We start from the raw sequence: 72,089 nt of genomic DNA, 5'->3' as shown, positions 1-72,089 counted from the left end.
GGTCTGCCAGGTCGGACCAGCATCTTCCCCCACCAACGGAGCCAACACACCACCAGGTGGTGATCGGTTGACCCTTCCACCCCTCTCTTCACCCGAGTGTCCAAGACATGCGGCCGCAAGTCCGATGACACGACCACAAAGTCGATCATCGGACTGCGGCCTAGGGTGTCCTGTTGCCAAGTGCACATATGGACACCCTTATGTTTGAACATGGTGCTCGTTATGGACAGTCTGTGACAAGCACAGAAATCCAATAACTGAACACCACCCGGGTTCTGATCGGGGGGGCCGTTCCTCCCAATCACGCCCTTCCAGGTCTCACTGTCATTGCCCATGTGAGCATTGAAGTCCCCCTGCAGAACGATGGAGTCCCCAGTGGGAGCGCTCTCCAGCACCCCTTCCAAGGACTCCAAAAAGGGTGGGTACTCTGAACTGCTGTTTGGTGCAGAAGCACAAACAACAGTCAGGACCCGTCCCTCTACCCGAAGGCGGAGGGAGGCTACCCTCTCGTCCACCAGGGTGAACCCCAATGTACAGGCGCCAAGCCGGGGGGCTATAAGTATACCCACACCTGCTCGGCGTCTCTCACCATGGGCAACTTCAGAGTGGAAGAGAGTCCAACCCCTCTGGAGAGGACTGGTACTAGAGCCCAAGCTGTGTGTGGAAGTGAGCCCGGCACACTAGTCGGAACTTCTCGACCTCCCACACCAGCTCAGGCTCTTTCCCTGCCAGAGAGGTGACATTCCACGTCCCAAGAGCCAGCTTCCGTAGCCGGGGATCGGATAGCCAAGGTCCCTGCCTTCGGCCACCGCCCAGCTCACAATGCACCCGACCCCTATGGCCCCTCCCACAGGTGGTGAGCCAATGGGAAGAGGGACCCACATCTTCCTTTCGGGCTGCGCCCGACTGGGCCCCATGGGTGCACGCCCGGCCACCAGGCGCTTGCCTTCGAGCCCCACCTCCAGGCCTGGCTCCAGAGGGGGGCCCCGGTGACCCGCATCTGGGCAAGGGAAAACGTGTTCCAATGTTTTTAATCATCATTTAGGGTCTTTGAGCGTCCTTTGTCTGGTCCCTCACCAAGGACCTGTTTGCCATGGGTGACCCTACCAGGGGCAGAAAGCCCAAGATAACTTAGCTCCTAGGATCATTGGGACACACAAACCCCTCCACCACGATAAGGTTACGACTCAAGGAACCTTCAAGATTTGTATATCATATTATTTATTTTCCATTTACAACCTTATAATACAGCGATTAAAAAAAAATGTTTGGAAAGATAAGTTATATGCCAGTTTTCTTTTATGCGTTTTAACTGAGACATAGCGCACACACACACACACACACACACACACACAAACTCACTCACACACAGTGACATAAAGTTAAACAATGTTGATCATTGTTTAACTTTATGTCAAAAACATGGCAAGAACATTAGGTGCTAAAAATAAATAATTGGAAAAAAACAGTTTGATTATGAAAAAATTAAAATGAAAAAGAAGAAAAAAATTAAAAGTTTTGTTGAGTATGACAATTCTTGTTTATGCATACTTTGTAGTTGATAATTTACTATTACATGCACTTCGTTAAGGGACAGTGAAGTTAATTTTAAGTAACATATATGTTAATCATCATTATGAAAAAAAAAAGAAAAAATAAATTTTATATGTGTAGCATCATCTGTTTGGTCAAAAAATCTTAAAATCTGTGTCGCAGCAGCTTCAGCATTCAGTGGTCACGTGGGCGTCACACGTCACTGGGGCCAAACACAGCTTAGCAGCCATAAGAAACAATGCAATTCTAGACGTGATTAACACCAACAGTACCATGGTTACCTGTGATTAACACCAACAGTATCATGGTTACCTGTGATTAACACCAACAGTATCATAGTTACCTGTGATTAACACCAACAGTATCATGGTTACCTGTGATTAACACCAAAAGTATCATGGTTACCTGTGATTAACACCAAAGGTATCATGGTTACCTGTGATTAACATCAACAGTATCATGGTTACCTGTGATTAACACCAACAGTATCATGGTTACCTGTGATTAACACCAACAGTATCATGGTTACCTGTGATTAACACCAACAGTATCATGGTTACCTGTGATTAACACCAACAGTATCATGGTTACCTGTGATTAACACCAACAGTATCATGGTTACCCGTGATTAACACCAACAGTATCATGGTTACCTGTGATTAACACCAACAGTATCATGGTTACCTGTGATTAACACCAACAGTATCATGGTTACCTGTGATTAACACCAACAGTATCATGGTTACCTGCGTGGTGAACCGTTGTGTCAACAGGACAGCAAAAAGACGCCACTTTCAAATAAATTCACTGTGGAATTAATAACAACTAGAGTTGTTATTAATTCCACACAGTCCAATAGTAATAAATGGCGGTTAGCTCAATGTTAACATGATATGGACAATCCCATTGACGGGCTAGCGCATTAGCATATTTATCGTGATACCTTCACAGAAGGTATTGTGAAGAACCACAGGTCCTTGTCTTTGCGTCTTTTTGCTGTTAATCACAGGTAACCATGATACTGTTGGTGTTAATCACAGGTAACCATGATACTGTTGGTGTTAATCAAAGGTAACCATGATACACACAGTCTTAATCACAGGTAACCATGATACTGTTGGTGTTAATCACAGGTAACCATGATACTGTTGGTGTTAATCACAGGTAACCATGATACTGTTGGTGTTAATCACAGGTAACCATGATACTGTTGGTGTTAATCACAGGTAACCATGATACTGTTGGTGTTAATCACAGGTAACCATGATACTGTTGGTGTTAATCATAGGTAACCATGATACTTTTGGTGTTAATCACGTCTAGAATTGCATTGTTCCTTATGGCTGCTAAGCTGTGTTTGGCCCCAGTGACGTATGACGCCCACGTGACCACTGAATGCCGAAGCTGCTGCGGCACAGATTTTAAGCTTTTTTGATGATGCTACACATATAAAATTTATTTTTTCTTCTTTTTTTCATCTTCTTCTTTTCCTTTCAGCTTTTCCCTTCAGGGGTCGCCACAGCGAATCAATTGCCTCCATCTAGCCCTGTCCTTTGAATCCTCTTCTCTCACACCAACTACCTTCATGTCTTCCCTCATTACATCCATAAACCTCCTCTTTGGTCTTCCTCTAGGCCTCCTGCCTGGCAGTTCAAAACTCAGCATCCTTCTACCAATATATTCACTATCTCTCCTCTGGACATGTCCAAACCATCTCAGTCTGGCCTCTCTGACTTTATCTGCAAAACCTCTAACATGTGCTGTCCCTCTGATGTACTCATTCCTGATCCTATCCTTCCTGGTCACTCCCAGAGAGAACCTCAGCATCTTCATCTCTGCTACCTCCAGCTCTGTCCCCTGTCTTTTCCTCAGTGACACTGTCTCTAGACCAAACAACATCGCTGGTCTCACCACAGTTTTGTATACCTTTCCTTTCATTTTAGCTGAAACTCTTCTATCACACATCACACCTGACACTTTCCTCCACCCGTTCCATCCTGCCTGTACACGCTTCTTCACCTCTTTTCCACACTCTCCATTGCTCTGGACTGTTGAGCCTAAGTACTTAAAATCCTCCACCTTCTTGATCTCTTCTCCCTGTAACCTCACTCTTCCACTTGGGTCCCTATTTTTTATATTGATGAATAACATACTGTATATGTCACTTAAAATTAACTTCACTGTCCCTTTAATGCATTTTGTGTTTACTCGTTCTATATATAGTTCCTTTACTATTGTGATCAAAAGTGTTGAATCTCAATTCTGAGGCTCTTCTGTAAATATTCATTCATAGACTTAAGAATATTCATGTTCTGACTCAGTTCCATAAAAAACTTGTTCTGTAAATAGTTCTCTTACTTTTGTGATCAAAAACATTGATTTGAATGTCAATGTTGAGGCTGTTCTGTAACTAGTTTTAAAATAAACAATAAATATAGCAACTTTTGATCAATACATATCAATTTTAGACTTAAAATAATGTAGCGATTTAAGCCCCACCCATTTCTGGTCAAACCACACCCACTTCCGGTTTAAGCACCGCCCATTCCGAGTACAGATACGGATACAGATAGTGGTGTATTCGCTCATCCCTACCAGCTACACTATGTTGAGGTTATATCACACTCAAATTTAATTGTATCACATATTGTTGCTTTCCATATTTGACTTACATTATTGACAGGCTCCTTACATAACAAGATAGTAAACTTGAAAATTTTCTTGTCGGCTTCCAGACTTTCTACTCTCTCCCTAGAAAATGATTTTCCAATAGAATGTACAGATTAGCAATTGTTGTTCTGTGTTGTGATGACAACCATACATTTTTAACACTACTTTGCCATCATATCCTGAGTCACTTCAAAGTGCTCCAACATGACCCATAGTGTCACTCAAAACTTTGCCATTTCCGACTCTTATTTTGAAAGTTTGTTTTGTGCAGCTTGGAAGAGACCTTGCTTGCTAGCTCAGACCAAACACTGTTTGTCTGTTTGGGCCTCTTCTCTGAGATAGAAGGTGTCTTTTTTTATTTCTAGCTGAAGGCTAAACATTTTGGATTGAATGACCCTACTGTGTAACTCTCTATGTTCCCAACACATTGAGAGAAACACATTCCATACACAATTACTAGATCAAGTACAAAAAAACTTGTTTTTTCGAAGCAGAATAGATAAAGATTTAAGACAACACTCCCTCTCTTGCACAAATACGAACACTTAACCACCAGCAATGAGATAAAATAAGTGTGCATTAAAAAAAACAACAACAACTGTATGTATTCAATTTATATTCATGTGTTTTGACCAAAAAGGCCCCTTAGATGTGTTGGGATTTATTTTTGTTGAAAAACTGTTTCTTTGTGTTTTTGTCCGGTTTAAATAATATGATGAAACACTTTGGAGCAAATATACAGAATATTAATCCGAAACTGGAGGCCAGAATGGCAAATATCTCTACAGCCACAGTAAATTTCCCAGGAGAGCTGACATACGCTGGGATAAAGGTGATCCAGACTGCACAGAATATCAACATGCTGAAGGTGATGAGCTTGGCTTCATTAAAACTATCAGGCAGTTTCCGAGCTAGAATAGCAAGCACTAAGCAAAAGACAGCGAGTAACCCAATGTACCCGAGTACACCCCAGAACCCAACGGCTGAGCCTAAAGCACATTCCAGAATGATTATTTTCTTATATACAGTTAAGTTCTTGATTGGAAATGGGGGGCTAACAACCAACCAAATGGTACATATTAATGCCTGTATAAATGTTATGCAGGCTACAGTTATTCTTTGCTGCAGCGGACCAAACCATTTCATGACATTACTGCCTGGGAGGGTGGCCTTGAAGGCCATTAATACTACAATTGTTTTGCCTAAAACACAAGACATGCAAAGGACAAAGGTGGTTGCAAAGGCTGTGTGTCGCAGCATGCAGGACCAGTCAGAGGGTGCTCCAATGAAAGTTAATGAACTCAGGAAACACAGAGTCAGAGAGAAGAGCAGCAGGAAGCTCAGCTCAGAGTTGTTGGCCTTGACAATCGGGGATGTTCTATGTTGATAGAATAGAACTGCAGTCATGATGCTGAGACAGGCACCACCAACGGAGAACACTGCCAGAATGATTCCTAGGACCTCATCGTAGGAAAGAAATTCAATAGGCTTGGGTAGACAGGTGTAGCTCTCTGCATTAGGCCAGAATTCATGAGAGCAAGGGGTACAATCAAGAGAATCTAAAAAACAAAACAATAAATTACAAATGGAAATTAGTAGTCATATACTGTATGTCATGTAGCATTTATGAAATAGAAACTAAATCACCTGTAGAATTGCTAATCTCTCCATCAGGACATCGCACACAATCATAGCAGCAGATGGGTTTTCCTTTTTGAAGCACTTTACGGGTTCCTGGGTGACATCTGTCACTACACACTGACTTCGGAACCTGGTACATGAATGCAAAGTCAAGAAGATTCAATATTTTATTACAATCAGTAATTATTTAACAAATAATAAAAATTACAATTACAAACTATTTGTCAAAATTTATCTTGTAATAGTCTTGTATCGTAATATTTGTAATTCTTTGTACTAGTTATAAAGGTCTATAGTATTTGATAGTAATGCAACGTAACTATAGAGGGATCAAATGAACAGATTTTTCTATTCTTAAACATATCTTCCAAGAGTAAGATGAAAATAAAATGTACTAAAGGACAAAAATATTTGCAATAACATTGGGAATGGTTCTCTTCACTGTCAGTATAAACTTCTGACAGTGGAAAATTACATCTCTGAGACCTTCAAAACATCGTTTGAATATGCTTAAAACTCCTTACTTTTGTGGCACCCTCCATGAACATGAGGTTCGTATTAATTTGGAACTCCTGACCCGCTGGCAATGACCCATCATAATGTCCCACTGTCACAATCTCAATGCTGCCCGTGTGACTTTTCTGCCAATTGACCAGCTCATATTTGGCCACGGGATCCCCATTTGCATCAAATGACACGTCATAACCGTTTAGGTTAAACTTCACGTTCTTCAAGTGATTAAGGACCTATGAAGTTAAGTATTAGAAAATTAATTGAATGTAGGTATTAAATATACTATAGTTTTACAATTGGAATGTGTTTTTCTGCTTTTTTATAATTTTAACAAACCTCCTTTGTTGATAACTTGTTGTATTTGTCGCAGTGAGTTGATGAATTTGTGTCCGGGCACAATGTGTTATGAAGGGCATGTGCTAATGCATAAACTGCCTTATAGACCATGTTAGTGATTCGAAGTTGAGATGTGTCGGTGTATGGGTTCTGGAGAGTCTGCATGTCTTCAGTTCCATCACACATTCTCTCACCTGTGGCAGTAACTGGACAGAACATTTTTATCTCTTACATTAAAACCATATATTATATATCATAATATAAATAACAACAAAAGAAGGTCAAAATATTTTACCAGACATAATTTCATACAAAACAAAATCCACAAATTAATCTACAGAAAAGTGGGTTTTACTTCTTAATTACTGGTGGACTTTTTACAACAACAGAAACAGGCCTCTCACATGTCCCCAGCCTGCAGTTGAATACAATCTCCCAGAACTCAGTGAGCACTGGGGAAGAGGCCACTTTTGTGGCAGAGAGATCCAGCAGGAAGTCTCTCAATCCAGGGATGACTGATTGCTCAATGCCAAATCCAATAGCTCCTGCACAGAGTCTGTATTTTAGCATCTTTCGGTTGGTGACCCAAGCCTCGGTTCCTACCCATTGTCGGGGTGGAGAAGCCTCACGTGACAGCTCATCCATAAGGAGTTCCAGTTCGAAAGAGGCAATAAATGCCACAACAACTTGAGCTGTTGATCTGTGGAAGACATGCACATGCATTATAACAAGTGACACACGTTGTCACACTTTGACATATCAGTGATATGGACACCTCCGGATAACATCAGCTACTCTCTGGATCTTGCTGCGTGGGTTTGTCGGATGGAAAGACACAGAGTATTCCACACAGATTCCCTCCTTCTGTGCCGTGAGCAGGAAAGATGCCATACCATTGTTGCCATAGTCTGTATCTGACCGGACTGCACCTATCCAAGTCCAGCCAAAATGTTTTACAAGCTTGGCCAGTGCATCAGCCTGGAACTGGTCACTTGGTACAGTTCTGAAGAAATTAGGGTACTGCATCTTATCAGACAGACATGCACAAGTGGCAAAATAACTCACCTAAGTGAAAACATAAATGTGATTATTGAACATGGCAGGCACATGAATCAGTACTAATTTCTATTAAAGACAGTTTGTCAGAAATTCAAAGGCGTACTTGAGGAATGTTGAAGGTCCCAATAATACGTGACAGGATCATAGATCGTGTGGATCCAGATTCACCCACAACTCCCACCACCATACCAGACTGAGAGCAGTTATCACTTGTTTGAAATGCCTGATCCAGGCTATTTGAAAGCTGAAATGCCACATGCACTATTACTGGCACATAGAAGCAGGAGTCATAGATGTGATAACCCAGTTTGACACCGGGCAGTAGCTCGGTGCTGTTGTTAATCTCCTCAATGGCAAAGATCATAGCCTGTGAGAAGCGCAGTTGACGGTAGTCAATGCTGGAAACAGAAACTCAATTGTCAAACATGCATACGATGATGATGATGCACTATTTAAGCAGGTAACATAAGAAAGAGATTTGCAATTTAATATCATGGGTGATAACAGACATTAATCTTGCAACTAAGGCAGCCACAGTTAATGACAAGCAAATGTAACACAAATAAAAGCATTTCAGTAACACACTCTGATACTCTCTCAACAATCACTTCTCCTGACAGACCTCCCTGTGCATGTCGGTGGCTCAGGTACAGTGGTGTAGTTATATCTCAAGGTCTGTTTGTAGAGGTGTATGGCGAAAACACCCCCAATAATGAAGTCTCCATCCATAGAGAATGCTGGCAGGCGAGCGGTACCTTGAGGTTTACATGTTACAGTTGAGGCCTGATTGTTAGTTCCATTAACAATACCCCCAGCAAATCTAGCCTTTTGTTTGAAAACATCTCCATAATATAGATCAAACATGAGCAAACCAACAATTAGAAATGAGATCTCCATCTCTCAATTGTCTACATTTGTGTTTTCATGACTTATATACGTTTTAAGACAACAACTCATCTTCATGTATATTAAAGAGGGAATGCCCATTGGACTTTGATGTCATTTGTTAAGGCCTGTTGAGAATTGTGCCCTCTTTTAACTTACTTTTAACTTTTAACTTTTTTACCAGTGCACCTTGGCTGTGTTTTATTTGATATCACATGGAAATGATAGACACGTTAGTAGGTTGTTCATGTAATCAAATGTGATTTTACTGCATTTGAAATTCTATTAAAATACTATGGTTTCAGTCTTTTGAAAAAAATCAATTTCAAGTCAATTGTTTCATAATTTACTTCACATTTTATTTGTTAAATTACAGGTCATTTTCACGTGGAGAAAATCTTCCTCATTTTATAGATCCAACAGGAAGATTCAAAGTAAAAGATACAATGTCATGATCTCCAAAGAATGAATGAGACTTTTTTCACAGAAGATAGTCACCTTAAACATTTACTTATCGGTTTTCAGACTTTCTACTCTTATATTTTCCACAGGAAGCAATTTTCCAAGCTTTTGGGGATCAGCAATTGGATATGTTCTGTACTGGCATGAGTCTCATAATTTATTCCATTCAGTGTAGTGTGTGTCTGAATGGTGATGTAGCCGCAAGAGGGCACGAGCCAGTGTCTTATTTTGTCGGTCCCACGCCCGGATACGTACAGAGGGTTGTGTCAGGAAGGGCATCCGAGGTAAAACTTTTGCCATATCAAACATGCTAATCAAACCTATGACTTCCATACCGGATCGGTCAAGGCCCGGGTTAACAACAACCGCCATAGGTGCTGTTCACCTACAGGGTGCCGGTGGAAATTGGATTACTGTTGGTCAAAGAAGGAGAGAAGGAAAGTGTGTTCGTAGGAAGAGAGAGAAGAGGAACACCAAGAGTATAGGACTTAGAGTAGGGACGTTGAATGTTGGAACTATGACAGGAAAAGGTAGAGAGTTGGTTGACATGATGCAGAGGAGGAAGTTAGACATACTGTGTGTCCAGGAGACCAGGTGGAAAGGTAGCAAGGCTAGAAGTTTAGGAGCAGGGTTCAAGTTGTTCTATCATGGTATAGATGGGAAGGGAAATGGAGTAGGAGTTATCTTGAAGGAGGAGTTTGTTAGGAATGTCCTGGAGGTAAAAAGAGTGTCAGATAGAGTGATGAGTCTGAAGCTCGAAATAGAAGGTGTGATGTTCAGTGTTGTTAGTGGGTATGCTCCACAGGTAGGATGCGAGCTGGAGGAGAAGGAGAAATTCTGGTTGGACTTTGATGAAGTGATGCAGAGCATGCCTAGAAGTGAGAGAGTTGTCATTGGAGCAGACTTCAATGGACATGTTGGCGCAGGAAACAGAGCTGATGAGGAGGTGATGGGCAAGTTTGGTATCCAGGAGAGGAATGCAGAAGGACAGATGGTGGTTGACTTTGCAAAAAGGATGGAAATGGCTAACCCTAACCTTAACCCTAACCCTAACTTAAGTTCATAGAGAAATGACTTAGAAGTCAAACGAGTCGGCCGCATATGTGGAGGATGTGCGCGGTGCAGCAGAGGTCGTTTGGGTCGCTGACGGCCCCGGTTGTGTGTGTGGAGGCCTTCCTGGATGTTGCGATTACCTGCCATCTGCTGGAGGCTCGGGTTGTGTGTCTGGAGGCAGTTCACAGAGCTGCTGAAGTCAGCTCCTGGGTGGAGAGCTTGCTGATGCTGGGTGTGTTGATTGGAAAGTTGCAGCAGAAGTGATTAATTGACAAGAGGTGTCTACAGGTGACACTAAAAGTGGCTAAAAAGTAAAAGTTCATCTGAAAACCAATCAAACCTATTCGGGGTCATATGTGACCCCGCTCATGGATGACAGGCTTAGTGATACAAAAACTTGTCATTTCTTGAAAATAATTCATTATGTTTTAAAAATGAAAATGGCCTCATGTCACAAACATTTTATGAGGAACACCTGGAATATGACTATATTACAAGCTTCTATTTTGAAGCTGCTGAAGAAAAACAACCAATGGGGTCATACCTGACCCTACAAGTGCATCCAAGGGTTAAGGACATCCAGACAGCCTGCCGGCTTGCTGGAGGCTCAGGCTGGGCCTGTGGAGGCTGAGCACAGGGCCCTGGAGGCTCGGGCTGGGTCCATGGAGCATCTGGCAAGGAAGGGTCCCATGCATTCCTCCATGGCCCGTATCCACGAAGAGCACATCCATGAGTCAGTTGCTCCACCTGGGTCACAATTGGGGGGCCCCAGACTCCTATCTCACTCTGCTGCTTCTGTCAACATGGCACCTCCAGAGAGGGAGGGGGGCAGCCGGCAGCCGGCAGCCTGATGCCCAGGCGCAATGTCCTGTCCCTGTGCTAAAATAAACAATGTGATGGACGGTTCGGGTGTCAGTACCGCGGGCATGGTGGCGGTCCGGGACGAGCCCTGTGTGATCATCTCGGCACGTAAGTTCCAGACACATAGAGGTTTGATGCGCAATCTCTATCCGCTGCTCAGCTGCATGTGGCTGGGCAAAGATGAACGGTGGTGACGCCTCTCCTCCGGTGCTGGTTCTACGATTGGGTGAATGAATGAATGAAGTTTATTTTGGTTGTTCATATTTCATATTTAAAAAACAAACAAAAACAAAACATATTTCAAAAAACAAAAACAATACATACTTCAATTGTATCAATAGTAACCAAAAAAGGACTGGGCTGAAGCAAAATGCCCACCCTCGTTAACACAACTTAATCACAACAGCAAAATCAAAATTATTTTGGTTTTTAACAACATTCGCATGAATTGAATTATTCACCACTAAACATTGACTTCACCTCAGAAAATTTACAAACATTTATAACTATCAATTAAGTCTTTTTTTTTTTTTCTTGAATTTAGATAGAATTTTTTAGGATGACTCTAGTGGTGAGGAAGATAAAGAGGGCAAAGGCAGAGCAGAAGACGAAATGGTGGAAGCTGAAAAAGGAAGAGTGTTGCATGACTTTTAGGAAGGAGTTAAGACAGGCTCTGGGTGGTCAGGAGGTGCTTCCAGATGACTGGACAACTACAGCTAATGTGATCAGGGAGACAGGTAAGAGAGTACTTGGTGTGTCATCTGGAAGGAAAGTAGATAAGGAGACTTGGTGGTGGAATGAGGAGGTACAGGAGTGCATACAGAGAAAGAGGTTAGCTAAGAGGAAGTGGGACACTGAGAGGACTGAGGAGAGTAGACAGGAGTACAGGGAGATGCAGCGTAAGGTGAAGGTAGAGGTAGCAAAGGCCAAACAAGAAGCTTATGATGACTTGTATGCTAGGTTGGACAGTAAGGAGGGAGAGACTGATCTATACAGGTTGGCAAGACAGAGAGACAGAGATGGGAAGGACGTGCAGCAGGTTAGGGTGATTAAGGATAGGGATGGAAGTCTATTGACAGGTGCCAGTAGTGTGATGGGAAGATGGAAAGAGTACTTTGAAGAGTTGATGAACGTGGAAAATGAGAGAGAACAAAGACTAGAAGAGGTGACTGTTGTGGACCAGGATGTAGCAAAGATTAGTCAGGATGAAGTGAGGAGGGCATTGAAGAGGATGAAGAGTGGAAAGGCAGTCGGTCCTGATGATATACCTGTAGAGGTATGGAAGTGTCTAGGAGAGGTAGCAGTAGAGTTTCTGACTGGGTTGTTCAACAGGATCTTAGATAGTGAGAAGATGCCTGAGGAATGGAGGAGAAGTGTGCTGGTGCCCATTTTTAAGAACAAGGGAGATGTGCAGAGCTGTGGCAACTACAGAGGAATAAAGCTGATGAGCCATACAATGAAGTTATGGGAGAGAGTAGTGGAAGCTAGACTAAGGGCAGAAGTGAGCATTTGTGAGCAGCAGTATGGTTTCATGCCAAAAAAGAGTACTACAGATGCAGTATTTGCTCTGAGGATGTTGATAGAGAAGTACAGAGAAGGCCAGAGGGAGCTGCATTGTGTTTTTGTAGATCTGGAGAAAGCTTATGCCAGGGTGCCCAGAGAGGAACTGTGGTATTGTATGAGGAAGTCTGGAGTGGCAGAGAAGTATGTTAGAGCGGTGCAGGACATGTATGAGGACTGTAAGACAGTGGTGAGGTGTGCTGTAGGTGTGACAGAGGAGTTCAAGGTGGAGGTGGGACTGCATCAGGGATCAGCTCTGAGCCCCTTCTTGTTGCTATGGAGATGGACAGGCTGACAGACGAGGTTAGACAGGAATCTCCATGGACTATGATGTTTGCAGATGACATTGTGATCTGTAGTGAGAGCAGGGAACAGGTGGAGGAGAAGCTAGAGAGGTGGAGGTTTGTCCTGGAAAGGAGAGGAATGAAGGTTAGCCGCAGTAAGACAGAGTACATGTGTGTGAATGAGAGGGACCCAAGTGGAAGAGTGAGGCTACAGGGAGAAGAGATCAAGAAGGTGGAGGATTTTAAGTACTTAGGGTCAACAGTCCAGAGCAATGGAGAGTGTGGAAAAGAGGTGAAGAAGCGTGACCAGGCAGGATGGAACGGGTGGAGAAAAGTGTCAGGTGTGATGTGTGATAGAAGAGTTTCAGCTAAAATGAAAGGAAAGGTGTACAAAACTGTAGTGAGACCAGCGATGTTGTTTGGTCTAGAGACAGTGTCACTGAAGAAAAGACAGGAGAAAGAGCTGGAGGTAGCAGAGATGAAGATGCTGAGGTTCTCTCTGGGAGTGACCATGAAGGATAGGATCAGGAATGAGTACATCAGAGGGACAGCACATGTTAGAGGTTTTGGAGATAAAGTCAGAGAGGCCAGACTGAGATGGTTTGGACATGTCCAGAGGAGAGATAGTGAACATATTGGTAGAAGGATGCTGAGTTTTGAACTGCCAGGCAGGAGGCCTAGAGGAAGACCAAAGAGGAGGTTTATGGATGTAATGAGGGAAGACATGAAGATAGTTGGTGTGAGAGAAGAGGATTCAAAGGACAGGGCTAGATGGAGGAAATTGATTCGCTGTGGCGACCCCTAAAGGGAAAAGCCGAAAGGAAAAGAAGAAGAAGACTGGATTTAAACTCAAAATTTAGGTAATCCTTCATTTTGTCCATGTTTTTATAGAGGCTCTAGCTGTTGAAGTGAATCAAAGAAAATTGCTCAGTCAGTACATTAACTTCATCCACGGACTAATATTTGCAATTCATATTTAAATTATTTGACAGATAAGAGTCAGGATCAATGTCAGTTTCCAGATCGTAGGATTTGTAGTCCTGGAATGAAAACGGTTTAAAGTCTGTTTGGTCCTCCATTTTATTAGACTAGCTACTTTTTGTTTGCAAGGCTACCAGGTTTTTTTCTTAGCCAAACAGTCATTTTACCTCCTATCTTACTTTTACTTAAATTTCTCCAAGTCTTCCATTTCTTTTATATTTACGATTTTTGCCTGCTCCGGTGTTCGATTTAGTTTGATCATTACTTTACAGTTTCTAGTCCACGTGAACGCAATCTTCTTTTGTTTCTTCAGCATTCTTGCCTGCCATGCCAGCTCTGCATTTTTCCTTGTTAGATGTTGGTTCACATTTACTCCAGAGCCCTTGAGATTTTTAGTTAACTTGAGCACTTCAACTTTATGTTTTCGGTTAACAAATCTCACTATTATCTTAGGGCTGTTTCCCTGCCTCTGAGAAAGAGTGTGGCATGCAGAGACGTTCTTACTTTCTAGAGGGATGTCTTTACTCTGGAAGAAGTGTATGACTTGTTGTTCAAGAGTGTGTAGTTCACCTGATGGAGCATTCTCACCATCTTTTTCTTCTGCTGTCGTCCAGGCAGAGCTGCGATGTCTTGTCACCAAACCAGTTATCAGCAAGTCGTCCATCCGTGTATAGTGCTCCAAGTCATCCACTCTTCTTTGTAGTTCTTCCATCTTCTCGTCCTTCTCCTTGATCGTATTCCTCAGTTGTCGCACCTCCTCAATTAACTTCACCAAGTTGTTTTGCTTCACCAAAGAACTCAAACCCCTGTGACATAAGGTTAAGTGATTTTTTTCACTTTCTCCATATCTGCTGCCGTCGTCTTTGCCATCTTTAATTTAGATCAGGCTTTGTTGTTGAGATATTGTTGATTAGTCACTTTCGGTTGTCTTGACTCACGTCTGAATGTCTTAGCAGCGGAGCTGCAGAAACCATTCGATGTTCCCGTCCCGTCGGTACCGTCCATTCGAACGTCGGAGGTCTTCACTCTCTTTCTTGTTGCCTTTAATACAGATGTGGGAGTCATTTAAAAGTGCGCCGAATACACTGTGCCAAAGTAATCACCCATCTGCATTAACAGCGTGCCACAAACATGAAGACTCTCTTAGCCAAAGACCGTGGATGACGGACGTCAACAGACACAAAGCAGGTGGCTGCAGCAATGCAGGTGACAGGAATGAATCAACAGATCATTAGGGGAAAAAGTGTAATTTTGATTGATGTGTGTTTCGCAACAGACATTAGAATAGAATAGAAAATAGAAAGCCTTTATCGTCATACATATATATATATATATATATATACATATATACATATATACATAGTACAATGAGATTACGCTACTGGCTTGCAACCAATCTGACATTTCTCAATCACGGGTCTCAGGCTCCCACCTGGAACCTTTCCAAGGACCAACAATTAACTGCGACATGCCCGTGGAGGGTCCTCCCTGGCTCTGGCTCGGGGAGAGGCACCTCTTCTCAGCGCGTTCATTCAGATATGGTTCAGCATGTGTTGTCCGTGCACCTTGTGACCCATCTCTAAGCAGGGGCCCTCCAGTGGTCCATGACCCGTGCACTCGATGACACAGCTTTTATTGGTGGTTCTCAGTGGTCCAGCTCAGACTTTGTGTCTATGACGATCCAGTTAAAGGTATGTGCAGGAATACCAGGGGTGAGGACCTCGAGAGGCGCAGCCAACCAGCTTTCTGTGAGGTGCTGCTTAGTCCAGGGTCTTGAAGGTCAGCCACAGGCCCTGAAGGTCATTCTTGGGCCCCGGAGCCTAAGTCTATGGACCTAGAGGTTAGTCTGGGGCTCTGGAGGTCAACCCAGGGACTTGAGGGCTCAGCCTGGGGCCCCAGAGCCCAAGTGTAACGGCAGGCTCGTAGACCACAAAAAACAAAGTGAGATCTACGGCGGGTGGCTCCAAAAGTTAACAAGTTTATTAAATACAACCAACTTTACACCAATAAATTAACACAACTAGCAGCATGGCACTAATCAAAAAGTCCAGGTGTCTTCCACATCTGCAAAGAGTACCATTTGTGAGTTAAAGTTAGGCACGCCGGTGAATTTGCAGGCGGGGTTAAATAACCTTGGAGCACCAACCAGATGTTCCCAGTTACTTGATGATCCTGCTCAGCTGTGCACATGCAACACAAAGCAAAGTCCTGGAAGGACCAAGGCCCTGCAGGTCAGCTTTGGGCCCCGGAGCCTAAGTCTGGGGCCACGGAGGTCACCCTGGGCCTGTGGAGGTCAGCACGGGACCCTTGGGGCTCAGGCTGGGGCCTAGAGGCTGTGGCCTTGGTCCTGGAGGATCAGCCTGTGGCCTTGGAGGTCAGCATCGGGCTCTGGAGGTCAGCTCGGGACACTGGGGGCTACGGCTGGGGCTCTAGGGGTTGAGGCTGGGGTCCTGGAGGTTCAACCTGTGGTCCCGGAGGTCAGCCTGGGGCTCTGGAGGTCAGCCCGGGACCCTGGGGGCTCAGGCTGGGGCTCTGGATGCTCAGGCTGGGGCCCTGGACTCTGAGGCTGGGGCTCTGGAGCTAGCCTGGGGCCCTGGAGATTACATTTCCAGCCTAAAAAACTGCTATTTTATCAAAAATGAGGAAAAAGGGGTTAAATAGAGCTGAAAGGGGTGAAGGGGGCATGGCCAGGAAGACGTGAACCCAAACCGGGCCGGTCGGGGCCGATAAAGCCCCTGGCAGGCCGTTGGCAGACCACCAGGGGCGCTGTCAAGGTTTGGGGGAATTTGTCATTGAGCTAATATGGCTAGGTGTTAATATGAAAAGTTGTCCGCCAGAGGCCACAGGCCGAAATGTGCCTTTTAAACCCCACAAACATAATAACCAACTAACGTAATAAAAAAAAATGCAGCTTTAAATGTAATAATCCCACAAACGTAATACCATCGCCTACCATAATTTCCCACAAACGTGGGGTTATTACGTTTGTGGGGCAGCGCCTAAGCCGATCCGAGCGATGAGAGCAGATGGTCGGACACAGGGAGCGGATCTTCGGCCTCTCCTCCTGGAGGTTACAAATTAAGTTGGATTTTTTGAAGTGTCACCCTGGAGGTCGAGGGGGGGGCCTCCAACTGACTGTAGGCTAGCCACGATGCACCACACATGGATCCCTGTAGTGAGGTGAATGAACCAAAGAAATCATAACATACAAAGTTTAAATTGGACGAGCCCCAAGTTGTTACGGCCAACTCGTAGACCGCAACAAACAAAAGGAGATGTATGGCGGGTGGCTCTGAAAGTTAACAATAAAGTTAACCCCAACAAATTAACACAACTAGCAGCATGGCACTAATCAAAAAGTCCAGGTGTCTTCCACATCTGTAACCAGAACCATTTGTTAGTTACAGTGACATGCGCCAGTGAATTGGCAAGTGGGGTTAAATAACCAGGGAGCATCAACCAGATGTTCCTAGTTACTTGATGATACCGCTCAGCTGTGAACCTGCAACACAAAGCAAAGAACTGGAAGGACCTAGGCCCTGGGGGTCAGCCTGGGGCCCTGGAGCCTATGTCTGTGGCTCAGGAGGTCAGCCTGTGGCTCTGGAGGTCAGCCCGGGACCATGAGGGCTCAGGCTGGGGCTATGGAGGTCAGCCTGGGGCCCTTTGGGCTCAGTCTGGGGCACTGGGGGCTGAGACTGGGGTCCTGGAGGCTCAGCCTGTGGCCCTGGAGGTCAGCCTGGGGCTCTGGAGGTCAGCCTGGGGCTCTGGAGGTCAGCCCGGGGACCTGGGGGCTCAGAGTGGGGCTCTTGGGGCTGAGGCTGGGGACCTGGAGGCTCAGCCTCGGGCCAAAGAGCATAGGTCTGGGGCCCTGGAGGCTGAGGCTGGGGGTCTAGAGCTCAGCCTGGGGCCCTGGAGGCTACAATTTCAGCCTAAAAACCTGTTATTTTTATCAAAAATGAGGCAAAAAGGGAGGAGCTGAATGGCTTGAGCTAACGTGGCTAGGTGTTAATTTGAAAAGTTGGCCTCCACAGGCCACAGGCCGAAATGCGCCTAAGCTGATCCGAGCGATGAGAGCAGATGATCGGACACGGGGAGCGGATCTTCAGCCTCTCCTCCTGGAGGTTACAAATTAAGCTGGATTTTTCAACAGAGTCAGCCTGAGGGTCAAGGGGGGGGGGCCCTCCGACTGACCGCAGGCCGGCCACAATGCACCAAACCCGGATCACTGAAGAGATGTGACACACACTCCTGGAGGTCATGAAATGGAGGCTGGTTTTCGGGCTCATGGGCCCAGGGGGAGCTACCACGGTCATGGGGGAAGCCAGTACGGCCCCACCTGCTGGTTCTCTGATCACGGTTCTTCCAGAGAGGGCGGAAGGATGCTGGCAGGCGGCTGCCTAGCTATGGTGCACTGTCACGGAGTCACTCTGGGTGGTGACCCGCCCTTCTGGAGACTCGGGCTGGGTCCCTGGAGCGTCTGGCTGGGGATCCAGCCCATGAGGAGTACATTAAGTGGGATGCATGTAGCTCAGCTTATAGTGAAAGAGTATTATTTTTAATGGACAATGGTTGACCAATTGGTGTTGTTATTTTGAGCTCATACATAAACTATCAATCAGATCCTGATATAGACCATGCAACCTAAAGGATACCACTGGAAACTTCCTCTTCTTTTCTTTTGGGCTTTTCCCTTCGGGGTCACCACCCTGTCTTCTGCATCCTCTTCTCTCACACCAACTACATTCATGTCCTCTTTCACTACATCCATAAACCTCCTCTTTGGTCTTCCTCTAGGCGTCCTGCCTGGCAGTTCCTCCTACCAATATATTCACTATCTCTCCTCGGGACATGTCAAAAACCATCTCAGCGCATCAGGCTTTGTACCCTCTTTGATATGTTACCATTTGGCTGATAAAGCAAAGGCTAGAGCTCGTGGTATTAGCAAAATTCATGAAACAAGTGATGGTAATTGTAGTGGTAGGAGATGCAATGGTTTCTACAATGCCAAGTGCCTCTCATCAATAATAACTCCTTCCTCCTTCTCTTCCTTTGCTCTACAGGTAAGCTACATCACGGTGCTACAGTACTGTACACCTACGTATTTTAATATGATATTAAATGTTTTGTTCTTCTGTTCCATCTGACTTCAATGGACATGTTCCATGTCTTTTTCAGACTTCAATGGACATGTTGGTCTAGGAAACAGAGGTGATGAGGAGGTGATGGGCAGGTTTGGTATCCAGGAGAGGTATGCAGAAGGACAGATGGTAGTTGAATTTGCAAAAAGGATGGAAATGGTGATGGTGAATACTTTCTTCCAGAAGAGATAGGAACATGGGGTGACCTATAAGAGTGGAGGTAGGAATACACAGGTAGACTACATCTGGTGTAGACGGTGTAATCTGAAGGAGATCAGTGACTGCAAAGTAGTGGTAGGTATGAGTGCAGCCAAACATGCATAGGATGGTGGTGTGTAGGATGACTCTCTGGTGGTGAGGATGATGATGAGGGCCAAATCAGAGCAGAGGACGAAATAGTGGAAGCTAAAAAGGAAGAGTGTTGCATTACTTTCAGGAAGGAGTTAAGACAGGCTCTGGGTGGCAAGGAGGTGCTTCCAGATGACTGGACAACTACAGCTAATGTGATCAGGGAGACAGGTAGGAGAGGTAGATAAGGAGACTTGGTAGTGAAATGAGGAGGTACAGGAGTGTATACAGAGAAAGAGGTTAGCTAAGAAGAAGTGGGACACTGAGAGGACTGAGGAGAGTAGACAGGAGTACAGGGAGATGCAGCGTAAGGTGAAGGTAGAGGTAGCAAAGGCCAAAAAAGGGGCTTATGATGACTTGTATGCTAGGTTGGACAGTAAGGAGGGAGAGACTGATCTATACAGGTTGGCAAGACAGAGAGACAGAGATGGGAAGGACGTGCAGCAGGTTAGGGTGATTAAGGATAGGGATGGAAGTCTATTGACAGGTGCCAGTAGTGTGATGGGAAGATGGAAAGAGTACTTTGAAGAGTTGATGAACGTGGAAAATGAGAGAGAACAAAGACTAGAAGAGGGGACTGTTGTGGACCAGGATGTAGCAAAGATTAGTCAGGATGAAGTGAGGAGGGCATTGAAGAGTGGAAAGACACTCGGTCCTGATGATATACCTGTAGAGGTTTGGAAGTGTCTAGGAGAGGTGGCAGTACAGTTTCTGACTGGGTTGTTCAACAGGATCTTAGATAGTGAGAAGATGCCTGAGGAATGGAGGAGAAGTGTGCTGGTGCCCATTTTTAAGAACAAGGGAGATGTGCAGAGTTGTGGCAACTACAGAGGAATAAAGCTGATGAGCCATACAATGAAGTTATGGGAGAGAGTAGTGGAAGCTAGACTAAGGGCAGAAGTGAACAGTATGGTTTCATGCCAAAAAAGAGTACTACAGATGCAGTATTTGATTTGAGGATGTTGATAGAGAAGTACAGAGAAGGCCAGAGGGAGCTGCATCGTGTTTTTGTAGATCTGGAGAAAGCTGATGACAGGGTGTCCAGAGAGGAACTGTGGTATTGTATGAGGAAGTCTGGAGTGGCAGAGAAGTATGTTAGAGCGGTGCAGGACATGTATGAGGACTGTAAGACAGTGGTGAGGTGTGCTGTAGGTGTGACAGAGGAGTTCAAGGTGGAGGTGGGACTGCATCAGGGATCAGCTCTGAGCCCCTTCTTGTTGCTATGGAGATGGACAGGCTGACAGACGAGGTTAGACAGGAATCTCCATGGACTATGATGTTTGCAGATGACATTGTGATCTGCAGTGAGAGCAGGGAACAGGTGGAGGAGAAGCTAGAGAGGTGGAGGTTTGTCCTGGAAAGGAGAGGAATAAAGGTTAGCCGCAGTAAGACACAGTACATGTGTGTGAATGAGAGGGACCCAAGTGGAAGAGTGAGGTTACAGGGAGAAGAGATCAAGAAGGTGGAGGATTTTAAGTACTTAGGGTCAACAGTCCAGAGCAATGGAGAGTGTGGAAAAGAGGTGAAGAAGCGTGTCCAGGCAGGATGGAACGGGTGGAGGAAAGTGTCAGGTGTGATGTGTGATAGAAGAGTTTCAGCTAAAATGAAAGGAAAGGTGTACAAAACTGTGGTGAGACCAGCAATGTTGTTTGGTCTAGAGACAGTGCTACTGAGGAAAAGACAGGAGACAGAGCTGGAGGTAGCAGAGATGAAGATGCTGAGGTTCTCTCTGGGAGTGACCAGGAAGGATAGGATCAGGAATGAGTACATCAGAGGGACAGCACATGTTAGAGGTTCTGGAGATAAAGTCAGAGAGGCCAGACTGAGATGGTTTGGACATGTCCAGAGGAGAGATAGTGAATATATTGGTAGAAGGATGCTGAGTTCTGAACTGCCAGGCAGGAGGCCTAGAGGAAGACCAAAGAGGAGGTTTATGGATGTAGTGAAAGAGGACATGAAGGTAGTTGGTGTGAGAGAAGAGGATGAGAAGGCAGGATTAGATGGAGGACACTGATTGGCTGTGGAGACCCCTGAAGGGAAAAGCCCAAAGGAGAAGAAGAAGACAATGAATTAATTAATAGTTTTCTATTTAAAAAAAAATCTATTTAAATTGAAGGAAATTATTTTAAAGAAAAATGAATGGAATTAGCGCAAAGGTCAACTGATCCAAAATACCCAGAATGAATCCCTGTTGCCCTCTCAAATCAACTCCAAATCAGAGCTTGGAATTCGAATTTGATTGATGGACAGACAGATGGACTGAGCAACTAGGTGTCAAGAATGCTAACATGCTAAAATCTATTTTCTGTTTCAATAATGTGACAAAACTGCTTTGACATAAAAAAACAAACAAACAGCAAATTCATTCTGTTCATCAGCGCAATTTGAAGGGACATCAATTCATTTTTTCCAAGAAAAATACATTTCAACAATAAAATAATGTAAATAATGAAGATAGTAGTAACAGTTATTTCAAGGAGTTCAAGGATCTTTGCTATTGTCTGAACCCTTTTGCTCATTTCAAGGTTTTTAATAAATGTACAATTGTTACTGATTTTAAGGGTTCTCCCCATCATATGTTTCTTGGTATTTTTATCTTGTTTAAACAGTAAAATATAACAGTTTGGAGCAAAAATACAGAAAAGTAACCCAAAACTACAGGCCAGAATAGCAAATATTTCTACAGCCACAATGAATTTTCCTGGAGAGCTGATATATGCTGGGATGAAAGTGATCCAGACAGCACAGAATATTAACGTGCTGAAGGTGATAAGATTGGCTTCACTGAAATGACCAGGCAGCGTAGAAACCAGAAAAGCAAGGATCAAACAAAGCACAGCCAATGTTTGTGGCATGAGTAGTATGAGTAGTATTTTTGTGGCATGAGTAGTATTTTTGTAGGGAAACGGTGGAGCAAGGTGTAACCAGAGTGCACAAACTAAAACCTGCAATTATTGTACCTGCTGAAAACTCTTTTTCTTTGTCATGGGGAAGAACACTGTGGAACTGTCCTTACTGGGCCTCTGGCCTTAAAAGCGATCACCACCGCTATGGTTTTTGCTCAGATGTAAGACATGCACAGAGGAAAAGTGAAGCCAATCGCTGTATGTCTCAACATTAGGACCATTCAGAGGGCTGGCCTATGAAGGTCAAACACAGGAAGCAGAGTCAAAGAGAAGAGCAGCACAAGGCTTAGTTCAGAGTTACTGGCTTTGACCAGAGGTGTGTGACGAAAACAAAAGAAGACACTTGACACCAGTAGAGTCAAACATGTTCCAAACAACGGGACCGTCTATGGGGGGTCCCCATGCTCTCGCTGTAAGATAGGAATTCAATCACCCGATGAACGAACTGACTGTGACCTTCATTTAACCCTAACCCTGACCCTAACTCCAATGAACACCGTGAACACTCGGGAGAATCTGAATGGAACACATGCTCAAGCTGAGACCACAGGAAAAGTATCAATGTTGATATGTAGGTGACATAAAATATAGCATTGATTTTTGTTACAATATCACTTAGTTACTATTAGGAAGGACTTCCACTCACTGCTAGAGTTGATGATCTCTCCAGCAGCACAGGGGACACAGGAGAAACAGCAGATGGGTTTGCCTTTAATTACAGCCTGACAGAAACCAGACCCACAGTTCTCACTTCTCAGTTAGTCTTGTTTCTTGCTTCTGTCATGTGAGATTTAAATTGGTAGTCTGCACACTAAATTATATAGTATAAATGCATACATTTTAGGGTTGAGCCGGATACTAGTTTCATCCGAGTATCCGGTACAGATAACGCATTTTTGACGAGTACAATATGAATAAAACCCGTTAATACTCGTGATCGGACTGAAGGAAAATCATCCTGACTGTTTTCACGCTCTGTGATTGGCCAGTCACACAACTGAAGAAGTCTCTTGGATGAGAGACGAAACGTCTTCAAGAACTTTCTTAACGTCCAGTGGATCGACTCAACAGCTTTTGGATAACCATGACCTGGATGACTGAGAACCTACACAGACATCACACATACTTCCCGCCCCTCCCTAGCGGAGCTTCCCTGTCCCATTCTCCGGTACACTGATCTCTCTGTTGGTGTTTGGTTACCAGGTGATCCTTCTTGTTGTTGTTTTTTTATTGCAGGTACGCGTGGATTTAACCACCGCCTCCACTCATGTTTTTTTTAACTGTTTGTTCTAAACTCTGTTCAAATAAATAATTCTATACTTTATAAATATTTTAACTGAGACATAGCACGCACACACACACACACACACACACACACACACACACACACACACACACACACATTAACCGCAATCAACATTGTTTAACTTTATGTGAAAGAAAAATGGCAAAAACATTAGTTGCTAAAAATAAATAATAAAAAAGAAACAGTTTGATTATAAAAAAAATTAAACTGAAAAAGAAGAAAAATAATTAAAAGTTTTGTTGAGTATGACAATTCTTGTTCATGCATACTTCGTAGTTGATAATTTTCTATTGCATGCACTTCATTAATGTACTTTGTGTTTACACATTCTATATATAGTTCTTTTACTATGGTGATCAAAAGTCTTGAATCTCAATTCTGAGGCTTTTCGGTAAATATTCATTCAAAGACTTGAGAATATTCATGTTCTGACTCAGTTCTATAAAAAACTTGTTCTGTAACTAGTTTTCTTACTTTTGTGATCAAAAACATTGATTTGAATCTCAATTTTGAGGCTGTTCTGTAACTAGTTTTAAAATAAACATAAATGTAGCAACTTTTGATCAATCTATATCAATTTTAGACTTAAAATAATGTAGCGATTTAAGCCCCACCTATTTCCGGTCAAACCACACCCACTTCCGGTTTAAGTCCCGCCCATTCCGAGTACAGATACGGATACAGATAATCTAGTTGGTTGAACAGATACAGTAGAGATAGTGGTGTACTCGCTCATTCCTAATGTATATAATTTAACTTTTTATACTGTTGTAATCCTCAAAGGGAAATTAAGATTGCACACTGTAGTGTATGTTAGTCAGTCACACGTATGCATATTAACGTGTACAGACCCGTGTAACACACACAACCACGCACAAGGGGGTCTGAAAGCATGCAGGGGGAGGTAGAGTGGTGGGCAGCCCCTTTGTGGAGCGCCCAAATGAGCAGCTTGTGAGGGGGACGGCGCCTTGCTCAAGGGCGCTTCGGCAGTGCCCCGGAGGTGAGCTGACACCTCCCACTGTCAGCTCACACTCCAGGTGTTTTTGGGCGGGAGCGGGAATCGAACCGCCGATCTCGGAACATTGGACGACCCGCTCTACAGCTGAGCCACTGCTGCCCCCCATGGTATTCAGGCACATTTGCTACCTTTGTGGATTCAGCAGCCCATGTTATATTCCATTCATAGTAAACTGTTTTCCATTTGGTAGAGAAGCATCGTAGCTACCTGCAGTCACAAATACAATGTCTCCTGTTTTGTTTTTCTGCCAGTTCACAAGCTCAGAAGATGCTGCAGGGTCACCGTTTCTATCAAAATAGTCTCGCTCTCCTGACTGAAACGTGAAATCACGTCTTGAAGGTGATTTCCAACCAACGATAGAGAACAGTGATCATCAGTATGAATTGTTGAAATTATCATATACTCCAAGAGGGTCACCTCCTACCTGCTTTGCATCCAAATCACCTTTCCACAAGCATGAATTATTCACTGCTTGCCCACTCTGTCCCCATTTTAACATGTAATGTATTGCATTAGCCACAGCATACACAGCTTGGTACACATTATTAGATACCTGAGCTCTGACACATCAGTGAAAGGAGTGTTAACGCCCGGTAGTCTCTCAAAGCCAGAGCACTGGATTTGGCCAATTGGACTGGGTTCTAAACTGCAACCAAATGTGATGTCCCAAAATTCTTTCAGTAGCTTATTCTGAGGGTCCTGAGTCGGGTTCACCTGCAAAAGAAAATCTTGCATGCCTGCTATCTTTGTCTTTCTGATGGAGAAGCCCAGAGACCCTCCAGCAGGTCATCTCAATGGCAAGACGACCTGATGTAATCCAGAACTCACGGCTCACCTACTGCAGTCCATGAAAGTTCTGTTTCAGAGCTTCCTCAAGAACAATATTCATCTCACTTTGGGCAAGGAAGGCAACTGCAACTTTTGCACTGCAATTTTTGTGCGGCATATACCAAAGGGATGCACTATCACCACTGCTGTTCTGCATAGGCCTGAACCCCCTCAGTCACATCATCACAAAGAGCGGCTACAGATACCGATTCCGAAGTGGGACAACAATCAGCCATCTCCTCTACATGGATGACATCAAGCTGTACGCCAGGAATGAGCGAGAAATCGACCCACTGATCCACACCACCAGGATCTACAGCGACGACATAGGGATGTCATTCAGATTAGACAAATGTGGCCGGATGGTATCAAGAAGAGGCAAGATGATCAGAACTGAAGGGGTTGACCTACCAGGGGGCAGGATAGAAGACATCAAGGACAGCTACAAATACCTTGGAATCCCACAGGCTAATGGCAACCATGAGGAGGCCGCAAGGAAGTCATCCACAGCCAAATACCTCCAGAGAGTAAGGCAAGTCCTGAGAAGTCAGCTGAATGGCAAGAACAATGTCCGAGCCATCAACATGTATGCACTGCCTGTCATCAGATACCCCGCTGGGATCATAAGCTGGCCAAAGGAGGAGATAGAAGCCACAGACATCAAGACGAGAAAGCTCCTCACCATGCATGGAGGGTTTCACCCCAAGTCCAGCATCCTGAGGCTGTACACTAAGCGGAAAGAGGGAGGCCGAGGACTATCAATCAAGTTTTATTTATATAGCGCTTAATCATGGCAACGGACATTTCAAAGCGCTTTAACAGACAGAAAAACCCAACTGAACCCTCCAGAACAAGCATAAGTGACACTGGCGGGGAAAAACTCCGTCATTGAGGAAGAAACTCCGGGCAGGACCAAGACTCTTTTGGGCGGCCATCTGCCTTGACCGGCTGGGTGGATAAGAAATTAAAGGAAGATAAGAACAGGGTCAGAGAGAGAGACAGAGAGAGTCAGATAGTCCAGATAGAGTCAGTGTCTTCATGGTTATAGTTAGATGATTCAATGCAGGCGCTGAATTGGGGATGAGAAGCGAAACACAGAGTACATCAGGTAGATGGCCCCAACAGATGAACTGCTCAGTGAATGCCTTAAACAGCAGAAACCTGAGAAGGAAGAGGAGGAGGAGGAGACGACATGGAGGGACAAGCCCCTACACGGCATGTACCACCGTCAGATAGAGGAAGTGGCTGATATCAAGAAGACCTACCAATGGCTGAATAAAGCTGGACTGACAGACAGCACAGAGGCACTGATCATGGCAGCACAAGAACAGGCCCTAAGTACAAGGGCAATAGAGGCCAATATCTACCACAGTAGATCTGGAAAATCATCCATAAGCATCAAAAGGCCCGACAGGCCTGTGGTATTGTTGTACTGAGTCTAATGTTGTAAAAAGATGTTGGTATCTCTTTTGGGTCAGACACCAACAATATCTGTAGGGTTTTCTGACCACTTTAACCAGTTTGAGTTTCTGTGATGTTTTTGATACTCCTTTATCAGAATATTCAGCAAGAAACTTGATATGATGAGATATGATGAGCTGCCAGTCATGCTTGGTTTTACAGTAAACCCCTGAGCAGTCGGGAGAAATACATGAAAAAACAATATGATTAAAAAGAATATAATAAAATAATAGGGGACAGTCCCAGTCCCAAAACTTTATTTAATCCCATGTCCACTACCAATATAAACTTCTGTGTCTGCAAGAAAACGTGGGTATCACTTATATTTATCTACAGAATATAACAGGGTTCATTTTTCTGTGCTGAACACTTTTTTTACTTTTATACTTAAAATCCATGTTCCAGATTTCATATGTGCAGCACTTTTCACCTTCACGTTTTCTTCCAATGTGGTATTTGTACTTTTGTTTTCATATGGGCTCTGAATGCTGAATACCTCATCCACTGACGACATGAGTTTCATAGTTCTGGAATGGAATGGGACAGTTTTTGTGTCAGTAAACTATGTAAATTACCCCTTTATGAGCATAATGCACAGGATGCTGCCAAGGAGATCAATAACAGAAAGTTGAGCTCCCAGTTGTTGACCTTCAACTAGTGATTGTCCTCAGTGTTCAAAAACACAAGTTCAATTGTTGGGTTGGGGTAACTTACCTGAAAAGGCGCAGCCAATTTATGTATGTAAAAAATTGGTTTAAGGTTAGCCAAATTATTTAATATTACACACAAATATAAAAGCAGTGCACTTTTGAGGCAGTATTTCAATAGACGGGACAATAAAAAAAAAAGTAACATGAACTGTGGGTTTTCTCTTTCTTTCTGTCATTCATTTTTTGATATACACAATCCAGTAAGAGATCTCCATAACTGTGTTGTTTGTGTCACATTAACTTTTGATAATTCTGTATTTGGAAAAGGGAATCACACATATTCAAAGTGATGAAATAAAAAATACAGCATACCTAACCAAGTCACTGAACCATGAGGTATCTGATTTCATGTTATTGTTCTATTTCAGCCAAAGGGATTCTTAGTAACCAGCAGATATGCCTCTTAAGACCTCTTTAATTAAAAATAAATGGTTGTTTATGCATGTAAGGAGTTAACCAGGAACTTGGCCTCAGGCTGTCTGTACTCACAAACACTCTACGTCCCCCTAGAGTTCAGTTTGTTTCCACTCTGCTCCCACATCTCTACCCTCAACTCACGCTGGAAGCTTCACTTCTGGGTTGTTGCGTCATGATCTCCTTAAGGTCTTCTCAGGTGAGGCCTTAAAACCATGACGCCTAACAAGTTTGACTAAACTAAACTGACAGGACTTAAATAATGTCTTAGATTACAGTAAATGGTGTGAAACTAGATTTTCTGTGGTTCAGTTTTTAAAAGACAGAAGAGGAGAAGGAACTAATTTTAGAATTGATCTGACATTGTTGTTGGTTCAATGTCAGATCCAATTATAAAAATGAGTTCCTTAGTTTAGGGCGTCACGGTGGTACAGTGTGTAACGCTGTCACCGCTCAGCAGGGCGGTTCTGGGTTTGAGTCCCGCTCTGTGTTGAGTTTACACGTTCTCTCCGTGTCTGCGTGGGTTCTCTCCAGGTTCTCCGGCTTCCTCCCACCTCCAGAAACATGCGCTTCAGGTTGATTGGCTGAATGAGTTTAACCTCAGACTGAAAAAGGAAAATAAAACTAAGAGAAATGTAATATTGTGTTGTGAAACATGAAACAAAGCTTCATGCATGTAATCAAAGACAAGTTCATCTAGGTTATGGTTATTCAGAGGAGTTTAAATCAATACACTGGACCTGTAGAACGTTTCTTCATGTCCAGTGGATTGATTTAAATGCCTTTGTATAATATGTTTTGTCTTTGTCTTTCCCTTTAGTTGATAAGGCTGTTTTGTCCTAAAGAAATACAAAAATGAATGTACAATTAAAAATCACTGTTTATTATCAGGGTACAATGATTCCAACAAGAGGATCATGAGAAGTTATGAAGTTCTCTCTCCCAAGAACTGTCACCTTATCGTGGTGGGGGAGTCGGGGGCTTTATGCTCTTGCTAGGGTCCCCCTTGGCAAACAGGGTCTGGATGACGGGCCAGACTAAGACCAGTAACAAAACCCCTATAGGGAGAAATATACCAAGGACATCACCCGGTAGGGTGCAACCGCAGCCCCAACCTGAACCCAGGCCTGGGGTTGGGGCTTGAACGCCAGTGCCTGGTGGCTGGGCCTCTGCCAACGGGGTTCAGCCCAAAAGGACGACGTGGGCCCAACCTCCGGTGGACTCACCACCCACTGAGGAAACCGTAGGGGACGGGTGCAGTGTGGATTGGGTGGTAGTCGTCATCATGGGGCTGGATGACCCAATCCCCAGACAAAGAGTCTAGCTCTAGGGACATGGAATGTCACCTCAATGGGGGGAAAGGAGCCAGAGTTTGAGAGGGAGGTTGAGAGGTACCGACTAAATATAGTCGGAATCACCTCCACCCACAACTTTGGCTCTGGAACCCAAACCCTTGAGAGGGACTGGACTCTCCACTTTTCTGGTGTTACCTAAGGTGAGAGGCGGCGGGCTGGTGTGGGCTTGCTTGTGGCCCCACATCTCAGCCGTCATATGTTGGAGTTCACCCCGGTGAACGAGAGGGTCTGCGCCTTCAGGTTGGGGACAGGTATCCTACTGTCGTTTCGGCCAACGGGCCAAATGGCAGTGTGGAATACCCGGCCTTCTTGGAGTCCCTGGGAGGGGTACTGAATAGTGCTCCAACTGGGGACTCCATTGTTCTCCTTGGGGACTTAAACGCTTACGTGGGCAATGACAGTGAGACCTGAAAAAGGGTGATTGGGATGAACGGCCTCCCCGATCTGAACACGAGTGGTGTTCTGTTATTGGACGTCTGTGCTAGTCACAGTTTGTCCATAACAAACACCATGTTCAACCACAGGGATGTCCATGAGTGCACATGGCACCAGTACATCCTAGGCTGGATGTCAATGATCAACTTTGTTGTTGTATCATCAGACCTACGACCGCGTGTGTTGGACACTTGGGTGAAGACAAGGGCAGAGATGTCAACCAATCACCACCTGGTGGTAAGTTGGATCCGCTGGCAGAGCAGGGGGCAGGACAGACCCGGCAGGCCCAGATGTGTTTTGAGAGTCTGTTGAGAACGTCTGGCAGAACCCTCTGTCAGTGAGGTCTTCAACTCCTACCTCCAGGAGATCTTCTCCCAGATCCCGCAGGAGGCTTGGGACATTGAGTCAGAGTGGACCATGTTCTCCGCCTTCATTGTCGAAGCGGCTGCTCGGAGCTGTGGTCGCAAGGTCTCTGGTGCCTGTTGCGGCTGTAACCCCCGAACCCGGTGGTGGACACCGGAAGTAAGGGATGCCTTCAAGCTCTGGACCAGCTCAACCAGCTCCACAGTCTCCATTAAGTGCTCGAGGGTTCATGGGAGTTTGCCCCACCAGTCCACATGTGTTTTGTAGATTTGGAGAAGGCATTTGATTGTGTCCCTCGTCGTATCTTGTGGGGAGTCCTTCAGGATTATGGAGTCCGGGGCCCTTTGCTTAGGGCTCTCTGGTCCCTGTATGACCAAAGCCAGAGCTTGGTTCACATTGCCAGCAGTAAGTCAGACCTATTCCAGGTGCATGTTGGACTCTGGCAGGGCTGCCCTCTATCACTGGTTCTGTTCATTATCTTGATGGACAGAATTTCTAGGTGAAGCCAGGATCTGGAGGGAGTCCGGTTTGGGGGAAAAAAGCAGTAATTTCATCTCTGCTTTTTGCAGACGATGTTGTCCTGTTGGCCTCATCAAACCTGGACCTTCAGCGTGCACTGGGACGGTTTGCAGCTGAGTGTGATGCAAGTGGGATGAGGATCAACACCTCTAAATATTAGGACATGGTTCTCGACTGGACAAGGGGGTTGTGCCCTCTTCAGGTCAATGGAGAGTCTTCGCCCCAAGTGGAGGAGTTTAAGTATCTTGGGGTCTTGTTCACGAGTGAGGAAAGGATGGAACGTGAGATTGACAGACGGATCGGTGCAGCTTCTGCAGTGATGCAGTCGCTGTAGGTCTTTAGTGGTGAAGAAGGAGGTGAGTTAGACGAAGCTCTGGATTTAAGGTCAATCTACGTTCCTACTCTCACCTATGGTCATGAGCTTTGGGTCATGACCGAAAAGAAAAGATCCTGGATACAAGCGGCTGAAATGAGTTTCCTCCGTAGAGTGGGGGGGCACACCTTTAGAGATAGGGTGAGGAGCTCAGTCACCAGTGAGGAGCTCGGAGTAGAGCTGCTGCTCCTCCGCCTCGAGCGGAGCCAGCAGAGGTGGCTCGGGCATCTGTTCCGGATGCCTCCTGGACGCCTCCCTGGGGAGGTGTTCCAGGCATGTCCTACTGGGAGGAGACCTCGAGGAAGACCTAGGACACGCTGGAGGGACTACGTCTCTCGGCTGGCCTGGGAACCCCTTGAGCTCCCCCCAGAGGAGCTGGAGAAGGTGCCTCCGCGACCCTGCCCCGGATGAGCGGTTGAAGATAGGTAACTTCCATCCATCCATCGATCTAGCTGTTTTTTATTTGACAATCATTTCCTCGTTATTACAATTTTTTAATTTATTGCTTGTTTTGGAATGCACTGAACATAGATGCTTGCTGTGCTGGAAAAAAATACTAATGGCCCCCGACAAAATATAAATGTCGTGCTGTATCTTACTCCTATTGTGCACCTCTTAACAAAAAACTGGTGCACATCTGAGCAACATCTTTAATGCTCATCTCAGGTGTGGTGAGGCCCAGTAGATAGTGGTTGTATTTTGATCCTGTTTATAACTGTTGAGTGTGGACAAGACATGGCCAAACAATATGCACAGTGGAACTGTAAATAAATAAATCATCGTCAATTTTTTTGGCTTTATTTGCTGTAATTTTTACTTGATGACACTATGCAAAGTGAAAAAACAAGTCTCTACAGCAGAGACCTTAATTGTATTGATTTAACCGATGGAACCGTTGCACCTGAGTGAGGAAGCAGGCTGACTAAGAAACACAACAGTATGGAGCCTACCATTCCTTTAAATCTTGAATGTGATGATTTTCTTAGGTTTTTCCAAAGCAAAATTACAAATCTCTTAGAGATTAGATCCATTATGTATTGTCAAACACTAACCAGATAGCAGAGGAATCGACTAATTCTGGCACAATACCCTGGATTGTTTTCAGCAAATGGAACTCTCCGATTTAAACCCCATAATTTCCTCTACTAAACCCACCACCTGTCTATTAGACAAAATTCATTTTACCATTAATAAATAAACCTGTACTATCCATAATCAATCAATCCTTAAAAATTTGTTATGTACCGCAATCTTTCAAAGTGGCTATGATCAAGCCCCTCCCTAAAAAGCCAAACTAGATGCTGGCATCGTCTCAAATTACAGGTCGGTCTCTAACCTGCCATTCCTATCTAAGATCCTAGAGAACGTAGTGGCCAAACAGCTAAATGACTACCTGTTAGAGAACAATCTGTTAGAGGATTTTCAGTCAGGTTTCAGAACATGAAACCTGACTGAAGATGAAAAACAGAAAAAGGAAAAATTTGACCCTGCCCAGAGGAAGCCCGGGGCCCACGTCTGGAGCCAGGCCTGGACGGAGGGCCCGTCAGCGGGCGCCTGGTGGCCGGGTCTGCCATGGGGCCCGGCCGGGCTCAGCCCGAAAAGGCAACATGGACTCTTCCCACCCCTGTGGACCCACCACCCGCAGGGCAGACCGATGGGGTCGGGTGCGCTGCCATATGGATGGCAGTGACAACAGGGAATCACGACGGACCAGACCTGGGTGGCAGAAGCTGGCTTTGGGGACGTTGAACGTCACCTCACTGGTGGGGAAGGAGCCGGCACTTGTGTTGGAGGTGGAGCGTTACCAGTTGGATCTGGTGGGGCTTACGTCCAAGCATAGCCTCGGTTCTGGATCCAAACTCCTGGATAGGGATTGGACCTTGTTCTACTCTGGAGTTGCGTCAGGCGTGAGGCGCAGGGCGGGTGTGGGGATACTCACAAGGCCCCGGCTGAGCGCCGCTGTGTTGGAGTTTGCTCCGGTGGATGAGAGGGTCGCCTCCCTATGCCGTAAGGCTGTGAGAGGGAAAACTGACTGTTATTTGTGCGGACGTACCAAATATCAGTTCAGAGTATTTGGCCTTCTTGGGGTCCGTAAATGGGTTCCTTGATGGGATCCCTGCAGGGGACTCCATTGTTCTCCTGGGGGACTTCAATGCACACGTCGGCAATGATGGAGACACTTGGAGGGGCATGATTTGGAAGAATAGCCTCCCTGATCTGAACCCGAGCGGTGTTATGTTGTTGGACTTCTGTGCTAGTCAAGGATTGTTCATAACTAACACCATGTTTGAACACAAGGATGCTCATAAGTGTACCTGGTACCAGAGCACCCTGGGTCGCAGGTCAATGATTGATCTTGTGATCATATCATCTGACCTTTGACCGTGTGTTTTGGACACTCGGGTGAAGAGAGGGGCAGAGCTGTCAACTGATGACCACCTGGTGATGAGTTGGGTCCGTTGGTGGAGGAAACCTTTGGATAGACCTGGTAAGCCCAAACGAGTAGTGCGGGTGAACTGGGAACGTCTGGAGGAGGACTCTGTCCGCGAGGTCTTCAATTCGCACCTCCGAAGGAGCTCCTCGTGCATCCCTGTGGAGGCTGGGGGCATTGAACCTGAATGGTCGATGTTCAAAGATTCCATTGCTGAAGCTGCAGCTGAGAGCTGTGGTCTCAAGGTCTTGGCTGCCTCAAGGGGCGGTAACCCTCAAACACCGTGGTGGACCCCGGTGGTCAGGAAAGCCATCCGACTGAAGAAGGAGGCCTTCAGGGGCATGTTGTCCCTGGGGACTCCTGAAGCAGTTGCAGGGTACCGACAGGCCAAAAGGACTGCAGCCTCGGCTGTGATGGAGGCAAAACAGAGGGTGTGGGAGGAGTTCGGAGAGGCCATGGAGAAGGACTATCAAACGGCACCAAAGTTGTTCTGGAGGACTGTCCGACATCTCAGGAGGGGGCAACGGGGGACCATCCAAACTTTATACAGCAAAGATGGGACACTGTTGACCTCGAGTGAGGAGGTTGTTGGTCGGTGGAAGGAACACTTTGAGGAACTCCTGAATCCAACTACCCCAACTGACCCATCCTCTGTTGCAGAGGCAGAGCTGGAGGATGATGGGGGATCAGAGTCAATCTCTCGGGGCCAAGTGGCCGAGGTAGTTAAACAACTTCACGGTGGCAAAGCCCCGGTATTGATGAGATTCGCCCAGAAATGCTGAAGGCTCTGGGTGTTGAGGGGCTGTTATGGATGACACGCCTCTTTAACATTGCGTGGAAGTCTGGGACAGTGCCGAAAGAGGGGCAGACTGGGGTGGTGGTTCCTCTTTTTAAAAAGGGGGACCAGAGGGTGTGTGCCAACTACAGGGGCATCACACTCCTCAGCCTCCCTGGGAAAGTTTACTCCAAGGTGCTGGAAAGGAGGGTCCGGCCGATTGTCGAATCTTGGATTGAGGAGGACAATGTGAGTTCTGTCCTGGTCGTGGAACAACGGACCAGCTTTTTACTCTCACGGGGATCCTAGAGGGAGCTTGGGAGTATGCCCATCTAGTCTACATGTGTTTCGTGGACTTGGAGAAGGTGTACGATCGGGTCCCCAGGGATATACTGTGGGAGGAACTGCTGGAGTATTGGGTGAGGGGGCCTCTCCTCAGGGCCATCCTATCTCTGTACGCCCAAAGTGAGAGCTGCGTTCGGGTTCTCGGCAGTAAGTCAAACTTGTTCCGAGTAGCTGTTGGCCTTCGCCAGGACTGCGCTTTATCAACAATTCTGTTTGTGATTTTCATGGACAGGATATTGAGGCTTAGTTGCGGTGAGGATGGGTTAGTTTGGTGTACTGAGGATTGCATCGCTGCTTTTTGCAGATGATGTGGTCCTGTTTGCGTCATTGGACTGTGACCTGCAGCGCTCACTGGTCCGGTTTGCAGCCGAGTGTGAAGCGGCGGAGATGAGGATCAGCACCTCCAAATCTGAGGCTATGGTCCTCAGCAGGAAACCGGTGGACTGCCTTCTCCAAGTGGGGAATGAGGTCCTTCCACAAGTGAAGGAATTTAAGTATCTTGGGGTCCTGTTCACGAGTGAGGGAACAATGGAGCGTGAGATTGGACGGAGAATTGGGGCAGCAGAAGCGGTGTTGCAGTCGCTTTACCGTACTGTAGTCACAAAGAGGGAGCTAAGCCGAGAGGCAAAGCTCTCCATCTACCGTTCTATCTTTGTTCCTACCCTCACCTGTGGTCATGAGCGATGGGTCATGACCCAAAGAACGAGATCGCGGATACAAGCGGCTGAAATGGTCTTTCTCTGGCAGATAGCTGGTGTCTCCCTTAGAGATAGGGTAGAAACACTGCTGTTCACGAGGGGCTCAGAGTAGAGCCGCTGCTCCTTCACGTGGAAAGGAGTCAGTTGAGGTGGTTTGGGCATCTGGTGGTGATACCTCCGGGGCGCCTCCCTAGGGAGGTGTTTCTGGCACGTCCAGGTGGGAGGAGACCTCAGGGCAGACCCAGGACCAGGTGGAGGGATTATATCTCAACACTGGCCTGGGAACACTTTGGGATCCCCCATTAAGAGCTGGTGGATGTGGGGGGAAAGGGAAGTTTGGGGCTCCCTGTTGAATCTGCTGCCCCCGTGACCCGACTACGGATAAGTGGTGGAAGATGGATGATTTAAGAACAAACTACAGTATGGAGACTGTACTGCTAAAGGTTATAAATGACCTTTTAACAGCGTCAGATAAAGGTCTTCTGTCTGTTCTAGTCTTATTAGACCTGAGTGCAGCATTCGATACTCTGGACCATAAAATTCTTTTAAGGGGATTGGAAGAGGAAGTTGGGATTAAAAACTCAGCACTAGACTGGTTTAGGTCATACCTATCCAACCGATTTCAGTTTGTCTATGTCAAAAATAAATCTAACCCTAACCCTAACTCTAACTCTCAACTGTGGACTACCTCAAGAATCTGTTCTGGGACCAATTACATTTAATGTGTATATGTTACCATTGGGAAATATTATAAGGAAACATAACATTAATTATCATTGTTATGCTGACGATACTCAACTATATTTACCAATTAAAACAAATGAATCTGATCAGCTAATTAAATTGGAAACCAGCCTCAGGGATATTTATCCTGGATGCTTCACAATTTCTTCATGTTGAACAGTAACAAACCTGAAGTCATTATTATTGGGCCAAAGCATCTTAAGAGAGGATTTCTCTAACATTGCAATTCACTTAGATAGCATTGATCTATCCTCCACCAACGAAGTCAGGAACTTGGGAGTGATTTTTGATCAAGATCGGTCCTTTGGTTCTCATATCAAATCTGTATCCAAGACAGCCTTCTTCCATTTATGAAATACAGTGGTACCTCTAATTACGAATGTCTCTACTTACGAAATTTTCTACTTACAAAATTTCTCAGCAGGAAAATATTGCCTCTAGTTATGAAAGAAATTTTGAGTTACGTAATGTAAAAATACAGGATTGACTGATACTCACAGCTCCCACAGGTTCCTGAATGCAACATTCTCATAGCTGCTCTGCCATTGGCTATTATCTAGTATTTTCCTCGCATCCTATTGGCTAAGAGGGACCTTGGTGTGGAGCTAGATCGGTGTCTATGCAGCATCCTTGTCATTCGGCCCTCGACCCACAAGGTGTTCTCATAGTTTTACATAAATATATTAACTTTTAGAGTATTCACTATGGACCCCAAGAAAGTGATGGAGAAAAGAGGAAAAGAAAAGACCAAGAAAATAGTATTTTTTGTCCGTACAAACAAAGGAAGAGATGATAGAAAAGCCTGAAAAAGGGATGCGTTTGGTTGATCTCACCAAAGAATATGGCCGTAATGCATGTACAATCACCACGTTATTAAAACAAAAGGAAGTTTAAGGAGTTTAAGGCCGATCCGCCTGTCGATCTCCCGAATAGACCTTGCCAGGGAGGCTGAGGAGTGTGATGTCCCTGTATTTGGAGCACACCCTCCTGTCCCCCTTCTTAAAAAGGGGGACCACCACCCCAGTCTGCCAATCCAGAGGTACTGTCCCCGATGTCCACGCGATGTTGCAGAGGCGTGTCAACCAGGACAGCCCCACAACATCCAGAGCCTTCAGGAACTCTGGGCGGATCTCATCCACCCCCGGGGCCCTGCCACCAAGGAGCTTTTTAACTACCTAGGTGACCTCAGCCCAAGAGATAGGACAGCCCGCCTCAGAGAACCCAGACCCTGCTTCCTCATGGGAAGGCGTGTCTGCGGGATTGAGGAGGTCTTCGAAGTATTCTCCCCACCAAGTCACAACGTCCTGAGTTGAGGTTAGCAGTGCCCCGTCCCCACTATATACAGTGTGGATGCTGCACTGCTTCCCCCTCCTGAGATGCCTGATGGTGGACCAGAATTTCTTTGAAGCCGTCTTGAAGTAGTCCTCCAAGGCCTCACCGAACTCCTCCCACGTCCAGGTTTTTGCCTCAGCAACCACCAAAGCTGCATTCCGCTTGGCCAGCTGGTACCTATCAGCTGCTTCAGGAGTCCCACAGGCCAAAAAGGTCTGATAGGACTCCTTCTTCAGCTTGACGGCATCCCTTACCGCTGATGTCCACCAGCGGGTTCTGGGGTTGCCACCACGACAGGTACCGACCACCTTACGGCCGCAGCTGCGGTCGGCCGCCTCGACAATGGAGGCACGGAACATGGTCCACTCAGACTCAATGTCCCCCGCCTCCCCCGGAACGTGAGTGAAGTTCTGCCGGAGGTGGGAGTTGAAACTCCTTCTGACAGGGGATTCCGCCAGGCTTTCCCAGTTCCCAGCAGACCCTCACAATACGTTTGGGTCTGCCAGGTCGGACCGGCATCTTCCCCCACCATCGGAGCCAACACAACACGAGGTGGTGATCGCTTGACAGCTCCGCCCCTCTCTTCACCTAAGTGTCGAAGACATGCGGCCGCAAGTCCGATGACACGACCACAAAGTCGATCATCGAACTGCGGCCTAGGGTGTCCTGGTGCCAAGTGCACATATGGACACCCTTATGTCTGAACATGGTGTTCGTTATGGACAGTCCGTGACAAGCACAGAAGTCCAATAACTGAACATCACTCGGGTTCTGATCGGGGGGGCCGTTCCTCCCAATCACACCCTTCCAGGTCTCACTGTCATTGCCCACGTGAGTATTGAAGTCCCCCAGCAGAAAAATGGAGTCCCCAGTGGGAGCGCTCTCCAGCACCCCTTCCAAGGACTCCAAAAAGGGTGGGTACTCTGAACTGCTGTTTGGTGCATACGCACAAACAACAGTCAGGACCCGGCCTCCCACCTGAAGGCGGAGGGAGGCTACCCTCTCGTCCACCGGGGTGAACCCCAATGTACAGGCGCCAAGCCGGGGGGCTATAAGTATACCCACACCTGCTCGGCGTCTCTCACCATGGGCAACTCCAGGGTGGAAGAGAGTCCAACCCCTCTGGAGAGGACTGGTACCAGAGCCCAAGCTGTGTGTGGAGGTGAGCCCGACTATATCTAGTCGGAAGTTCTCGACCTCAGACACCAACTCAGGCTCCTTCCCTGCCAGGGTGGTGACATTCCACGTCCCAAGAGCCAGCTTCTGTAGCCGGGGATCGCATCGCCAAGGTCCCTGCCTTTGGCCACCGCCCAGCTCACAATGCACCCGACCCCTATGGCCCCTCCCACAGGTGGTGAGCCCATGGGAAGAGGGACCCACGTTGTCATTTCAGGCTGCACCCGACCGGGCCCCATGGGTACAGGCCACCAGGTGCTCGCCCTCGAGCCCCACCTCCAGGCCTGGCTCCAGAGAGGGGGCCCTGGTGACCCGCATCCGGGCAAGGGAAAACTTGTTCCAATTTTTTTAATCATCATGTGGGGTCTTTGAGCAGTCCTTTGTCTGGTCCCTCACCTAATTAATCACAGATTAATTATAGAATTCAATTCAAACTCCTTATGATCACATATAAAGCTCTCCACTGTAAGGCTCCGTCTTACATTGAAGATCTTATTGAAGTGTATCACCCCCCAGGACCCTTCGATCTGAGGATGCAGGATTTCTGGTGACCCGTCGGGTTTTTAAGAGTAGAACAGGAGGCAGTAGCTTCAGCTATCTGGCCCCTTTACTCTGGAATAGAGGTAAGGTCTTGTGCCCAAACCTGAGTTCGGGCCCAACCTGACCTGAAATTTGGGTCGGGTCGGGCTCAGAAAGTCAACAATTCTATTTGGGTCGGGTCGGGCTTTAATACCGTTGGCCTAGAGTCGGGTCGGGCTGGATATTTTTTGGACCGGGGTTCGGGCTTAAGATCCAGCCCGAACTTTTTAAATAAATATTTATTTATTTATTATGTATCTCAAACGATCCATGGGTATTAAAGTAAGGGATACCCTTATAAATTGATTGGTATGAAACTCCATCAGGTCATGTGATCCTACCTGTTCTCAGCACAACATTTTTATTTTATTTACTTAGTTAGTTAGTTTTTTTCAGACATGAAAATGTAGCAAACTTCACCAACTTCTTGTCCTTTCGACTTTTCCCTTCAGGGGTCGCCACAGCTAATAAATTGCCTCCACAGTTTTGTACACCTTTCCTTTCCTTTTAGCTGAAACTCTTCTATCACACATCACACCTGACACTTTCCTCCACCCGTTCCATCCTGCCTGGACACGCTTCTTCACCTCTTTTCCACACTCTCCATTGCTCTGGATTGTTGACCCGAAGTACTTCAAATCCTCCACCTTCTTGATCTCTTCTCCCTGTAACCTCACTCTTCCACTTGGGTCCCTCTCATTCACACACATGTACTCTGTCTTACTGCGGCTAACCTTCATTCCTCTCCTTTCCAGGACAAACCTCCACCTCTCTAGCTTCTCCTCCACCTGTTCCCTGCTCTCACTGCAGATCACAATGTCATCTGCAAACATCATAGTCCATGGAGATTCCTGTCTAACCTCATCTGTCAGCCTGTCCATCACCATAGCAACAAGAAGGGGCTCAGAGCTGATCCTTGATGCAGTCCCACCTCCACCTTGAACTCCTCTGTCACACCTACAGCACACCTCACCACTGTCTTACAGTCCTCATACATGTCCTGCACTGCTCTAACATACTTCTCTGCCACTCCAGACTTCCTCATACAATACCACAGTTCCTCTCTGGACACCCTGTCATCAGCTTTCTCCAGATCTACAAAAACACAATGCAGCTCCCTCTGGCCTTCTCTGTACTTCTCTATCAACATCCTCAAAGCAAATACTGCATCTGTAGTACTCTTTTTTGGCATGAAACCATACTGCTGCTCACAAATGTTCACTTCTGCCCTTAGTCTAGCTTCCACTACTCTCTCCCATAACTTCATTGTATGGCTCATCAGCTTTATCCCACAACTCTGCACGTCTCCCTTGTTCTTAAAAATGGGCACCAGCACACTTCTCCTCCATTCCTCAGGCATGTTCTCTCTATCTAAGATCCTGTTGAACAACCCAGTCAGAAACTCTACTCCCACCTCTCCTAGACACTTCCAAACCTCTACAGGTATATCATCAGGACCGACTGCCTTTCCACTCTTCATCCTCTTCAGTGCCCTCCTCACTTCATCCTGACTAATCTTTGCTACTTCCTGGGCACAACAGTCACTTCTTCTAGTCTTTGTTCTCTCTCATTTTCCACGTTCATCAACTCTTCAAAGTACTCTTTCCATCTTCCCACCACACTACTGGCACCTGTCAATAGACTTCCATCCCTATCCTTAATCACCCTAACCTGCTGCACGTCCTTCCCATCTCTGTCTCTCTGTCTTGCCAACCTGTATAGATCAGTCTCTCCCTCCTTACTGTCCAACCTAGCATACAAGCCATCATAAGCTCCCTGTTTGGCCTTTGCTACCTCTACCTTCACCTTACGCTGCATCTCCCTGTACTCCTGTCTACTCTCCTCAGTCCTCTCAGTGTCCCACTTCCTCATAGCTAACCTCTTTCTCTGTATACACTCCTGTACCTCCTCATTCCACCAACAAGTCTCCTTATCTACTTTCCTTCCAGATGACACACCAAGTACTGTCCTACCTGTCTCCCTGATCACATTAGCTGTAGTTGTCCAGTCATCTGGAAGCACCTCCTGACCACCCAGAGCCTGTCTTAACCCCTTCCTAAAAGTCATGCAACACTCTTCCTTTTTTAGCTTCCACCATTTCTTTCTCTGCTCTGCCTTTGCCCTCTTCATCTTCCTCACCACCAGAGTCATCCTACACACCACCATCCTGTGCTGTTTGGCTACACTCTCACCTACCACTACTTTACAGTCACTGATCTCCTTCAGATTACATCATCTACACAAGATGTAGTCTACCTGTGGCCTCCTACCTCTTATAGGTCACCCTATGTTCCTGACTCCTTGAAGAAAATATTCACTATAGGTATTTCCATCCTTTTCGCAAAGTCATCTACCATCTGTCCTTCTGCGTTCCTCTCCTGGATACCAAACCTGCCCATCACCTCCTCATCACCTCTGTTTCCTGCACCAACATGTCCTTTGAAGTCTGCAGCAATGGCAATTCTCTCACTTCTAGGTATGCTCTGTATCACTTCATCAAAGTCCAGCCAGAATTTCTCCTTCTCCTCCATCTCACATCCTACCTGTGGAGCATACCCACTAACAACACTGAACATCACACCTTCTATATCTAGCTTCGGACTCATCACTCTATCTGACACTATTTTTACCTCCAGGACATTCCTAACAAACTCCTCCCTCAAGATAACTCCTACTCCATTTCTCTTCCTATCTACACCATGATAGAACAACTTGAACCCTGCTCCTAAACTTCTAGCCTTGCTACCTTTCCACCTGGTCTCCTGGACACACAGTATAGATAGATAGATAAATAGATAGATAGATACTTTAATAATCCCAAGGGAAATTTGGGGTGACATCTGCTCACAGAGATACAAATAAATACACATAACAGTGACGAAATTTGGCACCGACAAAGACGTCGCATAAATTACATAATTAGCATAATGACATAATTATACAACAGAAAAAACGGGAACCTAACATAAAAGGAAGTGTAGGAACATGAAAGAAGCGTGAGATGAAGACGATGTAGGATCAGAAGGATGGATGAACCGAGCTGTAAACTGAGCTGTAAACCGAGCTGTAAACCGACACTAAGGACCCCCATAAAGTATCCCACAGTGCATCCCATGTGCATCCCAGGCCCCCCTAGTCTATCCCTTCTCGGCCGTCCTTGATGACCCTGCGGCTTTGGACCCCCTCCTTCTGAGAGAGTGGTTTTGCCCCCTGATGGCACGGGGCACAAAGGAGGGTATGAGTCTCTAATTGAAGGAGCTCGGTGACAGCAGTCTGCCACTGAAGGAGCTCCTCTGCTGGGTGAAGGTAGTGTGGAAGGGGTGGGTGGTGTTACCCAGGATCAATCTAAACTTGGACGTAGTCCTTCTCTCTAAGACAGTCTGTAAAGTGTCCAGTTCCTGACCGGTCACAGAACCAGCCCTCCGGATGAGCCTGTCTACGCGCTCGGTGTCCCATTTCCTGGCACCACCACCCCAACATACAATGGCGTAAAAAAAAACACTGGACACAATCAACTGGTAAAACAGTCTGAGCAGGTCGGAGCTGATGTTGAAGGAGGCCAGCCTCCTCAGGAAGTACATCCTGCTCTGACCTTTCTTGTACACACAGTCCAGGTTGTGCAAACAGTCCAGTCTGCAGTCCAGCTGCAGCCCCAGGTACTTGTAAGTCCCCACAACCTCCACCTCCTTACCCCGATGACTACTGGCTGTGGGGAGGGGGGTGCCCACCGGAAATCCAGCACCATCTCCTTGGTCTTGGAGATGTTTAGCTGAAGCTCATTTTGCTGACACCACCCCACAAAGTCCGTCACCACTCTCCTGTACTCCCTCTAATCACCCTCCCTGATACATGCCACAATTACAGTGTCATCTGAGAACTTCTGCATATGTCACGTATCTGAGTTGTGTTGGAAGTCTGTTGTGTAGAGGGTGAAGAGAAGGGGGGAGAGTACCGTTCCCTGCGGGGCCCCTGTGCTGCTGGTCACCACTGATGACAGACAGTCCCCCATTGGGACGTACTGGGATCTGTCTGTTAGATAGACCATGATCCAGCTCACAAGATAGGGGTCCACAGCCATGGATGACAGTTTCTCCTGCAGGAGCCGGGGCTGGATGGTGTTGAAGGCGCTCAAGACGTCAAAAGAGAGCACCCTCACTGCACAGCTCCCGACATCCAAGTAGGAGAGGGCCCGGTGGAGGAGGTACAGGACGGCGTCATCAGCCCCAACCTGTGGCCGGTAGGGCGAACTGGAGAGGGTCCATCGCACCCTACACCTGGGGACGCATGAGCTCCAGGACCAGTAGCTCTAGGGTCTTCATCACGTGCGAGGTGAGAGCGACTGGTCGATAGTCGTTGAGCTCAGTGGGGCGTCTCCGCTTGGGTACAGGGACAATGCAGGATGTCTTCCATAGTGTCGGGACCCTCCCCAGCCGGAGACTGAGGTGTAGGGGCTCACCCAGTTCGGCAGCACAGGCCTTGAGGAGTCTTGGGGGGACCTGGTCCGGTCTGTCCGCCTTCCTTGGGCAAAGCCTTCTCAACGCAGACGTCACCTGTTCTACAGTGATGGCCGTGTGTGGGGGCATGGCACGTTGATCCCTTTGGCCAGGGGTCTCGCAGTTGAGGTGGGGGAAGAGTCAGGGTTTGGCCCAAGGTAGATGGGTGCGGTGCATGGAGAGGGAGAGGGTGAGAGAGGTGAGCTGGACGGAGAGGGGGAGAAGGAAGCATTCAGAGTCAAGTCAGCTGGGCCGAGGGAACTCTGGGGACAGGGGCATGGAGTGGTGGGGGAACTGAACCAATTAAAAAAGCTCTTAAAGTCATCAGCTCGCTCCACATTCCCCTGAACTGTACCACGGCCCTCTCCATAGCCGGTGATGGCCTTCATGCCACTCCAGACCTCCTGCACCTGGTTGTGCCCAAGCTGGTTCTCCAGCTTCCTTTTGTATTTCTCCTTGGCCTCCCTCAGGCAGAGTCTCACTGCCTGCTGGGCCTCCCTCATCTCATCCTCATTCCCACTCCTAAATGCCCGCTTCTTTCTATTCAGGACAGCCTTCACCCAGGTTTTGTTGTTTGGGTAACACTTGACTCTCCTGACAGGGACCACTGTGTCCACACAGAAGTTCATATAATCCATTAAACACTGAGCTGCCTCGTCGACGTCCTCCCCATGTGAGCCCACGATGACATCCCAGTCGGTGGTCTGGAAGCAGTCCCTCAGCATCTCATGTGCTTCCGGGGACCACCTCCTGACCTGTCGTGTTGTTGCTGGCAGCCGTTTCACCAGCGGGATGCAGGTGGGCTGTAGGTACACTAGGTTATGGTCTGATTTCCCTAGTGGGGGGATTGGGGTGGCGGTGTATACCTCCTTGGCATTTGTGTAGAACAGATCAATGGTTCTGTTCTTCTGTGTGGGACAGTCTACACACTGGGACATGGTGGGGAGGGATGAGTCCAGGGTGACTTGGTTAAAGTCACCCGTGATGATGACAAGTGCCTCCGGGTGCCGGGTCCGACGAGCAGAGGTGGTCCCACAGATGGTCTTTCATGCCGTCTCTGGGTCTGCACACCAACAAGCTGGTTTCCCTGTCGCGCTGCTATGTCCTGCACAGAGCCATCAGTTCGTCCACCTTGTTGGGCAGCGAGTTCACATTCCCCATGATGACGGAGGGAACCGAGGGTCTGACCCGCTGGCGGCTGTTAGCTCCAGCTGCTATCCTAGCCCGCTTTTGTTTACCTCCCCGGCTCCCTCTATACCGCCGCTGGATCTCAGTGGGGATGAGATCGCGAATCCCAAGTTCTCCTCTGATCTGACCTTCATGGACAGCATTTCCTCTCTTGAGTACATGAACGCAGTACTCGATAGATAGATAGATAGATAGATAGATAGATAGATAGATAGATAGATAGATAGATAGATAGATAGATAGATAGATACTTTATTAATCCCAGAGGAAATTGTACATATCCACTGCTCAGGCATTACATACCAAATAAACAAGTACTATCCATCATGGTAAAATAAATAAAATTAAGGACGTAGATAAGACAATGAAAAATGATTAAAAAAAGAAGACATACAAGAGAGCAGACGAAAACCTGCGGCTAGCTCACGCATGTGAATTTCAGATATGGTGATATGTCTACTTTCCTCCTCTGCATCATGTCAATCAACTCTCTACCTTTTTCTGTCATAGTTCCAACATTTAACGTCTCTACTCTCAGTCCTATACTCTTGGCGTTCCTCTTCTCTCTCTCTTCCTACGAACACACGTTCCTCCTCTCCTTCTTTGACCAGCAGCAGTCAAATTTCCACCGGCGCCCTGTAGGTCAACAGCACCAATGGCGGTCGTTGTTAACCTGGGCCTCGTTCGATCCGGTATAGAAGTCATAAGTTTGATTAGAAGAAGAAGAAGAAGAAGATACACTTTATTGATCCCCTAGGGGAAATTACATTTGTCACTCAGGTGTACATTTGTTACATTTTTTGTGTTAGTTTTTTTTTTCACACACACTATGTATGTACAGGCCCCTGAAACAACCACAGCACACAAAGGGGCCTGTAATCATGCAGTTAGTATACAAACACAACATCAAGCTGTACATCGGGAGGCAGAGTGACGGGCAGCAGCTTCCTGGAGTGCGCCCCAATAGAGCAGCTTGTAAGGGGGACGGCGCCTTGCTCAAGGGCGCCTCGGCAGTGGCTGGGAGGTGAGCTGACGCCTCCCACCGTCAGCTCACACTCCGGAGATGTTCTGGCGGGAGCGGGAATCGATCCACCGATGGCTGGGCGATCTGTCTTCAAGACCTCTGCTCTACCGCTGAGCCACTGCCGCCCCCAAAGATTAGCATCTTTGATTTGGCAAAAGTTTTACGCCGCATGCCCTTCCGGACGCAACCCTCTGTATTTATCTGGGCTTGGGACCGGCACAATAAGACACTGGCTTGTGTCCTCTTGTGGCTACATTCCTTGCCTGAATCAATTGTTTCTTTAAAAAGACTTGGCTGACATCATGTTGTAGGTTGTAGTACTTTTAATAATCAGAACTAAAACATTTTCAATGTTTGCACTAATGAATGGAAGTACCATTTAATGTAACTGATCTGGTTTGATTATTCTAGTATTTAAATTTATTTCAGTTTGAGAGAGTTTTATTCAGTATAAAAAATAAAAAGTGTACACCGCTTCATCATGTTTAGTTTTGAGTCTGTGGACAGAAAGCAGACCTGTTGTAGAGGACCCAAGGGTGTGAGATGGTTCATAACCAAGTAAAGGATAAGACATTTGTTTGACTTGAAACCTTCCCATGCTTGATACAGTATATGTACATCAGTATTTAACTGATAACTGAGTCTTTCAGAGACAGTAAGCCATGGAATAGTTCTAAGAACTGGACACAAACCACCATCCTGGTTTTCATGAAGACTTTAGCTTCAAATAAATCAGCGGCATCTGCAGGTAAATACATTTGCTGTATAAAATCATCAGATGTGCTCCTGGTTCTATCACTTATCCCACACTCCTAAATACCACTCAAAACATTCATGATACTTACCACGACTAAAGTTTTTCTTTTGAAATAGAAGATGACCTAGTTTCAGTAGGTAGTAAGTGTGTAACTAATATGAATGTTTTTTTTAAATAGCTTCGTTAGCATGTACAAACAATTTCACCAAATTTCACAAATTTGGTCTGTATTATTTATTAGAGCTCAATCAAGATCCACCCATCCCAACGGACAAATCATGACATCTTACAGTGTCTTGGGATTGCATGAAATATTTATTTGTAGGAACAAACAATCTTGTAATATGACAAGGGTCGCACTGCTTGCAGTGCACAAAGGTCAGAGGGATATCGTCCATGTGCAGATTGTAAAGCCCTTTGAGACATTGTTTGTGAATCTGGGCTATATAAAAATAAATAAACTTGAAACTTGAAACTTGACAAATGATTGTCAAAAATATCTGTCAGGATTCCCATTCATCCAGGACATGGTTGTCAAAGTTGTTAAGTTATAGTTGGAACCCGGGACTCCACCCCAGGGGTGTTGTAGTCACCTGAAAGTTGTCCAGATGATGGTTAGGTCATTTTGCTCAGGTTGAATAATTCCCACAGGCCATGGTTAAGCCACGGAACCTCAGAGGCAGCTGATGGTTACCAGCAATCAAAGCAAGAGTTGTTCATCAAGGAGACAGAGACCCAGTTGTGGCGAAGGTTTGATGAGACCATTTAATAAGTATTGCAGTCTGGCCTGAAAAGATTCTGGCAAAGTGTGTAAATTGTTAGGAGGTGGAAGCTTTGTCCACACTGTTTATGGTCTGGATGGGGGGGGGGTTGTGCTGACCTCAACCGAGAGACTAGTCAGGCAATGGAAGGAAAATTGGAGAGCACTGGAGAGCTACTTCAGCGATAGGTAGCTTCACTCGAAATTCGTGAAGGAATGTTCTGGGAGGCCCGTCCTGCCTACAATCGTGAGGTTGTGTAATCAGCACTCCTGCCAGTCGACTGCAACAGATAATCATGCACACAACCTGGTCGGCCAGTGTAGTTTGTAGATTGTAGCTGTAGGTGAGGAAATGTGAATTTAGTGATTGGAAACTGTAAATTGTTGATGTGTATATCATATGGTAATATGTATATCATGTTACATATGTTAATATATTCAGCGGATCTATCTATCTATTGAAGGAATATCAGTTTCATTGCCCAGTTTCTTTATAAGTGCATAGCATTTAAACCCTTTGATCATAAGCTCAGCTTCCTGCCGTTGATGATGTAGTTTATGGACCTTAAGGTTATTATGCATTCACCACCTCTTTCCAAGACTATCCAAGACTATCCATTTGAATCTTCAGCATTCCTGCAAAGGAGTCATGTGACATCATGTCTGTCTTGAATAGTATATAAACCACTGTCTTGAGATGAGAACTTGTTCTTCTCGTACCACTTGCATTGATGTTTGTTGTATTGGAGAACGACCCAGAGCTTTGTTAAGTAAAGTACCACAAACTTCAGCATATCTATCCGTTATGGATAGATATCTATTATGGATTTTCTAGGAAGTTTTTGGGTTCTGGAGTGTCAGGGCTACCTTGTTCAAACTGCTGCCTCCATGACCTGGATAAGACCCGGTTTTAATATTAATCCCTTTTGTAAGATTTTCATTTTGAGAAAAGAGAAGATTACGAGTTGTTTTAGTTTTTTTATTCCAAAGTTTGTGAGTACATTCACGTGTGCTCATGAGCTCATTAGACTTTCAAATAGTAAACACAGTTCTTGAACTCATTATTTTACAAATTGTAGCTCCAGCATTTTTATTTACTCGGACAAGAACGTCGTGTCAAATTAAAAAATTTCACATGTCAAAACAGCTGACAGCCCTTGATTATAATAAATAAATATTCCATTTTGTTACCTTGTGCAAACAATTTTTGTTCTTAGTATTTATCATCAGGGTTACAGTACTTTAAAATGATCCCTTCTCCTTTACGTCAGGGTGGTGCAGCCTGCAGTTATCATTCAAGAACCACCCATCCCAGCAGGCAGAACAAAATGTCTTCTTCCTTTCTTTTTTTATGTGCTCATTTAAATAAAAATGGGCTGATTCTAGATGACTCTCTAAGATTTGGTGGTGTTTTATTAAAGGGCTACCACTATTAAATGGTTATTTGAAAGGCATGAGATAAATATTATTGATATAAATATTATACTTGGATATATGATTAATTGCTTTCATATCACCAATCTATCCTGTCCTCACCTTTATTTAACTGGAGCCTATTAGGAAGAAGTTGGCTGAGAGGTGAGTTGACACGATTCTGTTAACTTTTCATGTTTTCATCTGTATTGAATTATGCTATAGGTGTCACTGTCACATGCTCCCAATTTATGTGTTGACACATCACAAATAAGGTGTGTGTTTGAAGTCCTTTATCATTGGTTGGATTTATTTTATGGCCTTTTTCCTGCTGTCTGTACCTTTAAATAAAGTGGGCAGAGTCCTTGATGCCAGACTGCTGATCCCTGTGGATGTGGATCTGCACCAACATGTAAGTAAACTTTTCTTCTTCAATCAAATTGGTGAAACATGTACATGAGGAGTCTTAACAGATGTGATGTCTTGTAGTTTATAGACTTTTAGACTGTGAACAATCCCAAGGCGTTCCCAGGCCATCCATCCATTCTCTTCTGCTTATCTGGGGTCGGGTCGTAGGGGCAGCAGATTAAGCAGGGAATCCCAGACTTCCCTCTCCCTAGCCACTTCATCCAGCTCCTCCGGGAGAATCCCAAGGCGTTCCCAGGCCAGCCGGGAGACATAGTCCCTCCAGCGTGTCCTGGGTCGTCCCCTGGGCCTCCTCCCGGTAGGACGTGCCCGGAACACCTCACCAGGGAGGCGTCCAGGAGGCATCCTGACCAGATGCCCGAGCCACCTCATCTGGCTCCTCTCGATGCGGAGGAGCAGCAGCTCGACTCTGAGTCCCTCCCGGATGACCGAACTTCTCACCCTATCTCTAAGGGAGAGCCCGGACACCCTGCGGAGGAAACTCATTTTGGTCGCTTGTATCAGGGATCTCGTCTTTCGGCCATGACCCACAGCTCATGACCACAGGTGAGGGCAGGAACTTAGATCGACCGGTAAATCGAGAGCTTTGCCTTTCAGCTCAGCTCCTTCTTCACCACGACGGACCGATACAGAGTCCGCATCACTGCAGACGCTGCACCGATCCGCCTGTCGATCTCCCGTTCCATCGTACCCTCACTCGTGAACGAGACCCCGAGATACTTGAACTCCTCCACTTGGGGCAGGATCTCATCCCCAACCTGGAGAGGGCACTCCAACCTTTTCCGACTGAGGACAATGGTCTCAGATTTGGAGGTGCTGATTCTCATCCCAACCACTTCACACTCGGCTGCGAACCGCTCCAGTGAGAGTTGGAGATCACGGCTTGATGAAGCCAACAGCACCACGTCATCTGCAAAAAACAGAGACGCAATACTGAGGCCACCAAACCGGACACCCTCAACGCCTTGGCTGCACCTAGAAATTCTGTCCATAAAAGTTATGAACAGAATCGGTGACAAAGGGCAGCCTTGGCGGATACCAACCCTCACTGGAAACGAATCCGACTTACTGCCGGCAATGCGGACCAAACTCTGACATTGGTCGTACAGGGACCGAACAGCCCTTATCAAGGGGTCCGGTACCCCATACTCCCTAAGCACCCCCCACAGAACCCCCCGAGGAAAACAGTCGAACGTCTTCTCTAAGTCCACAAAACACATGTAGACTGGTTGGGCGAACTCCCATGCCCCCTCAAGGACCCTGCGGAGGGTGTAGAGCTGGTCCACTGTTCCACGGCCAGGACGAAAACCACACTGCTCCTCCTGAATCCGAGATTTGACATCCCAACGGACCCTCTTCTCCAGAACCCCTGAATAGACCTTGCCAGCGAGGCTGAGGAGTGTGATGCCCCTGTAGTTGGAGCACACCCTCCTGTCCCCCTTCTTAAAAAGGGGGACCACCACCCCAGTCTGCCAATCCAGAGGTACTGTCCCCGATGTCCACGCGATGTTGCAGAGGCGTGTCAACCAGGACAGCCCCACAACATCCAGAGCCTTTAGTAACTCCGGGCGGATCTCATCCACCCCCGGGGTGGATGAGCTGGATGTTTTGACCAAGTTACATTCTAATCTTGAACCAGTAACCGTGATGTAATGAACTGCATTTGTATCGTAGCTGATACATTATACACAACATGTATACCTGAACAATGCATGAGCAATGTAAAATGACCTTCAGTCATTGGTCGAGACTGTGTTTATAATTGTAGCCAAATCAATAATGAATGTTGTATTTTTGTAGCTAAAAACAGCCAATTTTGTCACATTTTATGAAACTTTTATACTTGTTTTCATTTTTGAAAGATAACTGTTATGGAATCACGACGGAGAAATCTGATCAGCGATAGCAACAGGTTCCTAAAATGTTACCATCATTATCTGAAGAACTGCACTGAAATTCAGATGATGCAGGACTTCATCGACAATCTGTTCCTGGACATAATGGCTAAGTAATCCTCCACATTTATTTTTGAGCCACATTAGTTATTAGAATAGAAGAAAACACAGTTAAATGTTAGACAATATACTGTACAGTACACTGTGTTATGTGACTATGCTGCTTCCTACATGATTACCACTAGACACAAGATAGTCTTTATCATCAAAAGTCGACAGGAGTGGAGTGGATCTACCTGTAGGATCCACAAAAACAGGGGTCACCAAATGGTGGACCGCGGTCCGGATCCGGATGGTGATGGTTCTGTCTGGACCCGTGACCACTCCATAATAAATTCACCAGAGTAGATTTTCTTGGCACATTTTTACTGCCTTTGCGGCTACAGATGGCAGGCGCTGCTCCTCCAGTTAATACGGTAATAGTGCCACTTAGTTCAGCCAATCAGATCATTTGTCTACCTGCTCTGTCAGCGTACCAGGAAGTGAGACAGCTCGCTACCGCTGTGAGTTTACCGCTACAGGAACACAGAGGAAGGGAGACAGCAGAGCTCCAAACGAAGGAGGTGAACGAGGAAAACCGCTGGTTAACAATGACTGGACCAAATTCATGTTTATTCCTCCGTCAGGCGGTTCAAACCATTTGACCTCATATGGTCTGAACACGTAGCATTAATTCATTAATAAAGTGAAGCTCCACTATAAAACAAAGCACAGATCTTTTCCTCAGAATTATCTCCTGAAGTCTGAGCTGAGGGCAAAATTACCCATAAAAATGCAAACGAATGTTCATTAAAGGCGTGGTGGAGTTTGGGGCAACAGAAACATCTTTTAGTGATGGGACAGTTGTGAAGAAGTGCTTAAAAGCTGTTGTTGACATTTTGTTTTGGGGAAAACAGATGAGATGTGTAGAAAAACTCCTGATATCAGCTTCAACACAACCAGAACATCAGAAATATTAAAAGCTTGATGCAGCTATTCAGAGAGAACCGTGTGTGTGTGTGTGTGTGTGTGTGTGTGTGTGTGTGTGTGTGTGTGTGTGTGTGTGTGTGTGTGTGTCAGGTTCCTTCAAAAAGACAAGGAGCTCTTTGCTGAGTATAACTCCACTATGAAACACATACAAGAGGAGACGACATACATGCAGCAATAAGAGATGCTGACAAAGTCCATTGGTCTCTTTCACCACCAGGTGACCACCACCAGGTGACCACCACCAGGTGACCACCACCAGGTGACCACCACCACCAGGTGACCACCACCAGGTGACCACCACCACCAGGTGACCACCACCAGGTGACCACCACCAGGTGACCACCACAAGGTGACCACCACAAGGTGACCACCACCAAGTGACCACCACAAGGTGACCACCACCAGGTGACCACCACAAGGTGACCACCACTACCAGGTGACCACCACCAGGTGACCACCACAAGGTGACCACCACCAGGTGACCACCACAAGGTCACCACCACCAGGTGACCACCACCAGGTGACCACCACCAGGTGACCACCACCAGGTGACCACCACAAGGTGACCATCACCAGGTGTGCACAGGCACACCTTGTGTATAGTTACTTGTGTACAAGTAAATGACTGTCAGGCCACATGCCCCTTTCTCTCGTGAAGAAAGTTCTGTTTGCATTTTTCCCTGAGGTTTGTGTGTTCTTCAGTCTAACATTAAGGCTTAAAATGTATTTTCCTGGGTCTACTTTTATTTATGGTGAGGTCAAAGAGCTAGCTGTGCACTCACTTAAACATATCCTACATTGAAAATTGATAATAAATGATAATGTGGACATAGGGACCGGCTACAAGACACAAACTGGACTTGGGTTCAGACCTTTTACTAAGAGGACATTTTTATAACTGGACCTCCGTGACTTTTAATTGAATTCCCCTGCACTAAAACGTTCAATGCATCGTTCTTTGGCACGGCACCACTTGTTCATTGATTTTCATGAATATGTATTGTGGTTAATAGTTTGTTAGATCTACCTTTTCGTAGTCTAAACTGTACACCACCCATCCTCCAGGTGTCATGAAAAGTTTTTAGTAGCTTATGCTCAAACGGCATAAATGTTCAACAAATTAAATATCCGTTTTTCCACTTTTGTATGGATGAACATTTAATCCCATCATCCAATCATACGTTTTGTTTCCCATCATCTGGATTTATGGTGGTCTCAACACAAAGTCTACACAGTGAACATCATAACTTTTGTAAGCGCTAAAACTATGTGCATTGTTGATAAATGCTGAGCCCAAAATGTAACAAACATTTGACAACTTTTATTTATTTCCAGGGATATTCATTTCCAGGCATTTCACCTCTCATCCAAGAAGCCTCTTGGATGAGAGGTGAAACGTCTTCAAGAACATTTCTTCAAGTCCAGTGGATTGATTTAAATATACAGTGATACCTCTACTTACGAATGTCTACTTACGAAATTTTCTACTTACGAAATTTCCAGCAGGAAAATATTGCCTCTAGTTACGTGGAAATTTCGACTTACGAAAGGTAAAATTACAGCATGGGCTGATACTTGCAGCTCCCACAGGTTCCTGAACGCAACATTCTCATAGCTGTTCTGCCATTGGCTATTATCTAGTATCTTCCTGGTATCCCATTGGCTAACAGGGACCTCTGTGTGTAGCTAGATGGGTGTTTATGCAGCGTCCTCGTCATTCGGCTCTCAACCCACGAGGTGTTCTGATAGTTTTACGTAAATATATTAACTTTTAGAGTATTCACTATGGACCCCAAGAAAGTGACAGAGAAAAGAGGAAAAGAAAAGACGGAGAAAAGACTTTTTTTGTCCGTACAAACAAAGCAAGAGATGATAGAAAAGCCTGAAAAAAGGGATCCGTTTGGTTGATCTCACCAAAGAATATGGCCGTAATGCATCTACAATCACCACGTTATTAAAACAAAAGGAAGTTTAAGGAGTTTAAGGTGTCACGTGGGTGGTTGGAGAAGTTCAGAAGGAGGACTGGAATTCACTCTGTTGTTCATGGTGACTCTTATGAAGATCCAACACATTTTTCTGTTCATCTTTCTCAGGACTGTGAATGGAAAATCCAATCTGAATGTCATTGGAGTTGGAAGTGGATCTGGTAAAAACAAAGACTCTATAGAACACATGTATACTTGAATGTATTTTTGAGCTCAGTGACACTGAGTCACACTAACTGTGACCATTAGTAAAAATGACAAACTGGTGATTGGATAAGACATTTCCTGTTGAGTACAGTTACACAATTCCTAAACCAATGTTTAATTGAAGTTGCAAAATGTTGCATTTGTTGGACAAACCTTTGCTCAGGTTACTTCTTTCTTTAAACCAGTCATTTTAACAAAGTTGTGATTCCAGAATAGTTTTATCAAGATACAAAGCAATAATTCTTGTTAAACTGATAACAGGTACGAGGTTTTGTTTCTTTTACCAGATTGTCACACATTTTGAAGAAGAACAAAATCGGAAGAGACGATACCTCTGTTAAGGGTCAACCATCCAATGTCACTGACATAATGTACAGTACTCCCATTTTGGGTTGGGTGTTGTGGATCAGTGTTAGTCAAAGTTTCTTAAGACACAGGTACTTTAAAGTGTTTTTTTGCCGTACGGTGAGCTTGACCTTAAGATGTTCTCTGCGCTCCATCACAAGTACCCAGAGATGACTGCAGATAACGAGGTGATAGAGCCAAACCCCCAACAGCTACATGACTACAAAGGTATGTGCTATAAATGGGCAAACATCAAAAGTATGACAAAACTACACTCAAAACATGACAAATGACCCCTTACTGTTTAGGACTCAAATCCAGACAACTTCAAAAAACAAAACGCGATGAAAATCACATATCAGGATGTGGATGACAACCATGAAGCAAACAGATGACATTCTGACCTCTTATGTAGGATGACACATGCAGGAATAAAGCCTTTTATTTTCTTGACTTGTTTATGGAGTCATGGTCGTATCATTGATCAAACATAAGTTCAGAAGTGAGACCCCACACAACACATCCCAGGGTACTCAGATGAGTAAACCAATCCATTAAACTGAAGGATCAATTTGCAATCACAATCGACTCAAAATTACTAAAACAATACAGATTGTGATATTTGACAGTGAAACATTATCAATAAATACAGGATATTCCATCACTCTGCTTTGCCTCTGTCAATGCAGATTTGGTGTCCCAGACTCCAGGCTTGGATTACATCAAATTTAACTGGAACAAGATGACCGCTGAAGAATTCCAGGAGCAATGGAAAGAGAAAAAGGAGACTGAGAAGGCTGACTTCATTCACATGTTTCAGGTTTCATTTCTCAATTTCTACAACAATTAAACTCATTAGTTCCATTCCAATGTAAACCAGTGTGTTACCACCCACTGTCTGTGGCAAAATCAACAGGTGCTGTATTATGTGAAGGATCCTGGAGCCACCGTCAGCTTCTTTCAGAGTCTCCTGAACAAGAATGGACAACTTCTCCTCATTTTAGATTCTGGTAAGTGAATGAAAGGTATTGGGAATTCTTGAAAAGATGGTTGGACGGACAAATCTTTTAAAATTGTCATTTGGAGTGTGCCTTGATTTAGGTCACAGAACTGTTGTCCTAATATGAACCAGGCAATTCAGGTTCTGGGTTTGATTATACTGGATTGATCCAAGTCCTTACCAGGTCTGGATTTTGATTCTTTAGGAGGGAACTTATCAAGATAGAAAATAAAGCTGAATAATGTTGAATATCTTTTTATATTAATATTACATAATTGATATATTAATAAAATAAAGCTTGAATAGATTTCCCTATTTCATGTAATCATAAATAACGGAATTGAAAATCTGATCTGATGTACTCTGATTCCTTTCTTAAGGTTACATGCGTATGTTATGAAGTTGTATCGACATTCATAAATTTCTATCATTCATCGATTTCTATCTGTCTATCTTAGCTGAAGTGATTTTTTTTAGTCATTCATTTCCTAAACAAAAAATTCCTGCATTTGATTTTCAAACTTACAGTAATAGCAATTAATTAAAGAATAACTTGTCTGTTTTGTCTCTGTAAAGAGAAAGACACTTCTCACTTATTGTGATGATTTGCTGCTAGTTGTTAGCTCATGGTGGACTGCAGGCAGGTGAAGGAAACCAATTATAACGAACAATGGAAAACTCATTGATTTGCACACCTTATGTTTGATGCCATTTGTGTTAGCTGTTCCTCCATGCTTAGAAACTGGCAGAGTCCCATTTTTATTTTATTTCTCCCAGGAAACGCTGGTGTGGTAAAGATGAGAAACACCTACAGAAATCAGTTCGGCACAACTGAAGTAAATCGGTCCACTGGCGACGTCAGACTTTTCCTGGACTCCAAGGGAGTGAGCTACCGGAGCTACGTACTGCCAACAAAAGTTGATATCACAAAGTGTTTTATTGAGGGGGATGAGGAAGGAGAGATGATGATGGATTTTTTGACTCAGGTGCTGGACTTCAGTAAGACAGCCTCATCTGAGCTAAAAGCTGGAGTCATGGAGTTTCTTCGCTGCCCAGAATTTAGTGTGGAGTCCAACGGCAACATTTTAATGACCTCCAACTATGAACTGATTGTCTTAGAGCAGCTCACTTCAGACAGAAAGCAAATCTAAGCTGTTGGCAATTTACTTCATCTTATTCAGATTCTGTACAGGCATAGCCACCCCACCAACCTCAGACAATTGGACTTTAGCCTCACAGTTTTCTGCACAGTATGCAGAAGCACTGCAAACAGCCTTTCTGGATAGCATAGTTAGAGAATGTAAAAGAATTGGTGGCTTCAACCTAAAAAAGGGTGAAACTATCTTATTTAGTTTTTAATTAGATTACAGGACATTGTCTTGCGATTACAATCATGTTTGGTCTCAAAAAATGCCATCATAACCATACCGAAAGTCTAATAAAATTGAGCTGTGATGAAAAAAAAGCCTTTGATTTGATACGGATGCAGATGTTTTTACTCAGGTTTTCACTTTGGATAAAGGGGTCACCTGAAAATGTTTCTGTGCTCACATTTTTGCAAGTCACATCATCTTGCTTCTCTGTGAACATCAACAGAGCACGTCTGTCTAAGCCTCGAGTTGAAAGGCAAGCATGAGCACCCTCTGTTGGATAAATAAATGGTGCCACATTCGTAATTAAAAACAAGTACGTGTATGCCATATATAGAAGCTTAATAACAACTACGAAGCCAGAACCCCAACTGATCTAATGATCTTTCATCTGTCACCAACTTCAACAAAACAAGAGCACAGAAAGAAGAATCAAGTTTGAGAAAAAAGATTAATATCCAATAGAATTAGCTCTGCAATGTCTGCCACAATGAAATTTGCAGTTATTGTCAGTAGATGTTTACCTCACCTGAAAATGTCTGCTTACACCATGTCTCATTCAACCTTTTGCAGTGAATGCTCGTTGTAAACTGTACTTTTTGCCATTGGGAGCTCTCTCTGGAAGGGATAGTCCTGAAGTTCCTGATTGTTTTCTCTGCAGAAGGGAGATTAAATACTCCAGGACAGGTTTGCACATAAACTGCAATGGAAAAGGATCAACCTCATCATTTTATACATACATACATCTTCAGTACCGTGTTTCTTCCACTGCTGCAGGTCATGGGGTTGCTGGAGGAGCGAACTCGGGGCTTGAGGCAGGTTAACTCCAGGCTCAATGCTATGGACCTTATCAGTATTTTTTTTTTTTTTTTTTTTACCTTTCCTACTGAAAGCACTGATGTGGGAGGGATTGTTCAAAGACTGCTGATCTCTGAGGGCACATTGTCAGCTGTGCCAGTATCTGAGTATAAAACAAGGAAAAATATGAAAGACAATTTGAATTGGCCAAATCAAACTTTTAATGCACAATGATGATTGTGACCTAAATATCACATTTTTCAGGAAAATCTGTTTATTTTGCCTCATTTATTAATTATTATTGCCTTTTTTTGCCAGAATACCAACCATGGAATCTTCACTAACAAGTGTGATAAGTGATCATAACAGATTCCATAAGTCACACCGTATTTATTTGGAGAACTCCGATGAGTATCAGAGTATGATGAACTTTATCAACAATCTGCTGCCTCAAATACTGGCAAGGTAATTGTCTTCATTTATAAAGTGATGAGCTGGCGTCTTATCCAGGGTTTACTCCATCTCTCGCCATAGTTAGCTGATATAGACTTCAGCAGACCTGTGACCCAAGAGGCAGATAAGTGGCTGAAAATGAGGTGATTCCGATCTTCAAGAAGAGAGATTGATGTCAATATATCATTATCAGTTTACCACAAGGATCAAGCATTTATATTGGCATGCATTATTTACCTAAGGATGTGGATTTCCTGACTCACTGGTTTGAAGCATCAAAACACTTTTTATTCTCCTTTCAGCACGGTCAATGCAAAGACTCATTTAAATGTTTTTGGAGTTGGAAGTGAAAATGGTAAGAGCTCATTTTTAGATATATTTTATCTTTACATAACATTACATAGCAATGTCTTAATGAAATTGATAAGTGATGGGGAGGGATGGTTTTCTTAACTGGACTGCAGGTGAGCTTGACCTACAACATACTATCTGGACTACACCTGAAGAACCCACAGATGAAGGTGAACAATGAGGTGGTGGAACCCAACCCTGATCAGCTGCATAAATACAAAGGTATTGCATTTACTTGTACACATTTTTCTTACATGTAACAAAATGTACAGTACTTATATCAAAATAGATGTGTTGCCAGTACATGAAGTAGACATGGAGTATCTCCCGTGCATCTTTGACAATGTTTATGTCTAAACCAAAAAAAACATTGTTATACCAGTTAACCTCTTAAATTTTACTTTGTTGCACTTTTTAAGCCCTGGACAGGAAAAATGATGTCCAGAACAGTAAAACAAAGTAAAAAAGAGGAGCGGGCAGCAAACGTGTTGGTGCCACACTGCTAGCACAGAAAATCCTTAGCTGCTGAATCCACATCTGGGAGTGATAGATTTGAAGCAAGATCAAATTTGCTGTATGGTGGTCAACCATGATCGTAGAATTTACTCACTGGAGTCCTTTTCAAAAGATGCCAAGCATTGTCTACAAGAAATTATATCCCTTTGCTCAAGTCTACTTGCTTAAATTTCTGATGCAGAGGGGTGGAAAAGGAAGCAGAACATTCTGCTATTGAAAGCAGAAGCCTCTCACAGACCTTCTCCAACCTTCCATTGGAGGTCTTCAGAAAAAAGTTACTTCCGTAACTCCAGAAAATGAACGGGTGCACCAAAGTCCAGCGACAAAGCCCATGCCAGATGACAAACCACAAAACGTTTTACTATATCTGTGTCACTTCCAGGTTAAGGAGCTTCTGGTCTGCAAAACAGGGAAGTAAACCAGCAAAAGTCACAATATTAATGCCCTAGACGTGTGCAGTTCTGATGTCCTGATCCAAAGAGGGAAATATAAAAATGTTGTGGTTGAACTAGACAAGACGGGACTAAACCAGATCTTCTCTACCCTGCCAGATTGCATGTTATTCTACCCTGTTGTGAAAAGAATAAGCTGCAGTCAGTTGCCATTGCAAAACAATTCATTCATGAGCATATGGCTGATAAAGCCAATGATGTGGAGGTAGAAACCAAAACTGATAGCACCCTTGTCTCATATACTAAGTAATGAGACAAGGCTTTCAATGAGAGCAGACGTCTTTTCTGCTCTCTCGTTGTTGCTAACTTTGCCATCTCTCTCGAACTCGTATTGGATAAACCCTCATTAACTCTCACTGATTCCTTCAAAATGCCAAAAGGAAGAGGCAAATCTGAGGAGTCTGAGAATAAACATGAGAATAAAACCCTTGAACGGGTGGTCTCTGGATTGGAGGCGCTAACCCGCACTGTGGACCAGCACAGGAGTGACTTTGATAAGTTCAACAGTGAACTTGATAAGAGGCTGGAAGACAAGCTGAAACCGTTAAATAACTGCATGCAAAAAGTGGAGGATGACATGGAAAAAATGCAGAAAGGCGCAGAGCAAGGACAACAAAGAATGGAGGAATTCGAACAAAGCATTCGAATAAATGATGAGATCATCACTATCATCAAACTTAAGCCGAGGAATTACGCTCAAGCTGTGATCATGAGTCGGTGGAACAACAGGTGAGTTCTCAACTGAGGGACCTGGAGATTAACATCGATCCGGACCAGATGGAGACACGTCACCCACTACCATCTGGAGGTAGGAGACCTCCAGACTTTATCAGTGCTGACAAAGTTCTACAACCGCAAGTTCAAAATTGCTCTTCTGAAACAAGGCCCTAAGCTGAGAGGAAAAGACGTCTACATCAACGAGAACCTCACCAAAAAGAATGCTGATATCACTAAAATCCAATCCAATCCGATCTTTATTTGTTGAGCACTTTACCACAACCACAGTCGACCAAAGTGCTGTACAGGCGAATAAATAAAAAAGAACAAACATTATAGATAAAAGACAAAATGGCTCAAATATTATAAGTAAAAGTAATCAATTAAAAACATAAAATATGGATAAAAACAAAAGCATATAATCAGAGCAATAAAAAATAAGATAAAATAAGATAAGATAAAATAAAATCTTGTGTCTATCTAGATGTTAAAAGCCAAGGAGCAGAGGTAGGTCTTCACACGAGATTTAAAAACAGACAGAGAAGAGGCCTGTCTGATCTGCTGAGGCAGATTATTCCACAATTTAGGAGCCACAACAGCAAAGGCACGGTCCCCTCTGAGCTTCTGTTTGGTTTTAGGCACATCCAGGAGCAGCTGATCAGCTGACCTGAGAGAGCGAGCAGGTACATAGGGGTGTAGAAGCTCAGAGAGGTAAGGTGGGGCAAGGGCATTCAGGGATTTAAAAGTAAATAAAAGAATTTTAAAATGGATTCTAAAATGTATGGGCAGCCAGTGGAGTGCGGCTAAAATGGGGGTAATGTGCTCATGTTTACGGGTGCTGGTCAACAGACGTGCAGCAGCGTTTTGGACCATCTGGAGACGGGAGATGGAAGTAGCACTAACCCCCCCCCTAAAGGGAATTACAGGAGTCCAGCCTAGTGGTGACAAAGGCGTGGATGACTGTTTCACAGTGTTGCCTCGAAAGAATTGGTTTTATTCTGGCCAGCTGCCTCAAATGATAAAAGCTTGATTTAACTACTGCCCTGATCTGGCTGTCAAGCTTGAGACCTGAGTCCATTTTTACCCCAAGATTAGTGATGCTTGGCTTGACATGCTGGGCCAAAGATCCCAGATCTGGAAGGGGGTGTTCCAGCGGTGCCACCAAAAAATGTCACTTTAGTTTTCTTTTCATTGAAACTCAAAAAGTTCAGAGCCATCCAGGCCTTAATGTCATCAAGACATTTAACTAATGCAGCGATAGAGTATGCATTGTTCTTTTTGAGTGGAACATAAATCTGGCTGTCATCCGCATAACAGTGGTAGTGAATCCCATGCTTCCTAAGTATGGAGCCAAGCGGGAGCAGATAGAGAGAAGAGAGAAGAGGGCCCAGAACTGAGCCCTGTGGGACCCCACACAGGAGAGGAGCAGAGGAGGACACCGAGTCGCCAAGGCTGACACAGAACGTTCTATCTGTCAAGTACGACCTGAACCACTCCAGTGCTATGCCCCTGATGCCCACCCACTGTTCCAAGCGGGAGATCAGGATTTCATGGTCCACTGTATCAAATGCAGCAGTTAAGTCTAAAAGCACTAAAATAACACAGTCACCAGAGTCAGTAGCTAAAAAGATATCATTAAAAACTCTTAAAAGAGCTGATTCTGTGCTGTGCAGGGTTTTAAAACTGGACTGGAAAACCTCAAGAATATTGTAGTCTTTCAGAAAGTCTATTATTATCTTCTCAAGGATTTTTGAGAGAAAAGGTAGTTTGGAGATCGGCCTGAAATTGGCGAGAGCTGTAGGATCTAGCCCAGGTTTTTTGATCACAGGTTGCACTACTACATGTTTAAAATACCCAGGGACGACACCTGAGGAGAGACTGCTATTAATAATTGTGAGAACAGAAGTTCCAACCACTGGGTCCAACAATTCAGTCCTTGTTCATATCTTGCACAGCCCCAGATGTAAAACTTTTCCGTGCTGCAGAAAGACTGTGGAAAGTTGATGTACTTCCTTACCAAAGTGAGAAGGTCACCACCAATCAAACTATAAGGGTGGAGGTCAATGGAGTTGATCGTTACGCAACTCCCCTAATTCGCAAGATGAACAGCCCTAAACTGCAGGCACCAAAGGAATCAGTCCTACCAACCCTCAGACGGACAGAGCGGAAGCTGTTAAAGAATCCGGAGCAAGCCGCCATCTATGATCATGAGATCAACAAGTTGTTAGACGCTGGATATGTGAAGAATCTTGGATCTCATGAAATAGTCCACACCGATGAGTCATGGTACATACCCCACCATCTTGTGGAACACAATGGCAAACACCGTCTGGTATTCAACTGCTCATTCCAATACCAAGGGCAGATCTTAAACGATCATCTTCTCCCTGGCCCAATCCTAGGCCCTTCCTTGATGGGTGTTCTGCTGCGTTTCCATCAGAATTCTGTTGCCATTTCTGGTGATATTAAAGCTATGTTTCACCAGGTCAGATTGCTGGCTGAAGACAGACCTTTCCTCCGTTTACTATGGCGAAACATGCGATGTGAAGAACCAGTGGAGGTCTATGAGTGGCAAGTTCTGCCGTTTGGCACAACATGCAGTCCTTGTTGTGCCACATACGCCCTGCAGCGTCATGTGAGAGACAACCAAGTGGACCAAGGAGATGTCTTAGCATCAGTCTTGCAGTCATTCTATGTAGACAACTGTCTGCAGAGTTTCCCAACTGAGGAGCAGGCCAGAACACTTCTTGATGAGCGCAGAGAATCACTGGCCTCTGGTGGCTTTGAAAGCCGACAGTGGATAAGTAACCTTACTTCAGTGGTTGAGCATCTACCCAAAGAGGCTCGAGCAGAGAGCACTGAACTGTGGCTGAGTCAGGACCGCACCGACCCATGGGAAGGCGCATTGGGCTTAATATGGTACTGCTCTTAAGACACTCTGGGATACAAACACAGACCTATTCGGTACCAGACCCTTACCCTCCGCAATGTGTACAGGATACTGGCCAGTCAGTATGATCCCCTCGGGTTCATCATCCCATTCACTACCCGTGCCAAAGCCCTTCTTCAGAAACTGTGGTCCAAAGAGCGGGAATGGGATGATCCATGTCTTCCAGAGGCCTTTGTGAAAGCCTGGACATTGTGGGGAAAAAGAATTCCCACAGTTGGTCCAAATCAAACTCCCACGGTGTTATGGACCTACTGAAGAACAAGATCCTTCCATGACAAGAGAATTACATGTGTTTTCTGACGCCTCTGAAGCAGCATATGGCTCTGTCGCATATCTACGTACAGTGGACTTAAACGGACAGGTTCATGTCTCTTTTGTTATGTCTCGTTCAAGGGTAGCACCAAGACGGCAGATCACTGTACCCCACTTGGAATTGTGTGCTGCTCTTACTGGGGCCCAACTAGCAAAGATGCTGCAGACTGAGCTGACTCTACCACTCCACCGCTTGGTGATGTGTACGGATTCCACAACTGTTCTCACCTGGATGCAATCAGAGTCTTGTCAGTACAAGATATTCGTTGGCCATCGTATCTCGGAGATCCTTGAGTACACAAATCCTCCTGACTGGGGGTAAATTGACTCAGCCAGCAATCCGGCTGATGATATTACAAGAGGAAAAACGCTCACAGAACTAGCTGCACCGCATTTCCTGTACTTACCTTCTCACCAATGGCCCTTGAATCCATCCTCACCTTCAAACGATGCAGCGGCAGAGTTGAGAAAATCCGCATTCTGTGGCATGACCCATATAATTCCGACCAACGTTCCCTCTGCAATTTCCCTATGGGAAATTGCAATTTCCCTATGCAATCTCCCTATGCAATTTCCTCCGGGATTAATAAAGTATCTATCTATCTATCTATCTATCTATCTATCTATCTAACATCCTTAACTTCCGAAGCTGGGAAGATTTAGTGGTTGCCACATCTCAACACATCATTTCATCCTTGGATCCAGGTTCTCAATGCCCTGAGAGATCTCATGTGGAAACTCTTGTTCTACAGCATGCACAACAGGAGAGTTTTCCAGAGGAGTATACTTTGCTACGGACACGCAAACCAGTACCTAATCAGAGCCGGCTAAACAAGCTGGCCCCTGAGTTTGATCACACCTCAAATCTAATTAGAGTGGGTGGTCGACTGCGGAAAAGTGAGGATCTTGATTACAACAATATCCACCCAATAGTCTTGGATCCAAAACACTACATCACACAACTGCTCATCAAGGATTATGACCACAAGTTGCGCCATCCTGGCCCAGAGAGAGTTTTTGCCAGCCTCAGGAGGAACTACTGGATCTTGCGTGGGTGACAAGCAGTGAGGAAACACCAGCATTCATGTACTGACTGTAAGAAATGGAAAGCAAAACCACTGATCCCTCAGATGTCTGACTTACCTCCATCTTGCCTGCGTTTATTCAAGCCCCCTTTCTGGTCTACTGGTATGGACTGCTTTGGTCCTTTCATCATCAAAGTTGGCCGCAGACAGGAGAAGAGGTGGGGGATTCTTTTCAAATGCCTTACGACACGTTGTGTCCACATCGAGCTCCTGGCCAGTCTGGACACTGACAGCTTCCTTGTGTCCTTCCGCCGCTTTATTGCTCAGCGTGGAAACCCCTTTGAGGTAATTTCTGATCATGGTACCAACTTTATTGGAGGCGAAAGAGTTGCAGAGAACCTTTGATCAGTTGACCCCTGCCCTTCAGGAACAACTACTGAAACACAAAGTCCATTTCTTGAGAAACCCTCGTCACGCCCCACACTTCGGGGGAACCTGGGAAAGGCAGGTCAAAGCCATAAAGTCATGTGACCTTGGGTGATCAAACTGTCACAGAAGAGGTGTTGAACACAGTGTTGATAGAGGTGGAGGAGATCCTAAACTCAAAGCCCCTTGGATACCTGTCATTGGACATATCTGACCCAGACCCAGTCACACCCAACCTTCTCATGGGGCGGCTGGAGGCAGCCCTTCCAGAAGTTGTCTATGCCCGCCCTGACCTCCTGGGCACAACGAGATGGCGGCACAGTCAAGTGCTTGCCGACCAATTCTGGGCAAGTTTTATCAAGTACTACCTACCAACACTTCAGTCACGGCAAAAATGGAAGGTGGATAACTCAAATCTCACCTTGGAGACCATGGTGATGGTTGTGAACCCCAATCTCCCCCGTGCATCATGGCCAATTGGGAAAGTACAGAAGGTCCTGCCAAGTTCAGATGGAAGAGTTAGAGTGGCGGAGATACTAATAAAGGGAAAACATATGTGCGTCCTGTCAGTCGGTTGGTTGCTCTCATGGAAATCAAAGATGACCAAGAACCCCTTACGAGTCCCTGAGGATTTTCCTGAAAATCAAATATGACTTACATATTTAAGGGGCGGCTGTGAAAAATCCCCCAAGCCCTCTCTCTCTCTACATTTACCTGGGTGGAAAATCCCCAACCACTCCTACCTGTCTTCTCTAATGGATGGACGGAGCCCAGACGCTATATAGCAGCCACTCCTTTACCTCTAGAGAACAAAGGAGCATGTGGATGCCTCAGCCTTCTGGAAATGTTTGAATTGAGTACATGGCATGTGAGTTGTAAAGTTACTTTAGTTGACGATGATTTAGTTTTCAGTGATGATTAATTTCTTGATTATTAGGTTTATAGTGTTTATATTTGAAGTTAAATGACCTTTTGATAATTAATGGTGTAAATTAATTATGGAATTGGGAATTAAGTAGAGCTAATATTCTTTATCCTTTTGTCTCTGACCATTCCTTTGTCAGACCAGAACCAGTTCAAACAACCTTAAAATAAAAGATTAAAGTTGAACCTCCTGCATGCGCTCATCTGTCCTAACCGACACACCATTGAGTTGTATTGACTCCTTAAACCAGATCAACGCCTAAATATTCTACAATATGTTATTGGGGAAGAAAAGCTGTAAACACAAAATTAGTATTAAGGTGAATGAAGTAAATATTGAACGGGTTAATGAATTTAAAATGCTAGGAGTGATTATTGATGAGATGCTAAATTGGAAACCTCATTTAAGACAACTGCAAATAAAGTTAGCTAGAAGTGTATCCATACTCTGGAAAACTCAAAAACTATTAAATCAGAAGGCACTCCATATAATATATTGTGCACATGACATCAGCTATAAAACTGTGCAACTTATGTATAAAGCAGCCAATAACAATTTACCTCAAAATATACAATCACAAATACAGATTAATTGAATCCAGTTACCAACTGAGAGAAAACACAGCATTTGTACAGAAAAAAGCAAGAACAACATTAAAAACATTTTCACTATCTTTCACTGGTGTCAAACTCTGGAACAAACTGGATAATGAACTTAGAAGTGTGGGAACTCTAACTGCCTTTAAAAAAGCTTTTAAAAACATGATTTTACAAGGCAATGTTTCTGACGTGAATGATGGTTAAAGGACTGCATTGTTATGGTGAATTTAACTTCATGTCAATCCTGTGAAACAAATGTCACTGTAACCTTTATGCAGTCACTGAGTACATGCAAGATGTTCTGACTGCTACGAAAGTGGAAAGGAAAGGAATTTATTTTATTTATTTTATTTTCCTTTCCACTTTCGTAGGAATGCTGAGTAAACAAGGACACTACTGACCAGAAACAACCCTTGAAAGGAATTACAAAATGAACATTAACAAAATTTGGACTCTTCTCAAGAATTGACAAAGAGGTGTGCAAAGATGCACGCCTATTGGACTAAATAGACCGATTAAAACACCAATGTATCAGAATAAAATAATTGAAATTGATTTGTAACATGCAATGTATGAATTGGTTGACAATGTGCTGTAATGAGAGAGATGTCGTTGATTTAGGGGACGGGAACTTCACAAGCCAATGGCTTCTACTGGTCAAGCCTTTTCTTTTTTCTTTTCGGATGTTGTTGCTGATGTCTCAGCACTGATGAAAGTAAAATCTGTTGTACTAACATGTCTGGAAAGAAGAAAATAAACTAAACTAAACTAATGTCTTGTTGATCTGAGGTTTTTAAAATGTGCAGTTCATCTCATTTTAGATAAAGATAATGCCTTGCAACAGTGTTGGGTTAACTTTGCCTTACTCTTCTGTTTGGGTCATGGGGTATGCCCCAGCATAACCCATTTCAGATAAGCAGCTGAACATGAGACCATTACAATTCAGATTACCTTTTATGATTCACAATCATAGTTCTACTATCCAACATTCTCACATTATTGTTAATATACATCCCATTACTGTTTTGTGTCTGTTGTAGATTTGGTGTCTCAGACTCCAGGTTTAGATTTCATCGAATTTACCTGGAGCATCATCACTGCTGAAGAGTTCGAGGGGCAGTGGAAAGAGAAAAAGATGACTAAGAATTTCCATGTTCCATGTGAGCGTTCCTATCACAGCCACAGACCATATTCTGTTAGTGCATCTCTCTGGCAAAGCGTTATCAGCTCATGATCTGTGGTCAAAACACCAGGTGCTGTATTATGTGAAGGATCCTGAAGCCCCCATCAGGTTCTTCCACAGTCTCCTCAACAATAATCGGAAGCTTATTATCAGTCAAGTGCCTGGTAAGTAAATGCATCATTTTCTTTTAGGTACGTGTACATACAGATATACACACATGGACACAAAACTTTAGGCTATTATCTACAACTTACATCAGCACTACAGACTACAAACTAGATTACTGATTATATCGGTCATCATGCGGCTTTCAAATTTGATGTTCTCTGAGTGGTCTGCTGGGAGGATTGCTGGTTGTACAGCCTGATGGTTGTGGGCAGGAAGGACCTGCTAGTGTTCCTTCATGCATCTCGGGTGAAGCAACCTATCGCTGAAGGAGCTGTCCAGTAAATGTAGCATTTCCTGTAGTGGGTGGGAGTTGTTCTTCATCATCGATAACTGCTTGGCTGTCATCCTCTTCTCCACCACCACCTCCACTGAGTCCAGGGAGCATCCTAGGACAGAACCCGCCTTCCTGATCAGCCTGTCCAGACTCTTCCTGTCGGCCGCAGTGATGCTGCTCCCCCAGCAGACCACCCAATGAAAAATAGATGAGGCTACCACAGTGTAAAAGGTCTTCAGGAGTACCCCCTGCACTCCAAAGAACCTCAGCCTCCTGAGCAGATAGTCTGCTATGACCCTTTCTGTACAGAAAGTTGGAATTAGTTTTCCAGTCTATTTTATTGTTGAGGTGAACTTGTACTTGTACAAGGACACTACACAGAAAGTTGGAGTTAGTTTTCCAGTCTATTTTATTGTTGAGGTGAACTTGTACTTGTACGAGGACACTACCTCGATGTCCGTACCCTGGATCTTCACCGGTGTAACTGGGCAGAGTCCTCGCCTGTGGAAATCCACTACTAGTTCCTTGGTTTTACCTGCGTTGATCTGGAGGCAGTTCCATCTGGCACCAGTCCACAAAGTCCTGGGTCAGTTTTCTGTACTCTCTGTCGTCCCCATTGGTGATGAGGCCGACGAATGCGGAGTCGTCAGAGAACTTCTGCAGGTGACATGTGGGGGAGTTGTAGGAGAAGTCTGCAGTGTAGAGGGTGAACAGGAACGGAGCCAGAACTGTTCCCTTTGGGGCCCCCGTGCTGCAGACAACCGTGTTTGACACACAGTCCCGGGTCCTCACAAACTGTAGGCGATTGGTTAAGTAGTCCAAGATCCAGTCCATGAGGTGGTGGTCCAACCCGGTGATCTCCATTTTGTCCCTCAGCAGTGCCAGTTGTATTGTGTTGAAAGCACTGGAGAAATCCAAAACATGATCCTCACAGTGTTCCCAGGCCTCTCCAGGTGAGACAGAGCTCAATGCTGAAGGAAAATGATGGCGTCATCCACCCCGATGGCAGGCTGGTAAGCGAACTGGAGTGGATCCAGTGATGAGCTCACCAGGGGGCGTAGATGACAAAGGACCAGACGCTCCAGGGTCTTCATAAGGTGGGATGTTAGCGCCACCGGCCTGTAGCTGTTTAGGTCCTTGGGGTGTGGAATCTTGGGCAGCTTCAGGCTCATGTTGAACATTGTGGTGACAGTGTTTTGTCCAGCAAAATACCAAAATAAAACCAAAGTACAGCGAGGATGATGTTACAGCCAAAACGGGAATTATTTTATTGATATGTAGATCATCAGTACAGATCAATCGGGGAACTGAATGCATGTCTCCTGACCCTTTATAGTCACAGTCCTTCATTTGTGTTTACGTGAGCTTTGTACGTGTCCTATTCATGAGAAAACAGGAAACCAATTGTTCCCGGCAACTGCCCAAGCCTAGGTAACCACCCCGTGTCAAGTTGACCCACTTCCTATCTTCCTGTTTTTTGGACAATCTGGTTATTCGCTGCTAAACTTGAAAATGTGTTTCCTCTGATTTGAAGTGTGACCTACACATGCAATATTTCACTTCCACATAATCCCTCCTTTTTATGAGACTATCATAAACAATTTCCTCCGGGATTTATACCATTTCCTCCGGGATTATACAATTTCCTCCGGGATTAATAAAGTATCTATCTATCTATCTATCTATCTATCTATCTATCTATCTATCTATCTATCTATCTATCTATCTATCTATCTATCTATCTAAACTACTCGTCAAAATAATGTGTGGTGAATCAGCACGTATGTCTAGATGTGTGTGACTAGGATTGGTGGCCCTCTAAGTTTAGGGTTAAATATATGGTTGTGTGAACTCTAAACATAGGGATAAGTGAAAAAACTGAACTTAACATGAATATACTAACATAACTGGTCATCTGTTATCACTCCCCTGATGGGGGTGAAAGACCTGGCGGCTGTTTTTAACCAGGAAAAGCCCCTCATCAGCCCCCTTCCCGTTGGGCGACCTTAAACAATAAATCCGAACAGACTGACCAAAGACATCACACACTGAAATCATTTACTGGAACACAGAAGTCATCCTGATATTCTGAAAGGCATGAATTAATGACCTCTTCCTTTATAGAACACAACATTGAATATAGAATAAACAGAATGATCTAACTGATAAAATTGATGATTAAACAATGGCTACACAGAATAGGGAGAATAATGTCATAGTGATATCCTGGTGATATATCCGTATGTAGTTGTAATGTATATCCATATCAGCCATTGTCCACTGCTCTTCATAACAGTTGTTCCTCATAGTTGGAGATTGTGAACACATCTGGCATGTTCACCCTCCTCTGCGTCAGAAGAATTCTGCGCACCAGTTCGTCAGCCGTTAGCATACTTAGCATTTGGACTTCCTGTGTGTCCTTAATGAGGTTCATCCTCTTGTCCATTGTTCTCACACACCATTTCCTCAGGATAGACACGATGCAACATGTCAATAAAGAGAGTAGTATCAGTATTATCAGTATAATTATCCCAAATTTAGCCAAAACGGCTCCCCATTTTCCAAAAATGTCCTCTAGCTCATCCCACTTAATCATCCACCCCTACCAGCATTGTCATTCATTTCAAACTTTAAGCTTCAAGTTTTCTCATACCAACAGAAAATGTTCCCTCAGGTGACGTGGTATTTGAGATTAATGTACAATAAAGTGTTCTTAACATTTTACACACTCAAAGATTATCAAAAGGTATTGTTATGGTTTCTGTATTAAACGGGGCTGACGTTATTTTCACAGTAGTAGTAGTAGTTGGACTAATTGTACTATCTGTATATAGCGTCACATGATCAATAATATTTGGACTAGGTGTTGTGGCCTTTCTAATAACCTTAACGGTGGTTGGGGAAGCTGTTGTGCTGACTGTAGTTAGCTGTGTGGCAGTTTCTGTTGTTTTCATGGGGTAAGTTGTCCTGGCAGCTGTAGTTTTTTCTATCGTAGGTGTTGGTGTTGTAATCTGCATATCGGAAACTAGGTTTTTTATTTGGAAGCATAGTCCGCATACTATAAATTGTAGGTCTTTCGGTCGAAGACTGAGCCACAACAGGAGGCGTGACCACGTCCAAGGGGAACAATGCAGTCAGAGCTAATCCCTGAGTTAGTCTGGCCTCAAACTCACTCTGATTTACTGTTATTAAATCTGTCCAGGCCGTCCATGCTTTTACTGATCTACCCCCTTTTAAAGTATTAATAAATTCTATCTTGAGTGCTTGATCTATAGTAATTTTTATGTGGCATGAAAAGTTGTTCATACTTATCTGCCCTTCCCCTGATTTCATCGTACATAAAATGGTTTAATTTAACTTAACACTTATTTCACATTTTGTCCCCGTCTGTCTAATCCCTTCAGAAATAATCACTGTTCCTGTCCACTTCCACATAGTGTGAAGATCTCTTCTCCTGTCATCTTGCTCCTGGTTTACTGGTTGTGTGTCATCATGAACATGAGATGAGAATGCCAGCATGGGCTTCAACACAGTGTGAATTGGAAATTTTGTGGTTGCATCATACTCATCTTGATCATGGCTGTGCGGTGCTTCCTGGAGCGGCTGTGACTCCAGCGGATGTCTGTCGCTCTTTAGCTTCAGTCGGGCTCCTCAGAACAGTCCCCTGAGTCCCCAGATTGCCTGTTGATTGCCACATCAGGCTTCACATTACTCCCATCAACAACCACATCATCTTCCTCATTGTTTCTGAGTTTCATCCTGCCCTTTGTCTCTGACTGGACTTTGGTGCAGTGGCTCAGATGATACCACGTGGTGCTTCCCTCGACTTGGACCGCTGTTGGGGTCGCCCCCACCACGGTGTAGGGCCCTTCTCTCTGTGGCTCATGCCACTTTTGTGTTCAGAAAATTATGTGGTAGACAAGAACTAAATGTTG

At 44.9% G+C, this 72,089-nt stretch overlaps 2 protein-coding genes across 2 annotated transcripts; one reads left to right on the top strand and one right to left on the bottom strand.

Moving 5' to 3' along the window:
- Positions 1-4,869: 4,869 nt before the first annotated feature.
- Positions 4,870-8,544, bottom strand: LOC137589306 (extracellular calcium-sensing receptor-like). Its single transcript, XM_068306957.1, has 8 exons — positions 8,396-8,544; positions 7,877-8,171; positions 7,490-7,779; positions 7,119-7,414; positions 6,715-6,920; positions 6,390-6,611; positions 5,872-5,995; positions 4,870-5,783 (listed from the first exon to the last, which is right to left on the bottom strand). Exons 1-8 carry the CDS (start codon positions 8,500-8,502, stop codon positions 4,870-4,872), a joined length of 2,454 nt encoding a protein of 817 aa, XP_068163058.1. The 5' UTR covers positions 8,503-8,544.
- A 19,591-nt stretch (positions 8,545-28,135) lies between these two features.
- LOC137589730 (histamine N-methyltransferase-like) lies at positions 28,136-56,786 on the top strand. Its single transcript, XM_068307571.1, has 9 exons — positions 28,136-28,187; positions 48,896-48,913; positions 49,102-49,160; positions 51,037-51,182; positions 54,192-54,242; positions 54,754-54,863; positions 55,325-55,455; positions 55,552-55,645; positions 56,413-56,786. Exons 4-9 carry the CDS (start codon positions 51,046-51,048, stop codon positions 56,784-56,786), a joined length of 897 nt encoding a protein of 298 aa, XP_068163672.1. The 5' UTR covers positions 28,136-28,187; positions 48,896-48,913; positions 49,102-49,160; positions 51,037-51,045.
- Positions 56,787-72,089: the final 15,303 nt, after the last annotated feature.

The sequence above is a fragment of the Antennarius striatus genome, chromosome 22 (assembly GCF_040054535.1).
Source record: "Antennarius striatus isolate MH-2024 chromosome 22, ASM4005453v1, whole genome shotgun sequence".
Classification (NCBI taxonomy): Eukaryota; Metazoa; Chordata; class Actinopteri; order Lophiiformes; family Antennariidae; genus Antennarius; species Antennarius striatus.
Note: the sequence above shows the minus strand (reverse complement) of the source record. Positions and strands in the feature narration are given on the sequence as shown.

Bases quoted from the DNA above. Each gene is read 5' to 3' on its own strand.
- LOC137589306 (XM_068306957.1), bottom strand. From the start codon at position 8,502: ATGGATGGAGACTTCATTATTGGGGGTGTTTTCGCCATACACCTCTAC. The intron at 5,996-6,389 runs GTAAGGAGTTTT...TTCATGTACCAG, and splicing joins TCATGGAGGGTGCCACAAAA to GTTCCGAAGTCAGTGTGTAG. The intron at 5,784-5,871 runs GTGATTTAGTTT...TTTGTTTTTTAG, and splicing joins AGAGATTAGCAATTCTACAG to ATTCTCTTGATTGTACCCCT.
- LOC137589730 (XM_068307571.1), top strand. From the start codon at position 51,046: ATGGAATCACGACGGAGAAATCTGATCAGCGATAGCAACAGGTTCCTA. The intron at 54,243-54,753 runs TGGTAAAAACAA...TTTTTTGCCGTA, and splicing joins ATTGGAGTTGGAAGTGGATC to CGGTGAGCTTGACCTTAAGA. The intron at 55,456-55,551 runs GTTTCATTTCTC...CAAAATCAACAG, and splicing joins ACTTCATTCACATGTTTCAG to GTGCTGTATTATGTGAAGGA.